This window comes from Dryas octopetala, chromosome 3, assembly GCF_963921425.1.
Source record: "Dryas octopetala chromosome 3, drDryOcto1.1, whole genome shotgun sequence".
Lineage (NCBI taxonomy): Eukaryota > Viridiplantae > Streptophyta > Magnoliopsida > Rosales > Rosaceae > Dryas > Dryas octopetala.
The window spans coordinates 7,529,823-7,590,770 of NC_141368.1; the positions used below are offsets into that span (position 1 = coordinate 7,529,823).

Consider the following 60,948-nt stretch of genomic DNA (forward strand, 5'->3'; position numbering starts at 1 on the left):
TAGCAATGAGGTTGCTTGAAGCCATATCAGAAAGCTTAGGCCTGGAGAGGGATTACATGAACAGGGCACTGGGGCAGCATGGGCAGCACATGGCTATCAATTATTACCCGCTTTGTCCTGAACCAGAGCTGACCTACGGCTTACCTGGGCATTCTGACCCCAATGTCGTCACCATCCTCCTCCAAGACGACGTGCCAGGCTTGCAGGTCCTCAAAAATGGCAAATGGGTTGCTGTCAAACCCATCCCACATACCTTCATTGTCAATATTGGAGACCAAATACAGGTCAGCATCATATATATATATATATCTATATGTATAATTAATAAATATACCCATAAATTTAAAACAGATAATAATAAAATTAATTAATTTTCCTTTCGCACATAAAAACTTTCCTGGTTCAATTAATCCGACAGTACGTGAAGGTTACACTTTATTACGTCATTTGTTAGGGTGCGCCAAGAAAGATACAATAAATGTATATACATGTACATCTTATAGGTAAATTTTTTGGCACCATTACTTTGTATGATTGATATGTAATCAGTTTTTGTAATTATACTGATGAGAGAGAGATACAATATATACACACATGTCATATTTTTTTTACCACCGGCCATTACTTTGCCTGATTGATCAGTGTCTTCATTCTTGTAATAATGGAGCACGTGATAAGAGAAACAGGAAATGAATTTTTTCAAAACGTTTACTTCGCATGTTTGACAAGTGTGGTCAGTCCTGATCATGCAGAGTCAAGAGTTAACATGCATGCATGGCTTTTTTTTATAAGTGACTAGGACACTAGCTAGGTGACAAAGATCTAAGCAGTAAAAACATACACATAGTCCGAGACCGGCAATTCCATATATGTTTTGTTACAAATTGCGTTGAAGTGCATTCGTTTACTATTGTGTCTATGAGCTCACGAATGTCATCAGCTTCTTACATATTTGATTAGGTATTCATCAATGCATGAAAATCGGGTAGAAGCTTCTTGATCAATGACCACGTGTCCCTCCCTTGTATATATATTTTGTTCAACAATTTGATTGGACCGTCATTGATCGAATGGCTGCAGCCTACAGTCAACTATGAAGAAGTAGTACTACCTTAATTCCCCGTTCTCCACATTTGAAAGTGGGCAATTCCAAAATCTTTGCCTGAAAAATCAACAAAAAACATATTTGCATGCTGTGGTGTTTTGACAAGTTTTGTTTGATCACGACTTTAATTTCATCATATGCATGTGCTGAGAGTTAGCTTTATACATTGTTAATTTGTTTGTCCAATTTTTTCTAGGGTTTCCATAGCTGTCTAACATAATATTGATTAAAATTTTAAAACTTTAGTTTCTTCAGGTTTTGAGTTCGAAACTTTTCGTTGATGTCTGTTGTGTATTCTGTTTAGGTTATGAGTAACGATCGGTACAAGAGTGTACTCCATCGAGCAGTGGTGAACAGCGACAAGGAGAGGATCTCCATCCCAACGTTCTATTGCCCATCCTATGATGCTGTGATGGAACCAGCGCCGCAGCTGATTGACGGTCACGATCATCCTGCCCTCTACAGGAGCTTTACGTATGCCGAATTCTACCAGACATTCTGGGACCGGGGCCTTACAACTCGAACATGTTTGGACATGTTCAAGATCAACTCTTAAGCTCATCAAATAATTGTGGCACCATTTCACAGCTTCTAATTAATAGCTAGTAACAATATTAATAAATCAGTGTACTGTTGAGAATGTACAGTGAACTCTTGTTCAATGAACTATATATATCTATTCTTAATTAATAATCAAGAATTCAAGACATCATGATTATCCTAATTAAATTAGTTTATAAGAAAAAAAAACCACATGAAAACGAATCTATCTAATTAAATTAATCTAATATATATATATATATATATACATGCACATACATTATGACAAGGGATTAATACCATTTTACTCCCCAGACTATTACACTTGTATCAGTTTGCTCCCCAGACTTCTAATTTGGAAAATTAAAAACTCTGACTTTTTCTATTTTGGCAATTGAGGTTTTTTTGTCAATTTACACATTTTTTATCCAAATATTTGAGCGCAAAATGGTCTCTTCCAATTAGATCTTATCATTTTTTTCTCATGCATCATTTTTCCTCTTTTATTTCTTGCTAAATTTTGCTTGATCATCTCGACATTTTAGATGAAAGATGTATAAATTGACGGAATAATCTTAATTGGCGAAATTGAAAAAGTCAGGGTCCTTAATTTTCCAAATTAGAAGTCTGAGCAAACTGATACATGTGTAATAGTCTGGGGAGCAAAATGACATTAATCCCTTATGACAAAATGTACTTGAGTATTTTTTTTCTCAATTATTAACTAATATTTAAGAAAATATGATACTAAAAATAAAAGATTAAGGGAAAATATATTGACACAAATTAATTATTTCATTTTATTAATTATGATTAAAAATAGAGATTACACAATGCAATGTATGTAAATTCTTAATTTGTAGTTGGTAAACATTGAATTACTGTCAAAATTAAAATTAATTTTGGGCTTTTTGGAGGAACTTTGGGTGGGCTTCCGGCCATAGTTGCTGTAAGAATCTTAGACTGAATGTCCATATAAAATACTTTGGGCCGCTTCAATTGGATCTAGTCCTCACTAAATCGGATTGCATTTGAAATCGGTTCTTCTTTCTTTCTTTTTTTTTTTTTTTTCTGTTTTTTCCCAAATACTGTAGCCTTCATAGTAATTTTGTGTGGTTTGTATGTGAAGGAATATCAATCAGTACAACCATAAAAATTTGAATTAAGAATGCTAGCTAAGAAGTTGTGCTAATGAATGAATGCTGATGGTGGGTTGTATTGCAAGATCCAGATTTACAAGAAATGAAAACAAAGGCCTTCATTTTTTTTTAAGCAACATGGCGGGCTTCAACCTCAAAAACAACAAAAAACTACACTAGAATGGACATGTACTTAAAAATATCCAAACGACCCTTAAGTAAGACATCACTAACTGAAGATATGAAGGGTTAGACTGAAGATATGAAGGGTTAGACTGAAGTTGAAACTGAGGCCAGCAACTACATCAGCTACCGAATTCTGCTCTATACATTTGTTTGTGGCCTAAGGAACAAGACCTGCATCTTGCAACACCTCAATGACCTATAGAGTCTTGCGATTGATGTATGTAAGAGTATAAAATATAGATTTTATTCTACAATAATATTATAGAATATAGAATATAGATTGTAACAGTGAGACCATTATAAGAATATTATAGACTTTTCTACCATTATGTGTTTGTATGACACATAGTACCGTACCTCATCCCTTCTTATATTTTATTACCCAAAAAAACACGTTTTGTATCTCATGCATGTTTTATTAGTTAATTTTATACTTTACCATTTAACTACTATGCAGCATTCAACCAAAGTGTCCCGCCAGACTTTGGCACTGGTTGTTTAATCACCGATCTCTCCATACGTTTATCATGCTATTATTTGGTACTTCTGCAGTTCTGCCAACTAGCCGGCCGCTTTGTTTAATCGCACACTATTGCACATAATTGATAGTATTCTAAAAATGGAAAAATTAATAAAGAGGGATTTTTTTTAATACAATAAAAATTCAATGATTCAAATGATTTTTGTTAGTTCCTTAATTAAAAATTATTTTCATAAAATATCAATTAAATTGGAAATTTTTTAGTCATTTAACTATGATCTAATAAATAGATAAAAATAGTATTTTCGATAAACACTAAAATAATCGTAATGATAATCAAATGGTTAAACACATTTTAATGAATTTTGTTGAATTATTACAAAAATAATTACTAAATAATAATTTAAAAGTTAATGAGTTTAATTGGATAGATAATTGATTCACATGCATTGCTGGTAGCCTCACCAATGCGCGCGATCTGTTTGGCTTCAAGTCAAAAGTATCTCGATCCCTTCATAAACGGATCTATTGTATAATATAAATATATATAGGGAGGTGATTTTCACACTACTCTTTTTTCCTTTCGCACTCCTTTTTAATTTTTTGAATGTTTGTATATGTTTTTATTATTTATTTTTCACATATACCTTTGCCTTTTAATTATAGAATGTCACATATGTAATAATAAATCCTACACATTTAATTTTTTAAAATTGTCATAATAATATATCTATTTCTATAACTTTCTTTTAAAAAAGAAGAAAAACTTATGTAATTTTTACACTTCTGTCCATCTTCATGATATATAGTACATCTTTTTTATTTTTTATTAAGCTGTCATGTGACATTTATTTTTAAAAAAATCAAATATACTACAAATAAGTAGTGGTTGTTTAGCATGAGAACATTTTTCTTGGCAGTGTCAAAAGACCCAAAAAACAAGGAAGTGAACTAATTGAAAACCCCAATTAATTTCATGTGATAATAGTGGACACGCGCGCCTAACAAAAATGATTGTAATTAAGTTGATAGTATTCTATGTGATATAGTGGACACGCCGGCTAACAACAATGATTGTAACGCATGTATTCCCTATAAATAAACCAATTCATCCACGAAGTTTAAGCATGTAAATTAACTTACACATATAGCTAGCCAGATCGACAACTCTCTCTCTCTCTCTCTCTCTCTCTCTCTCTCTCTCTCTCTCTCTCTCTCATCAATGGCGTCCTCTCCTGTTGAAACAGAAAGCCATTCAAGAAAGAAGCAATTAGAAGAAGAGAGCTTCTGTGAGGCTGTGCAGCTGGTGCTTTCTTCAACTCTGTCTATGTCCATGCAATCAGCTATTGAGCTTGGAGTTTTTGACATCATGGCCCAAGTTGGCCCAGGCACTGGTGGGCTCTCATCATCAGAGATTGCGGCCCAGATAGGGACCAAGAACCCTGAGGCACCCATGATGCTGGATCGCATCCTCAGGCTCCTCACCACCCACTCTGTGCTCAGTTGCTCAGTGGCTGCTGATGATCAGGGGTCTAATTTCCAAAGGCTCTACAGCCTTAACCCTGTGTCCAAGCACTTTGTGACTAGTCAAGATGGTGTTTCTTTAGTCCCTGTAATGACATTGTTTCAAGACAAGGTCTTCGTAAACAGCTGGTCAGTCTTCAAACCAACTACAGCTATATCGGTCTAGTGATATTTTTCTCTATTTTGTACATATTAAATAGTACAGCACATATATATATTTAATTAATCTCATGTACACATTAATATATTCATAGGTTACAACTGAAAGATGCAGTGGTTGAAGGAGGAATTCCATTTAACAGGGTCCATGGCACGAACGTCTTTGAGTATTCAGGGTTGAACCCCAAGTTCAATCAAGTTTTCAACACAGCAATGTACAACTACACCACTATGGTTATCAAGAAGATTCTTGATCTCTACAAGGGTTTTGAGCACATCACACAACTGGTGGATGTTGGTGGTGGTTTGGGAGTGACTCTTAATCTGATCACTTCTAGATATCCTCATATTAAGGGTATCAATTTCGACTTGCCTCATGTCATAAAACATGCTCCTTCTTATCCTGGTATGACTTATGTTCACGCGTGTTTTATATTGCCAATAAAACTACATACCCTTCAATTTAAATTTTTGAAATTAATGGAAGTTAATTTATTGTTAAGGTATTGAGTATGTTGGAGGAGACATGTTTGCAAATGTTCCAAGTGGAGATGCCATTTTTATGAAGGTGAGTTTTGAATTTCTCAAGTGATGCATGCCCTTTAGTTTTTTGTTTTCTTCTTGGTTTGAAACTTTGAAGTGAACATACAAAAAATGGCATGTGAAAGTTTTCCATTTAGGGCTTTGTTTGGTTAGCCGTATTGAACCATATACTAGACTTGGATATCATATAATATATATTTTATAATTATCTAAATGGTGCCATTTAATTAATTTTTTTGGATTATTTTGTAGAACATACTTCATGATTGGTTTGATGAGGACTGCATAAAGTTGTTGAAAAATTGCTACAATGCTATTCCTGACAATGGCAAAGTAATCGTTTTGGAGGCACTTGTTCCGATAATGCCGGAAACTAGCGCTGCTGCGAAGATCACCTCTCGACTTGATTTGATTATGATGACTCAAACCCCAGGAGGGAAGGAGCGGAGCCAACAAGAGTTCATGGCCTTGGCGACTGGTGCTGGATTTAGTGGGATCAGATTTGAATGTTCTGTCAGCAATTTTTGGGTTATGGAGTTCTTCAAGTAGACAATAAAATTGCGAGCCTAGTTTGGGCCATTTCGTGCTCGTTCCATATTTGGCTCATGCCTTGTTTCTACCATTTCTTATTTGATGGGTCAAGAACTCTGGTCTGGCTCAATCCGTTTATTTGTATCGTGCTCGTGGAAGATTGGGCCTAAAATAATAAGTTTATAGTTGGATGCCGAAGTAAGCTAAGTAGAGAAAAAGAACAACAGAAAATCTGCACCACCCAAATTTGAACAAATAATTATAGGCTTATAGCAACCGTACTAGTTTATCTTAAGTACAAGTTCCTTATGTTTTTGCACTTACTGATTTTAATGAAAACATTATGTTTTGATCAAGTTGTAGCATAAATACAGAAGTTTTTTCATGCGATCCTGGGTCCTTGCCAGGGATTGTTGGACCATTTTCCTTAATCACTCAACTCACTACTAACTTTTATGAAAGTCGATACTATTAAGGTTATTGGTAGGTACATTTTGTAATTAAGCCTAATTTTATTTATTGAATTTTGCGGTTGAACACCATATAATTAAATACCCTGCTGCACCTTTCAACCAAAGTGTGCCTGATAGCCTTTGCTAATACATAGGATGGTAATAAATCAATAAATTAATGAGGTCCAGATTTTAAATCATAAATCTTCAGATGCCCTGCGAGACTGGTTGTTTAATCATCGATTTCTTCGAACATTTATCGTGCTATTTAATTGGGTCCTTGACCTTGTGGCAGCTAGCCATTTGCTTAATCACACAGTATTGCACATAATTTTTTCTTGAGTTAAATATAAATTTGGTTCATGAACTATGCATTTTTGGTACGTATTGCCATGTGTTGTTTTTAATAGTGTTTGTGGGAAAATCCACATAGATCCGAACAGCCAATCACGGCTCGACATGTGGCTGGTCAACATCCATCTCGGAGTTGACTCTCAGTGGTCAAACTTTGACCTCCACATCATCACTGGTCAGCATTTCCTCTGCCAGCTCAGACCAAGTTTCCACGCCGGGCCCACCATGTTCGGTCCGAGCCGAACCGATGATCTTTCAAGGGATCGAGTGACCATCTTTCCACGGTCATCCCGGTTCGGCTCGGCTCGGCGCAGGGGATGGTCTCTTTTCGAGTTCTGGCGTCGGCCAGTTAGAGCTCGGAAAGACCCCAGTTTACTGGATCAGCTCGGTCTGGAATCCCATGTCCGATCCGACCACACATAGACTTCATGTCAACGCATAAGAACATGTGCTTGTATCGGCTCGGCTCGGCTCTCCGCCGCCATTCCCGGGAAGATCACGCTGGGACGAACCGCCACACTTAAATGCACCTGACGCCATTCTTATGACAGATAGAATATCCAGTCTGCATTCATGACTACTGGGGCAGTTTGCCTGAACCTTCCAACCTTGCATTTAATGGAGCATTCAATGCAACATTGAATGCTGAGGGAGTAAGCAGCTGAACATGCAACTAGGTCTGACCAGGTGCGTGGATCTCTGGCAACCATTCATTCACATACAGGTAACTTATTCATTAAGTCTTCCTTTGCCTATATAAGGCACCACATATGCACAAAATGAAGGATCTAGCAATCTATGCATCTACCCACAAACACTTACACAAAATTTCCATTCACCAAAGAGCTTACCCAACTTGCTGAGAATAACCCAGAACATTTGCCTTGTTCTTCCTATTCTCCCAAGTTCATCCTCTGTTCTTCCTCACCCACCATCAAACACCATCACTGATTTCATCATCGGAGTGTGTTTGGCTGGTACCACACCGGTCCATCTCATTTGGTCTTGTTTCTTTTGCAGGAAGATCTCAACCAACATCCACTTCATCATCCAGCAAAGCACCTGATAAGCCAGATCAGCTATTCTGAGTTGTTGCATCTACCTTACGAGAATTTGCATCAACAGATTGGCGCCGTCTGTGGGAAACTGACTTCAGCCGTTGTGTTCATCACCGCAAGTGCTAAGCTCTTCCTTCACGCAAGTCATCATGACTACCATCTTTCGGGACACCAGTTCTTCTTCAGGGGCGTCTCAGAATGATGAACAACATCAGCCTGAAACACCTGAAAAGACAAGGGGAGCACAACTCCCCAGGACATCAAAGTCCAAAGGTCCCTCGAAAATCCGAGCTGCTCATAAACTCCTTAAGGAGAGCCAGCGACATCTAGCCGCTGAGAATGCACTCCTGAAGCAGAATAATGAGCTGCTCGCAAAACAGGCCGAGCTGGCCGGGGAACTTGCGCGCCATCGTGCTCAGCTCGAGAACAGTGGGGGATCGGGTTTCCGATCGCGCCGGACCCGAACCAAGCAGGAGGTCCTTTCACCGTCTCCTTCTCGGCAAAGCATTCCTGCCGAGCCGAACGACCAGGCCGATCGACAGGATTCTGATTACGTCTTCCCGGGCTTCGAAGACATGCCCCCGGCCGAACAAGCCGAATGCCTAAACGCCCACCGTCTTCTTCAGCAAAAACAGGCGGCTTTCGGGAAGCGGGTCCCCAGGAATTCGAGCGGAGACCGTGCCGACCTGAATACAAACCGGCGACCCCCGGCCCAATCCAGGTTGGGGGCCAACAGTCCAGCCGATTCGGCCGAAACCAGGGTCCCGATTGGGGATAGGCTCGGCCCTATCACCGGCCAGGATCCTTCCCCGTCAGGAGCTCACTCAGGGAGACGATCGGTGAGCGACCGACTGGGATCGACTATGATCATGTCGGATCGACGACCGGTGAGCGAGAGGATCACTCGCCAGCCGGTGAGTGAGAGACTTGGTAACCAGGCCGAATGCTCAGGGGAAAATGCGGCCGAGCTGACCCCGCCCGACGTGGAAAATCTTGTCTGGACTTTGGTCCAGGACCAAATCCGGAGCGTCCACGATCGGCTCGGCCACGTCGAGGTTTCCAGGGGGTACACTGGTAGAGCCGACCACGGGGAGGAACTCCCCTCCCGTACACCAGCAGAATCATGGATGCTGAGGTCTCCCGCGACACCAAGCCCCCCAAGATGGATCAGTACGATGGGGCCAAGGATCCCTACGACCATCTTGACAGCTTCAGATACGCCATGGAGGCCCGCCAAGCATCTGAAGCCACGAAGTGCAGAATCTTCCCTTCGACCTTGAAGGGCTCGGCTCGGGGATGGTTCCGAACTCTCCAACCGAACTCCATCGACTCCTTCTCCGACCTCCGGAGGGCCTTCCTGGCGAGATATCGGGTTGTATCCGAACGACTCTACAACTTGAACGATATGTCGCTCATTAAGCAGCAGGAAGGGGAGAGCCTCAAGGCCTATCTGATCCGCTTCAACATCGAATATACGAAGTGCGACGATTGCGACGATAGGTCAGCTAAGAACGCCCTCATGCAAGGTCTGCACGCCGGGGGACTCCGCTCCCACCTAATGAGGAATCCTCCCTCCACTTACGATGAGCTCTCTGCCGAAGCCACTAAGTGGGCGCGGGCTGAGGAGTAGAATGCTCAAGTGGAGGCCCTGAATCCCAGGCCGACCTCGGCCAAGAGGAAGGAGGGAGAGGTTGCAAGTCCCAAACCCCAGGTCCAATCCAAGAAGACCAGGACCGAGGAGCCGCGCCAACTTCTGGGCAAGGGGCCCAAGTTTGTCCAGTACACGGAGTACACTCCCCTCAATGCCGGTCTGGAGGCGATATTTTCCAAGATCAAGGATCAACTCCCAGCTGCCAGGGAGATCAAGGGACCACCCCCAGACAAAATCAGGGAGGGCGTCTTCTGCAAATACCACTCCAATCACGGCCACGTCACGGGTGATTGCTACGCTCTCCGCGACGGGATTGAGACTCTTGCCCGGGCGGGTAAGATCAATCAATTCCTGGCCGGTGGGCCTAGGGTACCCAAGGCCGCGCCGAAGAAGCCCACCAACACCATTGAGGTCCAGGATGCTGCCATCGGATCAATCAGCGGGGGACCAACCTTCGTGGGAAGCTCTAACCGATCCCAGAAGGAGTATGTCAGACAGGCGGCTCAAGCTCACGAGTCCCTGTCGATCCAAGCGGGTCAGCCCAGCACTTCCAAAAGACAACGGAAAGACTGGGCACCGGTCACCTTCGAGCCTAACGAAGCAAATGAGATCATCTTCCCCCACTATGATCCGGTCGTCATAGTGGCTGAGGTGGCCGGAACTACCATTGCACGCTCCTTCGTCGATGGAGGGAGCTCAGTCAACATCCTCTACCACTCTGCGTTCGCGCAGATGGGAATCGGCGAGGATAAGCTGGAGACCGATACACCTGCTTTGGTCGGATTTGGGGGAGAAGTGGTTCAGCCCCTCGGACACATTTACCTTCCCCTTTCGCTCGGGAAGGGACCGATCAAGAAGACCTGCATGACGTACTTCATCGTCGTCAAGCGGCCGTCAGCCTACAACATCATTCTGGGCAGACCGGCTCTGGTCGACCTTGACTGCATCGTCCATTACGCCAACCTCCTCATCAAATGTCCGGTGGGCGACGACTGCATCGTCATTCAGGGAGACCAGTGCTCGGCTCGGTCTTGCTACGCCGCTTCGATCAAGCAGAAGGGTCAACTGCCGAACTCACAGGAACTTGACTCCATCGCTGATTCGGGCAGATGGCCGAGGGCGGAAACATTCGACTTCACTTCCGAGCCGAACCCAGATTCTCGGCCCCTTCCCGCCGAGGCTTGGGAGGAAGTGCCGATCTCGGTCGAGACACCGGATCGGCTCGTCCGGGTGGGGACTCAGATCAGCCCCGAGCAACGTTCTGCCATAGTCGACTTCCTCCGTGCCAATGCGGAAGTGTTCGCCTGGTCTTACGATGACATGCCAGGCATATCGTCTGACGTGATCACCCACAGGCTGAACACCGACCCGGGATGCAAACCGGTCCGTCAGAAGAGGAGGTCATACGATCCGGTCCGATACGCCGCCATGGCTGAGGAGGTAACCAAGTTGCAAAACAACGGGTTCATCCGGGAGGTCAATTATCCCGACTGGCTTGCCAACGTGGTCATGGTGAAAAAGAACAACGGGAAGTGGAGGATGTGCGTGGACTTCACCGATCTGAACAGGGCTTGTCCCAAGGATAGCTTTCCCTTGCCCAGAATAGATCAGCTCGTCGATGCGACAGCAGGGCATCAGCTCCTCAGCTTCATGGACGCTTATTCTGGGTATAACCAGATCCTCATGCACAAGTCCGACCAGGAGGGCACATCTTTCATAACGGACTGCGGCATGTACTGCTACAAGGTCATGCCCTTCGGACTCAAAAACGCCGGAGCCACCTACCAAAGGCTGGTTAACCACATGTTCAGATCTTCCATCGGCAAATCCGTAGAGGTTTACGTGGATGACATGCTGGTCAAAAGCATCAAGGCGGACGATCACGTCAGGGACCTCTCAGACATGTTCGGGGTCCTGAAGGAGTATCAGATGCGGCTGAACCCGGCCAAATGTGTCTTTGGGGTTCGGTCAGGAAAGTTCCTTGGCTACCTGGTCAGCCAACGGGGGATCGAGGCCAATCCAGAGAAGATCCAGGCTTTGATCGACATGAAGTCCCCAAGGACACGCAAGGAAATCCAGAGTCTGACTGGAAGAGTTGCCGCCCTGAACCGGTTCATCTCGAAATCCACCGACCGGTGCCTCCCTTTCTTCAAAGCCTTAAGGGGAGCAGGGAAGAACATAGAATGGACCCCCCAATACGAGCAGGCCTTTCAAGATCTGAAAAGGCACATGGGGGAACCTCCCATCTTATCCAAACCAGAGGAAGGTGAAGAACTTTCTCTCTACCTCTCTGTCTCTGACTCGGCTCTCAGCTCAGTTCTAGTGAGAGAGGTCGGTGGTGTACAACACCCCGTCTTCTATACGAGCCGAGCCCTCGCCGATGCCGAGACCAGATATCCAAGGTTCGAGAAGATGGCTCTCGCCCTGGTCAGCTCGGCTCGGAAGTTGAGGCCCTACTTCCAGGCTCATTCAATCGTTGTCTTAACGGATCAGCCGCTCAGACAAATCCTGGCAAAACCCGAGACTTCGGGTCGGCTCATCAAGTGGTCAGTCGAGCTTGGCGAGTTTGACATCATCTACCGTCCCAGGACGGCCATCAAGGGTCAGGCTATGTCGGACTTCATCTGTGAGTCGACCACCTCTACGGAGGACCCACCGCGCACCGACGCTATGCCAACGGCGTCCGATTCGAACACAATCAACGAACGCGGCCAGGTTGATCTCCTCACCTGGACCCTCTATGTGGACGGATCTTCCAACGCCATGGGAAGCGGAGCCGGGCTTATTCTGATCTCCCCAGAACAAGTTGTGATGGAGTATGCTCTTCGCTTCAAATTTCAAGCATCCAACAATGAAGCAGAGTATGAGGCACTCATCGCCGGGCTCAGATTGGCAAAGGAGCTCGGCGCGACCAAACTGAACATCTTCAGCGACTCCCAACTAATCGTCAATCAGATATTGGGAGAGTATGAGACTCGAGAACCTAGCATGACTGCTTACCTCGAGAAGACTCGTCTGCTACTTGGGAACTTCCACAAATACAGAATATCCCAAATCCCGAGGGCAGAAAACTGCAGGGCCGACGCCTTGGCACGCCTGGCTTCGGCCACGGATACTGGGTCCGCCAGGCACGTTCCAGTTGAAATCCTGGACAGACCTAGCACCGCCGAAAACGAAGTCACTGTCATGCAGACCGAGGCCGAGCCGAACTGGATGACGCCGATCATCACCTACTTGGTCTCCGGGATCCTCCCCCCGGAGAGGGACAAGGCACGTCTCATCAAAACGAGGTCGGCTCGGTTTAGCATGATCGATGGTCAGCTCTACAAGAGGAGTTTCTCCCTGCCTTACTTGCGGTGTGTCACTCCCCAAGAAGGCCAGGATGTGCTGAGAGAAATCCACGAGGGGATATGCGGCAACCACTCTGGAGGAAGAGCCCTAGCCTACAAGACGATCAGACAGGGTTACTTCTGGCCAACGCTGAACAAGGACGCAGATCATCTGTCCCGCGCTTGTATCAAATGCCAGCAGTTCGCCGCAGTCCCTCATCAACCTCCCCAGTTGCTGACCTCCATATCCAGTCCCTGGCCGTTCGCGCAGTGGGGACTCGATCTAATCGGCCCTATGCCGAAGGCGAAAGGGCAGGTCACCATGGCGGTAGTAGCAGTCGACTACTTCACCAAGTGGGCCGAGGCTGAGCCCCTAGCCACAACCACAGCCGAACGGATGGAGACCTTCATCTGGAAGAACATCATATGCCGGTTCGGCATGCCGCACACCATCATTGCGGACAATGGCAAACAGTTCGACTGCAAGAAGTTCAGGAGTTTTTGTTCACGTCTGAACATCAACTTGCGCTTCACCGCGCCTTACCATCCGCAGTCGAACGGACAGGTCGAGGCCATCAACAAGATCATCAAGAAGACCCTCAAGACTAAACTGGATAATGCTAAGGGGAATTGGCCTGAACTCTTGCCAGAGGTGCTTTGGTCTTACCGAACTTCCTATCGCAACTCGACGAAGGAAACACCCTATGCCTTGGCGTTCGGAACTGACGCTGTCGTCCCGGTCGAAATGGGGACTCCTTCATTCCGGACCGGCACGTACAATCCCGAGACCAATGACACCGGTCTTCGGCTCGGCCTGGACATAATCGAGGAGAGGCGAACCGACGCTAATCTCTGCCGAGCCGCTTACCAACAGAAGGTAGCCAAATACTACAATCAAAGGGTCAGACCCAGGAGCTTCGGATTGGGTAGCCTCGTCATGAAGAAGAATCCCCTCGCTGTCAAGGAGAGCTCATTCGATCCGAACTGGACCGGACCATACAGAATCACAGGCATAGTCAAGCCTGGCACTTACAACTTGGCCACTCTGGCTGGGAAGCCTCTCAAGCATAGCTGGAACGCTGAACACTTGAAGACTTATTACCAGTAAAATGTAGTTAGGATCGGGGACTGTCCGACCTAACACCCATTCCAATCAATGAAGAGATGAACACATTTTGACTCATTTCTTCTTATTTTTTCGAAACAAACACTGGGGACTCCACTCCTATACACTTTCAACAAAGAGGAAAGATCTAAGTGTTTCCTTCGAAAAAATAGTAAACCCATGTGCCGAGCCGAAGTGCCACTTTCGGCCCGACGCTCGGTACATTACAGACTCATCAGGTCTATAAACTCATGTGTCGAGCTGGCGCGCCATTTCCGGCCCGATGCTCGGCATATTACAGACTCATCAGGTCTATAAACTCATGTGTCGAGCTGGCGTGCCATTTCCGGCCCGATGCTCGGCATATTACAGACTCATCAGGTCTATAAACTCATGTGTCGAGCTGGCGCGCCATTTCCGGCCCGATGCTCGGCATATTACAGACTCATCAGGTCTATAAACTCATGTGTCGAGCTGGCGCGCCATTTCCGGCCCGATGCTCGGCATATTACAGACTCATCAGGTCTATAAAAATCCCTGTCCGAGCCGAAGTGACTTCCTACAGTCCTAACGTTCAACAGGATATTTCTAAAAGAAAAATATACACTCCAACCAAAACTTTCATCGTGCATGCCGAGCCGATCTGAAAGTAAGTTTGAATATTTTTCTCAAAAAATAAAATTCCTAAATATCTCAATGGGCATGCCGAGCCCATCTGGGATCACTAGGGTTTTTTAAATTTTTACTTATCTTGGTTATGCTTATCAAGCTGATCCGAAGACAAGTTCTAATTTATCATTACCACTCATTTTCATTGCGATAGGCATGCCGAGCCGATCTCAAAATGCCTGGGTTTTATTATGTTTTTCACTTTTGTCATTTTTCTTATTCATGTGTTGTTAGTTATGTCATTAGCTTAATTCCCGAGCTGAACTGATAATAACTTTGCTCATAAAGAAAATACTGATAAAAATCAAACAAGATAAATCCAAACAACATATTGTTCAAAAATCAAATTAAACCCGAGCCACACATCGGCTCGGGGAGAAAAATAAAAACATAACATGACAATTAAACAAAATAAGCCATCATGCAGATCGCTCGGCAGGGCCCTCTTGGATCGGCTCAGTTGACTCCTCGGGCGTCTCCTCGCCGAGCTGCACCACCTCAACCCCGCCGATCTGCATCTCAGCGTTGGGATCGGATTCGGGGGCCGGGGGGATCGGGGTCGGCTCGTACGCAGGCAATGGAGGATCTTCCGGAATTGGCTCGCCTTCAGCGGGGACTTGGCGGTCGGGGAGAGGAAGCTCATCCTGCTGACTTCCCTGGGTATCCTCCTCACCGTCGGACTCGCCGAGGAACGAGACATCCCAGTCCGGCCTCTTCGACTTGATCTCGTCCAGCAACTCCTTGTACCCCTCGAAGTGGGCATCAGCAAGTGCCTTGGCGCTCGGCGCTCCAGCTTGACGTCGGAGCTCGGCGGTCCTCCGTTCGGCAGCCTCGACGTCTCGCTGGAGATCGTCGACGTACAGCCCCAGGTCAACCAGTTTCTGCTCCGAGGACACAAGCTCCTTGCCGAGCCGAGCTACCTCCACCTCTTTCTCGGCCAGCTTAGACCGCAGACCCGCCGACCGGTCTCCCTCGGCCTTCACCACCCGCTCGGCCTCGGCCAGCTTCTCCTTGAGCTCCTGGGTCCGCTCCCGAAATCTCCCCAGTGTCGCCTCGGCCTCGACGGCGGCATGGGCAGCTTCGAACTGCCTCATGGCGAGCTGCAAAAGAAACACATTTATCACTAATCCGAACCGAGCGGATAGACGAAATCCGAAGCAAAAAAGACTTACCAACATAGCCTGGCGGGATGTGGTCAGAGCTTGGTGGCTGAAGCTCGGCTCGTCCTGACCGGTCCACAGCCCCTCCCGCGCCTTCGCCGTCATCACGCGCTTAAGGCCCGAGACGAATGGCTCGATGCAGGGGTCGACCTCCACCGTCTTCAGGGGCGCCGAGCCAGAGGCTTCGGCATTCCCACTACCGGGTTCGGCCCGGGCTCTCTTCTCATGTCGAACCTCGGTCGCCGGGCCCTTCCTTTTCTCTCCCTGCCGAGCCGGTCTCGTCACGGAAGGCCCGGGTCGGGCTGCGGCGGCGGCAGGCGCCGGTACCGGGGTCGGCTTGGCGGGAACCCGACCTCCAGCTCTCCTCTGGAGACTCTTCGCCGCCTTCCTCCTGAGCCGAGCCTCAAGATCTGCCGAACTCATACCTCTCTCCGCTCTCGGATTCCACCTGGGTACAAACCAGGAGATCCCACTCAACCTGATCTGAGTCGGTCCGAGCAGGAACTTGGTGGACAGGTATTCGGCCGGTGAATCTCTGATCACGGCGATCTGATCCTTCAGCTCGCCTCGGAGTTTATATTTGCCCCAGCTGACTGCAAGGATGAAACAGAAAGGAGTTAGCCACAAAATACATATATACAGTCATTACAAAATATATACTGATTGCCCTCGGATCGGCCCCAAACTTCCAATGCCCACCTGGGATCCTAAAGGCTCTGGGGACCCGAGCCGGGGTAGCATCGCTCGGATCGGCAAATTCCCAATCCCCGGAGACAAAGAAGTATCTCCTCTTCCAAGTCTTCTGAGAGGAGGGGTTGTCCGAGAACAACGGCCCCGAGTAGGCCTGCAGGTTGTAGAAGCCGAGCTCAGTGTTCTTCGACCTCAGCGCGTAGGAGCAGAACAGGACATCCTTGTGTGGCACACACTTGTGCACTTTGTGCCACAAGATATGCATGGACAGGATGATCCTGTATACATTTGGGTTCAGTTGGTGCGGCGCCGCGCCGATCGTCGCGAGCCAGTCCTGCAGGAAGGGATGCAGGGGAAGCCGGACCCCATTCTCAAACATCTCGGGGTACATTGTCACCCATCCTCGTGGAGGTCGGCTCGGTATCTCTCCCCCGCTCGGCAATCTCATCTGTACGGACTCGGGAACCGAGTACCTACCCCTCAAGTCCCTGAGATGATACTCTGTCATCTCATTGGGGATCTGATCGGCCTTCCACGCTAATTCCTCGTAGAAGTCCGGGTCGATCGGACTCCCCGTCACCCCCTGAGCCGAGGTCGACGCCTCGTGACCCCTGTCTCTTTCATCCGAGCCTGAGGTGAGTCTGCTCGGGATGGTGGCGATCGGCTCGACGTCAAGAGGCTCTTCGTCGCCTCCTTCGGCCGTCCCTTGTTCCCGATCGGAACTCAATATCTCAGGGTTTTCTTGGTCCCCTCGGGCTCGGCGCTCTCCACCTGGATTGCGATTCAGTGCCGAGCCGGCCTCGTCCAATTCTTCGGACAAACCGTCCCAACTCGCCTCACCCGCAGGTGGGCTTCGGCTCGGCTCGGCCTCACCCGCAGATGGGCTTCGGCTCATCTCAGCCTCACTATCTCCTTCAAAGGCTTCTCCCGAGCCGAGCCGGCCACTCGAGTCAGTCTCAGACATTACAAACACCTTCTCACCTTTCTCTCTCTTGCTTTTTGAATCAAAAAGTGGTTTTTCTCAAGAACACCAAGAACACACACTCAAAAACCCGAAAAGGCAAAAACTCAAAAGTGGACAGAATCACTTACTGGTTTTGTCCGGCCAAACCTCTCCGCCCCAAACACCCTCGGAACCACCTCGCCTATCGCCGTATCTGGTCGATGTTGGGATCGGACCACCACTCGAACGACGGTGAGAGAGAAAATCTTACGGTAAGAGAGAGCGAGTTTCTGGAAAAAACTGAAAGTGTGAAGGAAGAGAGAGAAACAGTCACTTTTATACCCCCATGCAAACTGATCTCAACCCTTCATTTCTGGCGCTTCACATGCCAGATCTTGACACCTGTCAAGCATTCAAAAATACCCATAATGAGGTGACCCTTACGTTCCCCCATGCAGAAATCAAACGTCCCTTCACCTGTCCCTGAGATATTTTGGCCAATCACAAGTCACCACCTGCTCGGATCTTCGGAAACGTAGATATGTCGGGTTCGGCTCGGATCAAGCAAGCATATTATCTTTGGAGAGGTCATCGCACTTCAGCTTCCAATCCACCACTGTCCGCTCGGCTCGGAAGCTGGGGGACTCCTGTTTGTGGGAAAATCCACATAGATCCGAACAGCCAATCACGGCTCGACATGTGGCTGGTCAACATCCATCTCGGAGTTGACTCTCAGTGGTCAAACTTTGACCTCCACATCATCACTGGTCAGCATTTCCTCTGCCAGCTCAGACCAAGTTTCCACGCCGGGCCCACCATGTTCGGTCCGAGCCGAACCGATGATCTTTCAAGGGATCGAGTGACCATCTTTCCACGGTCATCCCGGTTCGGCTCGGCTCGGCTCGGCGCAGGGGATGGTCTCTTTTCGAGTTCTGGCGTCGGCCAGTTAGAGCTCGGAAAGACCCCAGTTTACTGGATCAGCTCGGTCTGGAATCCCATGTCCGATCCGACCACACATAGACTTCATGTCAACGCATAAGAACATGTGCTTGTATCGGCTCGGCTCGGCTCTCCGCCGCCATTCCCGGGAAGATCACGCTGGGACGAACCGCCACACTTAAATGCACCTGACGCCATTCTTCTGACAGATAGAATATCCAGTCTGCATTCATGACTACTGGGGCAGTTTGCCTGAACCTTCCAACCTTGCATTTAATGGAGCATTCAATGCAACATTGAATGCTGAGGGAGTAAGCAGCTGAACATGCAACTAGGTCTGACCAGGTGCGTGGATCTCTGGCAACCATTCATTCACATACAGGTAACTTATTCATTAAGTCTTCCTTTGCCTATATAAGGCACCACATATGCACAAAATGAAGGATCTAGCAATCTATGCATCTACCCACAAACACTTACACAAAATTTCCACTCACCAAAGAGCTTACCCAACTTGCTGAGAATAACCCAGAACATTTGCCTTGTTCTTCCTATTCTCCCAAGTTCATCCTCTGTTCTTCCTCACCCACCATCAAACACCATCACTGATTTCATCATCGGAGTGTGTTTGGCTGGTACCACACCGGTCCATCTCCTTTGGTCTTGTTTCTTTTGCAGGAAGATCTCAACCAACATCCACTTCATCATCCAGCAAAGCACCTGATCAGCCAGATCAGCTATTCTGAGTTGTTGCATCTACCTTACGAGAATTTGCATCAACAAATAGTTCTTATTCATGAAACCAAACAGCACCCTCACCCACCCCTATCCACCCACTTAACCCAGCAACACCACTCCCTCCCATTCTCACTGCCGAAGGTCCAACGTCGGCAACTCCACCGCGGGCACTAGGCCTAATTAACTGCCTGAAACCCTCCCCTCATCTCTCTCCCTCTCTTTTCATCTCTCTCTTTCCCCCTCTCTTTTTCTCTCTCTTCCTCTCTTGTCCTCTCTCTCTCTCTTATGCAATAGTAGATCCTATTAACACACTCAGATCTACATTTAGGACCCAAATATTTATTTAAGGGATATTTTGTGGAGTTCAGTACATATTGTATTTTAATGATTGAAAAAATTAAATAAATTGAAAATTATTTGACTAATGATTAAAGAGTCATTATTTTAAGTGTTTATCAATAATATTTTGTTCGTCTATTTATTTTATCAAAATTAGATATCTTTATTTGTGTTTCTTTTTTTTGCAGTGATGATCTTTCAATATATAGAAACCTATAAAATAAATAGTTTGGATTGTTTAAATACAATATAAAATAGGCCTCATGATGAATCCATTAAATAAATAGAAAATTAGGATTAAATACTCCATTGTAAGATCCTACATTTAACACTAAATATAGATCCCTTGTGGGGCCCACTCCCATGTAGATTTTCAATAATCCGAACTATCTATTTTTTAGATCACTATTTATAGATTATTCTTGAAAAAATTAGCCAAATTAGAAATCATTTACCTATCTAACTTTGATCAAACAAATAGATGATTTTATCAAAAAAATTTGGTTCATCTATTTGTTTGATCAAAGTTAGATAAACAAATGATTTCTGATTTGGTTAATTTTTTACAATAATTTTTTGAATATAGGTCTAAAAAATAGACAGTTCAGATTATCAAAAATATAGAGAGCTGCTATTTGCACACCTTTTTTTTTTCTTTTTGCACACCCTTTTGTAAAAACAAAATAAAAAATCAAAGAAAAAGACACATCTCTCCTTCTCACACCCAAAAACTAACTCCATTTTTTCTCTTTTGCACACCCCATCAACAGACAAAAAAAAAAAAACACACACCCAGCCACACACACCCCCCCTTCATCTCCCTCACCCGACCACACCCACCCACGCAGCCCTCCCTCCACCAAGCCCCAGCCCCGTCGCACCCTTCCTCTAGCCCCGACCCACCCACCCAGCCCCCTCCCTCCCTCACCCGACCACCAAAAGCAGCATCCGACCTCACCCCCAACCTCCTCCTCTTCTCTCCTCCCTCCCTCCCTTTCTCTCTCTGCTTTCTCTTTCGTTCGACACTGGTTTGCCGAAAATTTGAGTTTCCTTCGGTAGCCACCCACCGAACACCCACAAACCATTCGACAGCCACCCGCCGAACACCCACAAACCATTCGACAGCCACCCGCCGAACACCCAAAAACCATTCGACAGCCACCTGCCAAACACCCATAAACCATTCAGCATATATCCGCCAAACCTAGAGGGAGGTGGGCCGGGTGGGTCGAGGCTAGAGAGAGGGTGCGACGAGGTTGGGTGGAGGGGAGGGAGGAGGTCGGGCTGGGTGGAGGGGAAGGAGGTGGGCTGGGTCGGGGCTGGAGGGAGGGTGTGACGGGGCCGAGGCTTGGTGGAGGGGAGGGAGGAGGTCGGGCTGGGTGGAGGGGAAGGAGGTGGGCTGGGTCGGGGCTGGAGGGAGGGTGCGACGGGGCTGGGGCTTGGTGGAGGGGAGGGAAGAGGTCGGGTGTGTTATTTTTTTTTGAGGGTGTGTTTTTTTTTTTTTTTTTTTTGTCTGAGAGTAAGGGGTGTGTTGGGTGAGGGGTGAGTGTGTATTTTCCTTTGATTTTTGAATTTTGTTTTTTACAAAAGGGTGTGCAAAAAAAAAAAAAATAGTGTGCAAATAACAGCCCTCAAAATATATAAGTGGGCCCCACAAAGTATCTTACAGATAATTTTATTAAATTATTTGTAAGACCTTACAATAGAGCCTTCCTATATATAACTAGGAGGTGAAAAAAGTGATCATGACTCAATAATACACATTATGATTAATGCATGGCATGCCATATTCCCCTTCCAAAATAAAAGAGAAAAAAGCTTTGCTCTGTGTATATAGCACGTGAAACATAACTTCAATCATTCTATGGAGTACGTCCTTGCCTATGCCACTTTGTTTCATCACTTTATTGATCAATTCACTACCTACCACTGATGATATTATAAATATTGAATTCTGAAGCACGCGAAATTAGTGGCACTTTATTAACTCCCTTTTTCTTTTTCGTAATTTTTCTCTATAAATCAACAGATTCACAGAACAAGTTTCAGAGTGTGAAACATAGACAGCTCCAATGGCCTCTTCAGTAGAAAAAGAACTAAACCATCCAAGAATTGAACAATCAGAAGAAGAAGAAGAAAACTTCTGCTATGCCACGCAGCTGTTGAGTTCTTCTGTGCTGTCCATGTCCATGCAATCAGCAATTGAGCTTGGGGTTTTTGACATCATAGCCAAAGCGGGTTCGGGTCATGGGCTCTCCCCACCCGAGATTGCAGCCCAGATAGGCACCAAGAACCCAGAGGCACCCATGATGTTGGATAGGATCCTGAGGCTCCTGAGCAGCCACTCAGTGCTCAATTGCTCTGTGGTTGCTGATGATCATGGGTCTTTTCAGAGGCTCTACAGCCTTGCCCCAGTGTCCAAGTACTTTGTCACCAATAGAGATGGTGGTTCTTTGGTCCCCTTGATGGCATTGCTTCAAGATAAGGTGTTCTTAGACAGCTGGTATGTTTTTCTCTCTTTTATTTCTAATATTTCTAAGATTTGGGCTTTTACTCAAATGTTCAAAACAAATATTTTTCTGCATTACATGTGAATACTAAAAAACAAAAGAGAAAGTTTAGGGAATTTCTTTTTTTGTTGAAGTTAGCAAATGAAGTAAGTTAGGGGTCCATTTAGACGAATAAAAACCTAATTCAAGTACTTAGCCACCACAAAAATCACAAACACACCCTATGCTAATGTTTTCCGGATTTGGATTATTTGCTTGTCTTGTTTTTACTTGTTTTAATTCTCCGTTTAATATAAATTCAATGATATATATAATTTCATTACACTCACAAAGTATTATAAATTCATTTTATCATTTGCTTCCTACTCTTGTATAATAAATACACAAATATTCTTAAAAGTCAAGTAAAAACAAACAGAGGATATGAATCCATTTTTTTCCTCCTATGCTAGCTATGGTTGAGCAATTTGAATGTTCATTGGGATAGCATGACAAGCCCATTTTAGGCCAACCACCAAGTCCCATTTTATCACACGTCTCATAACTCACAACCAAATATGTCATTTCATCATGTCATCTCACAACCAATTTTTGTTTTTTCTAAGATAAAAACCAAACATGGAATAATTTTTTGGTAACAAAACATGGATAATAATTTATTTAATCTAACTCTAATGTGGTACACATTAATTCATAGGACCCAACTGAAAGATGCAGTTCTGGAAGGAGGAATTCCATTTAATAGGGTCCATGGCACGCACGCCTTTGAGTATCCAGGCTTGGACCCCAGGTTTAATCAAGTTTTCAACACAGCAATGATCAACCACACTACCATAGTTGTCAAGAAGATTCTTGATCTCTACAAGGGTTTTGAGCACATCAGGCAACTTGTCGATGTTGGTGGTGGTCTGGGAGTGACTCTCAATCTAATCACTTCTAGATATCCTCATATTAAGGGTATCAATTTTGACTTGCCTCATGTCATAAAGCATGCCCCTTCTTCTCCTGGTATGACTTTAATTTAAATATTATGTTACCATTTTATACTGTCAAAGCATCATTGCTTCCCACCAGTTTAAATTTTTGAATTTGATCAAGTGTATTATGGTTTATAATTGATATTGTTGGATTCTTCATTTTATTTTGGTGCCTAAAAAGCTATGCAGAGTATATAAAATGGTAGTTAATGTGTTTTGCAGGTGTGGAACATGTAGGAGGAGACATGTTTGCGAGTGTGCCAAGTGGGGATGCAATTTTCATGAAGGTGATTTTTGAATTTCTCAATCATTTAATTTAATTTTTTTCCTTTTTAGTTTGAGATGTAGATAGAAAAATGGTCACTATGTGAAGCTTTTCCATTTAGAAGATTTCCCAAAGAATATGCACTCAAATGATGCTTGTTTTTGGAACCATTTGTAGTGGATACTTCATGATTGGAGCGATGAGCACTGCTTAAAGCTCTTGAAAAATTGTTACAATGCAATTCCAGACAACGGAAAAGTAATCGTTGTGGAGGCTCTTCTTCCAGTTAAGCCAGAGACTAGCGCTGCTGCGAAGAGCACCTTCCAAATTGATGTGCTTATGATGACTCAAAACCCTGGAGGGAAGGAGAGGAGCCAGCAAGAGTTCATGGCATTGGCAACTGCTGCTGGATTTAGTGGCATCAGATATGAATGTTTTGTCTGCAATTTTTGGGTTATGGAGTTCTTTAAGTAGATAGGCATGCTTTTTACACTTAAAAGTGTGTGTATCCTAGCTAGCCTGTCCTCCCATCAATAACAAAGACACTCAAGCCTAATAAAAGATTCGTATTCCCTATCAGCGCGCCTATTTGTGAATTCTTTTTTTGCAAATGTTTGCTATCATTAACCAGAAAATTATATGCAAAATGAGAGAAAAGATCAAGTAACATTGTCTCAGTACTGCACATAATATGCAGATTTTTATTCTACTTAATTTACTCTTATCTTTCCCTTCTAAAGTAACAGATTAGAAACATAATGATATGAATTACAAGGTGCTAAAAGGGAAACAAAATATAGTACTAGTTACATGTATTTCACAGACAAAGTACATGACAATGATTCACCCTGGTTAGAGAAGCTTATGCAAACAAATTGAGGGATGTTCAAATGTTCATGAACAATGCTGGATGGTTCAACTCATCTCAGCAGCTTTAATTATGGTTTGTTCTAGCTGCTCCCGATTATATCTTTATATGTGTCTTTAATCTTCTGTACCAAAGCTTCCCTGAAATTTCATAGACCATGTGCCATGACAAATATGTTACTATGGAAAATCTTTTGGAAATTAAAGACCAATTAAGTAAATTGAAACTATTTATTTATTATACTCCAATCAATGTAGCAAATTGACACTCACCTGTCTGGTTTGAAAACCAGGTTCTTGTATGCAAACCACTGCAAAGATAGATAAGAAAGATAGGTGTTTAGGTTAAGAAATGTTAACTGAATTGTTTCTAAAAGAAAACAAAAGCCAAAAAAATCCAACTTACCCCAGTGTAGCCAATGCCTACAAGCTCAAGAACGCCAGGGATCACAGGAAGCCTATCAATTGCCTGTTACAAACATACCCATCATGCAGAAATTAACCAGTCAGTAATTCAATAATCAAGTCAGAAGTTACTCACATATATGAATATAAGAACACAATTTTGAAGTTTTTATTTGGAACCATGATAAGCTAATACATAATGTGCATAAGGAGAAACTCACTGAGATCATCCCAGTGGAGCCCCAGAGTGCAACAGCACCAGCTACTGCAAGTGAAGACACTGCATACTTATCTTCAACTTTTTCCCACTAAACAGAAAACACAAATCATTCTTGTCACATAACTTGTTGATCAAGTTGTTCATACAAAAACAGAGATGTACCGAGTACTAAAAAGAATTGAAATTAAGGCTCACAGCTCCTTGAACTGTCTTGACAATCTCTGGCAGCTCAGTTGTTGCCACTTCTGCAGGTGCTTCCCCAGTGGCCATGGCTATGACATTGCGTGCAATCTTGCGGCCTGAAAGCAAAAACATCAATATAAAATTACATCATTTTTTTTTTTCTAACTATACACAAATACTAAGTAGTTTGTTAACAATAATGAGAGAGTGGAAAGTGTTTGATATATGCATGAATGGCTCACAGTAGGCAGTGGTCTTCCCTGGGCGGTTCTGGGACTGCACCGGGGGCGGAGGAAGCGTAGGGAGGGTGACACATTGTGGTGATGGCGCGGCGGAGTGGCGAGGAGCCTTGGTGTCAACAATGGTGGATGAGGAAGAGATGGTAAGTGTGGGGGAGGAGGAGGCCATGGCAACACTGAATCCTCAACAGGTTGTTTTAAGTCCTATGAGAGATTCTGAGAGGCCACTTAAAATTCTGGGTTTTGTTAATTTGGAGGGTTTGTTTGTTTGCAATGGACTGTGGGAGATGGTGTTCTCTCAAAGTTTGGAGATGGAGAACCACTCATTCCTCTTCATTTGGATAGTGTGGTGACATGGCTGCAGGATAGGCATTTTGTGGTGTTTGGTTTTGGATAGGAGGCAGGAGGCTCCAGGTTGGACCTCTGTTGTGACCAAAAACTAAAAGCCTTCATTGCATTATCTTTACTAATAAAAAGAAAAATTACTTACCTCCCCTGCCTGTAAACTCAGAGGAGAAAGACTGGTGGGGCAGAGCTGAGTGAAAATATATATCAGCGAAAATATCTCAGACATCTCCATCATGCTTTGCTTTCTGTGGGAAAAGTTATGAGTTTATAACAGAGTGGAATATCTTCCTGTGCATATGTGATAGGATGTTCAGGGCCACCCAATATTCATTTTGTATGAAGATTTTCATCTGATAATTTCACTCTCTATCCCCTTTTGATTTTTTCCTTACTATTTTGGGATGTCCAAAAATAAAGTTCAAGGGCTATAATTAGTTATTAAATTTCATTTCAGCACCTGCAATGCATGTACCTACAGGGCATAACTGCAATAAGGGTTGTTAGTAAAAAAAAGGTTGGTGATTTGTTGGATACAAAATTTGCAAGTATCCATAGTTGTAATTCTTGTTAAACTAGCGGGTAGTCAATGAACAAGTTAAAAAATATATACATTTAAACACACTTTCTTTTCAGTTCTCTCACATTGAAACACACCCATGTGTTGGGTTCATATTAGAACTTCGCTGTATATTTAGGCTGTAAACACGTCTTTTGTTGTCATATAAATGAGATGGAGAATTGGACAGGCTTCCTGGCCCAAGTTGCCTTAAGGCCCGGGGTCAGCACTCCATTATGGGCGGGCTACCTTGACAGAATAATGGGCCAGGCCCAATTCTATTAACTGCTAGTGTGTTTAGCATAGCCCAAGTTCTGTAACTAATGTAGGTACACAGGCCACAGGGGCAGGAGACGTTGGACTTTTTTTTTTTTTTTTTTTTTCGGATATGGGAATATGGGGAGAGGAGAGTAAAACTTGGGATCTGTTTTAAGATTGAGAATAAAATTACCACTATAACTAGTTCGTTGGACTCTTACGTACTATTTACTTTGTTGGCTGAACATCTTAATAATACTATATAATATGTCTATGCCTTTTTCATAATACGGTGAAAAGGTAAAAAAGTAAAATCCCAATTGAGATAGAAAGTGAAAATAATTGAGGGGGATGATTTCGAGGTGAATAATTTGGTGCTGGTTTAGAAAAAGGGGATGGACAAGCATATAGCATATAGGGAAAAAGCCTTTTTTTCTTACTCAGCTGCTCAACTAGCTCTTGGATCGAAAACCAAAACAAACCCCATGTAACAGTCCCAGACGCATGAGAGAGGTGTTAACACTTGCAAAGTGATACGTGCCCAAGTCCCCACACTATGAACTAATTTGTCTTCTTACCCAACTTCATTCTTTTTTTGGTCATGTACCCAACTTCATTCTTACCCAACTTCATTCAAACGAATCAAACCACACTACGGCTTCCATGCATTGGTTCACCCCATGTTTGGTAAAATGACTCAAAGTGGCATTTCACACTTTTTCACACTTTTACACGTACCACAGAACCCATGCATCACCCTATACAATGATTCATGAGATGAGATGAGTCCCATGATTCCCCTGACCCCACTCTCCCCTACTTCCACACATTAACATAAGCACAGCAACTACAATTATAGCTTATAAAAGGCCTTGTTTCATGGTGTGAGTGTGTGACCAAATGGGCCATGGCTAGCTAGGTACATGTACTGAGAAGCCGAAAGCTAACACCCCCAACAAACAGCAATGGTCTCGGAACAATATATAGATTAGAATTCTTTAGAGGCCTTTCTGCAGATGATCAAAGGCTTGGGGTAGGCCAGTTGGCCAAGCAGTTGTGCTGCCCCCACCTCACCGGGTTTCGATCCCCCCCTCCCCCCTCTAGGCCTCTTTCCTTGGCCTCCTCCCTTTGTAACCAAAAAAAAAAAAGGCTTTATCGTGCAGTCGTGCAATCATATAACATAAGTGTGCGCTTGTATGTGTGTGTGTCTGCAGGAGCAGGATTATGAAAGCGTGGTTGACTGAATAAACCCCTCATGAAATTCACATTGACCCCTTTTGATTATTTGTTTTGTTGACTTCAAAAAAAGCAAAGGGCAAATGTTAAAAAGCTGCATGTTTGTGCAATTTGGGTCATTGGGTGTGGAGGAGTTGAGAATCTGATTTATGAATAATGAGAGTGACCATTGGTCAAAGCGTGTGGGTGGTATAATGAAATCATGAAGAAACTGGGTTCTGATTTTTCTGTTGTATGTGATCTGATTGATAGATGTACGGTGATGGGAGCCTTTGCTTGCTTTGGTTAAAAGGCATATCTTGAAATTCTGAGGGGGTGGGTGGGTGGACCCACAAAAATGTGGGGTTTCCAAAAGCACAGAGTCTCCGAGGAGATTTGTGCTAGGCTGGGACTCTGTTAAGATTTGGATGCCCTACTATACAATGAAGAATCTCTTACCCTTTTCTGAGTTCTCTGACTGACCCCCAGACCAAACCCTCTCTCCCAACCCAACCCACCACCAGAGACCAGAGATCAGACCCACTAAGCAAAATATATCATACTATTAATAATATATATTAACAATTGATAAAGTTACATCATACTCATACATGTTAGCCTTATATGGACAAAACAACCCGGTTACCCATGTTCAGAGTTCAGACTCAACACAAACACAGAGAAAGTGAGATGGTTTGTTTGGTTTGGTGTGTTTAGGAGGAAAAGAAAAAAAGAAATAGATTGTTGGGTCTTTATAATTTGGGATTAGGGCCCTTTTTTTGCATATATTCCATGGTGGACAGTTTTAAGAGCCTAAGCATGCAGTCAGATATTAATCATTTGAGAGACAGAGAGGTTCTCTTTGGAATTTGAAGTGTGTGAGCCTGTGAGGGCTCTTTGGCTGTAGTTAGTAGAGTGTAGTAGTACTAAGTAGTAATAGTAGCAGTACCTGAATCACAAATCACAACCCCATATTTCTTCTTTGGAACATGAAGATGTTTGTAGTATTAGTAGGTAGTAGGAAGTTTGTCTTTGAATGAAGAACAAAGATCAACAAATGAAACATCTTTGGACTCTCTTTCTTTGCATGTGTATGCATGCAATAGAAAGTCGCCACCACAACACGCAATATATTAACTACCCCAAGGAAGGCCAAATTTCAAGATTCTCGATCTCTTGAGTTACTAGTACGTTGAGGTACTTGTTCATTTTTATGAAAAGATTGTAATTTGTTATCTTTGTTCTGTTGGTCCATATTGTGAAATGGAGAGAAAATTATTTTATTCATATAATTATTTGACAATTTGACAATTTAATAATATAATATGTTAAATTGTCGAGCATCAAACGAAATTTAAACACATCAACTAATTTATGGTAATAAGCACACTAAAACATCCTAACAGCAAAGTCATTTGTATATACTGAAAATTAAGGGGAATAAATATTGAAATGAAATGCATTGTCCCATCAAGCATGGTGAACGTAGTCGCATAGACATGTCATCTGCCAGGTAAAGCTGGGGTGATGTGTTGGAAAAGAACCAAAAAAAAAAAAAATGAATACAATGGAAATTATGGAACTCTTTACCAAATTGATGAAATGATCAAAACCCTTGGCAGTGCAAGCCCTGAAGCCCCTACCTAAACAGCTGACGGCGTTTACTTTGGTATACCAACCACATTGAGACTCTCAATTTGCTCTGCCATTTACAAGGAAGGAAAAGTCATTAAATAATACCAATACGCTTAAATTTAAGCTAATCTCCTCTCTCTCTCTCTCTGCTAAGAACCTGGATCCTCTACCAGTCTTTTTGGTACCAAACTGGTAACCTGACTTTTAATCCAAACCCTTAATTTTCTTTCATGGTCGAGATCTTGCCACTTAACAAATTTTCTTTTTTCCCTTAAAATAATAAAAAAATAGAAAATACAAAAAAAGGAAAACCCATTGTCCACCCCACCCACGCCTCCTCCTTCACTCGGATTAAAACAAAATTGAAAGGTCTAAATTAAAAGTCTGGTATCAAACAATCTGGCAGGGCTAAATGTAGTAATGCAGTGGCCAAAAAAAAATAAAATAAAAAATACTAATGTAGTAATGCTAATGCTAATGCTAAGTCTGGAAATGCGAGATTTGTAAGAGAGTAGTTTTGCTCACCTATTTTAACTCAGGTATATGCTCATTTTCTATCTAAAATGATGTCATGTGTTTAAAAATTAATCATAAGTTAATTTATTATATTTAATTATTTATGATATTATAATGATGAGATAGAAAAATAATTTGACAACTTTTTTTTACTTTTATCCTTATTTTTTATTACTCAACTTTTTTCTACTTTTTTATTACCTATTAATTTCTCATTTCTCATTTATTTAATTATTTCTATAATGTTTGCTTCTTTTGTTTTTTTGCTCTTCTCCAGTACGCCTCTAGTATCCAAAAAACCACATTCATTTAATAATTTTTGCTTTTTTTTTTGCTCTTCTTCAGTATGCCTCCAGTACCAAAAAAACCACATCTTTTTTTTTTTTTGGGTCTTCTCTTGTATACACCTTTTATTTACTTTTTTAATTAATTAAAAAAATATTCCAACAACACATTTTTTTTTTTTTTTTGCCTAAGAATTCTTCTCTCTTGTCTCATACATGACCTTTTCAGATTAAACAAATTTTTAGGCCAATCCAAGATGTTGCATCATTTGAAGAGAGAATAATAGTTGCAACGACATAATTTTTTTTTTTTTTTGAACTCATGTAACTTTTTTATTGGATTTTCTATGTATGCAAATAAGTTGTTTTAGATTTTTGTTTGGCCAACATTTTATATTAAACTTTGCAAATGAGTTTTTTGTTCGAATTGCACATGTGTTGTTGGAATATTTTATTTTTTAATTAATTAAAAAAAAAGATAAAGGTGTATATAGGAAAAGATCCAAAAAAACGGATGTGGTTTTTTGAGTACTAGAGGAGTACTGGAGAAGAGCAAAAATTATTAGAAATAATTAAATAAAAGAGAAAAGAGAAATTAACGGATGATAAAAAAAAGTTGAGTAATAAAAAATAAGGGTAAAAGTAAAAAAAAGTTGTCAAATTATTTTTCTCTCTCATTATGATAACATCAAAAATAATTAAATACAATAGATTAACTCATAGTTAGTTTTTTAAACATATAACAGTATTTTAGATGAGAGGTGAGCATACACCTAAATTAAAGAAGATGAGCAAAACTACTCTCGAATTGGTAATATAAATGCTGCTCTAGAGACTCGATTTCCCAAATAAAACAATCACTTACTCCAATATTTCAGACAAATGTTCCTTTTGGGTCCATTATTTTTAGGCATTTTTCAAGATAGAGAGTTGCCCGAGGCTGCATTAAGCAATAACCCACTTCGATAAATCCGGTTCAAGATTAGTGATTTTCTTAATTATGTCCAAAGCCGTCATTTGCATACACACTTAACAGCTTTAAAATAAATTAATTCCCAGTAAAAATCACAACTTCTTGGCCTAATTTTCCAACATAGAATTGATAAATGCTTTAACATGGAATTGATGGTTATATTTATATGTGCTTTATAGATTGTACACATGGGGATAAGTATAGGGAGCATATTTTAACTGGGGCGTCTATATATATTATATTCTTTTGGCCAGTGTCTATATAATATATAGTACTAATAAACCTGCAATCTTTACTAATGAAATCAATTGATTAAAGGAACTTGTTCTACTCAAAATCCCTAATATATATATATATGTATATTTTTTTTTGAAGAAGATAAACATTACAATTTGGAACATACACCAAGAGAAACATAGAGATCTATTAGAGAGACAATGAAAAAGTTACTAAAATACCACTATTACTCACTCCAAAGTTCTACTTAGAGAGATAGAGTTCTTACTTCTTATTCTTTAGCTGGTTAATCATGTTTTAGTGAATGCCAACTGAATTTTAGGAAATGATTAGACATTGACTTCAAAAGAAAAAAGAGGATGGGGGTGATGGCAGAAGAAAGACAAACATGCATGGAGCTATATAGGCTATAGCCTATAGCCCAAACCAAATGATCGATGCAGATTGGGACTGACCTTAGAGAAAGGCTGTGGAAAAAGGAAGAAATATTGCGAAGACCAAAAATGACTAGGACTACTGGAGCTTGCACATGGGGATATGTGCTACTGCTAGCCACCTTTGCACACTTGCCTGCTCTCTCTCTCTCTCTCTCCCTCTTCAGTCTTCTTCATCCATATATATGACAATTTTTCAGGCAACTTTGGTGGGACTTCAGATTTCTTTGCCTCACCACCAGCATTTGACTTTGCCTTTGCCCCCTATCCCTTCATGTCTTTACAAATTACAATATTTTAAGCCTTTCATTTGTGTGGAAGAGGGTGTACTCATGCTTATCCTTCCTGATATAGGCTGCTGCATTTGCTTTAATCAGTCCATTATTAAGCAGGCTGTGCCTCTGTCACAGTCAGGTTAATTGTAATCTAGCTTAGAGAGAGATATGATCACAAACAACATTCAAAATGCATTAGTAGTTTAGTACAAGTTTAAACTTGTAGCTATCATGCAATTTTAAGCTAATGAAAGTATTGGGTTGCAGACATATATACGTTTAATTAAGTAGGGGAATTGTTGTATTGCAGCGGGTGTAATACATGTGGTAGTGGTACCACTTCCTCTGGCAGCAATATTTTTATCTTTAGCAATAACAGTGTATGAGCTTCTTTGGCAATAACTGTAAGATGTTTCTTTCGCAAGCTTACAGAGGGCACATGGGAGTGAGCCAAATTCAGCTGCAGATACTGCCAATTTAGGTTCACATTTCAAGTTCTGTAGCCTGCCACTCTCATGTCCTATTCTCAAAGCTATTTAACCAACACAAGAACCTAGCTAGGTTTATTACTTTATTGGGTCTAAGAACAGTAAAAGAAGAAAGAAAAAGAAATTGAGTTAGCTGGGCTTGGACTAATTGGATTATTGGACTCCCCATTAAAAACACTAATGCTAATTCAATCTTGAAATTGGATGAAAATTAGATTATTATTATTATCCACAGAGGCTGATAAAAAAACTGTACTGAGTCTACACACCTCAAAGCGGCCCGAAGAGGCAGGAAAAAGTGTGTAGGCTTAAGGACATGCATAAAGCATATACAATGATGAAACACCTCATAGACTCATAGTTGTCTATAATATGGACATCCCCAAAAGTCAAATATGGAAAGAGAAGCATCTTTGCAAGCTGTAATGATGAAAATCAGATATTCAAGATGAGCACAAATTTTGACCCCAAAAAACAAAAAATGAGCCCTAACTTGCCCAAGCTTGGTGGTCCCTAACCCCAACTTCCTCAAAACAAATTTTGTGTTCGCATCTTTGCAAGCTGTAATGATGAAAATCAGATATTCAAGATGAGCCCAAACTTTTGATCCCAAAAAACAAAAAAAGAGCCCTAACTTGCCCAAGCTAGCTTGGTGGTCCATAACCCCAACTTCCTCAAAAAAAAAAAAAAAAAAAAAGCAACACAAAATAATTTACATTCCAATAAATAAACGTGGATTTTTTTTTTCTCTCTTTTTTCACAAAAAAGAAAAAGAAAAAGAAAAAGGAGCAGTAAACATCATCTGCTTTGTCACTAGACCCTCAATGGGTACATCACAGCTCACAATTCACATCCTAGGAGACGCACACAATGTAAAGCTGAGGTGCTCTCTCTCTCTCTCTCTCTGCTCCCAACCTCCCATCCCCAAAAGAGTGAAAGACCACCTTACATTTCTCTTTCCATTTGGCTTTGGTTTGGTCACTTTCTATTTTCCTACTCTCTCAAAAAGAAATGAAGTTAGCTGCTTTTCTGGAGTGCCTTTCCTTGACTCATTAACCAATCAGCTGCCGTTGATGAAGCTGAATATTTGATGCACTGCTCTAGCAATCTCATCTGCTGATCCTAACTCACATTCTTCCTCTATCTGCATTACCAAGTTTAAATGACACACCATATTACTATTATATTGCATCCACGCACACACACCCCTTCCCAAAAGCAAGAGCATTAATAAACTAATAAATGACAAATATGCTAGCCTGCAAGCTAGGCTGCTAGCTAGGGTTGCTTGAGGTCCAAGTCAGAATGGTTGACCAGGAAAAAACAAAGAGATAAGACAGAATATTACCTTGAGATTGAAAGAGTAAAGAACAGTGTCTTGTGAAGAGGTAATGTTGAGGTGCAAAACGGTTAGCCTAAGATCTTCCAATGCAACAATGGCTTTCATCAACTGGCCAGGCCTCCTTTGGCACTGGATCTTCAAGTTCACATGGGTTTGGATCACTGTGACCTCTATGTCCGCAGCCTCAGACTTGTTCTGTGCCGTGGCTTCATCCCCAAGCTGGGTGGTGTTGCCTGCTTCCTCAGACGTAGTACTAGTCCCAATTCTGCATTGGGACAGAGACATAAACATTCCATTGGATGGCATTGCCATGGCAGCTGAAGAGGAGGTTGATGAGGAGCTCAAAGAGTTGTCACCATTGATGCTCCCTTGGTCAGCTTTCCTCAGTCTCTTTTGGGCTTCAAGGGATTGAAGTAGCTGCTCCAATTCTTTCACAAAGTCTATTGCACCCCCCACTATAGACGCTTGGTCACCCTTTTAAGAAAACAAAAACAGATTAACCCATCTGAATAAGGACACTCCAACCTAACTGAATGATAAGAAGCCAAAGATTGATGGTTACCCTTTGAATGTAGGAAGTGGGCATGAGGGACCTGAGAACGCTGAGATGGTCATTCATTTGGCGTCTACGGTTTCGTTCAACAGCAATGTGGGTCATGCGCTGGCTCTCCACTTCTTCTTTGTTCTTGGTTGGCCTTGTTCTCTTGCGCTTTCTTCTTTCTCTGGTGACCGGAGGAGATTTGGTGTGCTGGGTCTGCTTAACTCGGTTTTGTGTCAAGTTGGGTTGTTCTTGGTTGCACTCTGAGCTCACACCCTCAAGGCCAGAAATTGAATGTGGGTGCTGAAAGCCCTTGGCTTCAGATTTAACAGGTGAATGCAAGTGATCAACTATGTCATGGGTGACACAGCTCTCAAGCTCTAGTGGCTGAATTTGGGTCTCCATTTCAGGCATATTGTAGGCTTTCCCTTCCCATGGTTTCTTGAGGTGTTGTAGTCTCAAAAGTGCCTGAAAGCTGGGCTCTTTCAAAGGAAAATAAGGTGGGGAGGACTCCACGCTTTGCAACATCTGAAGGAATGGCATTCTGCTGTCTTCCAAGCTTGGTGTTGTTGAGAAGTGTGCTTCTTCTTCCTCCTCAAATCTCAAGCTCTCTGTGGTGGTGGTGAATCCTTGTTGTTCCAAGCACTGGAAATCCAAATGCTCACCAAAGAACTGCAGCAAAACCATAAACACCAGAAATAAAAAAATGTGAATAAAGAAAGAAAAAGGTAAGAGCTTTACTGGGTTTCACACCTACCCTTTTCATTAAAGAAAGCAAGAAACAAAAAAATAAAAAAACTGACATGGATTGGGTGGGGTGGTTTCAGTTCCACCTTTCAACAAAGAAAGATGGAATAAAAAGTGGAAAGAGAATAGAATGTTAAAGAGGAAAACTCAGTGTATAGCAGGTGTTAGTATTTCCTGGAAAATAACACAATGCATTGAATGCAAAGCATTTAGAGAAGTAAATGCAATCCATTTCTTGGTATGAAAGGGATTTGAGAAATGAAAAAGAGAAAAAGAAAGGGTAGTACAAATTGAGCAAAAGAACAACATACACTGCAGGGATTGATGGGTCCTTGGAGTCTCTCCATTAGCGCTGAGGCCTGAGCAGTAGTTGGTGAAGCAAGCAGTGCCTTAAATTGGTTTCTCTCTTTCTCTCACTCTAGCAATATTGGCTACCAATATTCCTTTGTGATGCTAACACGAGAACAATTGCAATAAATGTAAGCCCCAAGAAGCAGAATGAGGGGAGACCCCATATGCAACTTAAAATATATTCCTTTGTTTTTCTGATGGATAGTGGAGTGAGATGCTCTTAAATAGAGAGAACAATATTTAATGCTGTGTTGCTAGCTTTGAAGAACTAACTCCTCATTGAGATCAGAAAGAGGTAGAGAGAGAGAGAGAGAGAGAGAGAGAGCATACTACTTGACAAGAGGTACGTTGAAATGGGCCTCTTCAGCCACAGAGAGAGAGAGAGAGAGAGTGAGAGAGAGAGAGAGAGAGGTGAAGATGGGTTAAAAATGGTGGTGAAGAAAATGGGGAAGTACTAATTAGGGGATGTGGTAAGAAACGAAGGGTGGAAAAACTCTCAAAATTGATTGAGAAGATATGCTAGATTATATTTGAAACTCTGAGAGAGAGTTGGTGAGACTTAGCAGAAGAGAGAGAGAGAGAAGGCTAGGGTTGTCTGGTTTACAAGGTCCCAAGCATTATTGGCGGTGGCAGTTTTGTCCAGCTGCGCGGACAGACAGTTGTGGGGACTCTCTCTCTCTCTCTCTCTCTCTCTCTCTCTCTCTCTCTCTCTCTCTCTCTCTCTTACAGTGCACAGTGCACAGCAAAGGAAGAAAGAAAAGCTTGCTTTGGAAAGTCCTTGTATGGATTGTGTCAATCGTCTGATGATGGGTCAATCCCAATTCCCCCACATGTCCACCCAAGCCCTGTAGCCCAAGCCAAGCCAACCCAACCCAATCCAAATTTTTTATCCATAATATGCGCGCAACTTTTTCTTTCTTTCTTTTCTCTTATCAATTATTAATTACTGCTGTCCCTACACTACACATGCCCTAAGAATTGTAGTGCACAATTGCACTTGCGTTGCAAGAGATTAAAACATATATTAAAAGCCTTTCCAATCCATTTTCTTAAAAAAAAAAAAAATTAAGTGTTACCCTAACACTGCCATATAGTGTTACTTTTCTCTCTCTAAACTTTAAATTATCTCTCTAGCACATCAACAAGAATGTTACGAAAGAATGATGCATGAATTCAATTGCCCCTAAAAGAAGGGTGCCTTAAAGTGGCACTCCCATAAGAGAATTCCTTACCCTCAAGCGCCCGAAATGATTCTGATGAATGGCTATGAGAGGACGCTCACCAAAATTCATGTCTCTAAATATATGTTTGAAAGAGATATGCTTAAGAATTACCCAATTGATGAATTAATGTGACGAATAATGGTGCAACTGCGCCACATAATGGTGCATAACCCCAAATACATGCATGAATTAATATACAAAATTTTAAAATTCCTTCCACTGTAACTTTCAAATATAGCCTTCACTTTAAACACAAATTTAGTCTCATATTTTAAAGAATGTCCTCTAACAAGAAACATATAAGACATGTCAAAATTCAGGCTTTAGCTAAATAATTCAACTCAACTTTATTCTTCTACCTAAATAAGTATTTATAAGAGTAACCATAAATAGAAGAACCAGACAAATTTCCATATTGAACCATCAAATCAAAATTAAGTTTGAAAAAAAAAAAAAAAGAATAATGAAGATTCCATCTAATAAAAGTGTAGTTGGAAGGATTGGCCCTCCCAAAGAGGCAATGCCAAAGTGGTTAACTAAAGTTTCCAATTTAAGATACGTACACTCGGTGTGGTAATACCTTTCTATGTCACACCAACCTAGGGGTCGGCAATGGGTCGGCCCGGCAAATTTTTCGGGTTCGGACCGGGCTCGGGCTTGAATTATAGAAGCCCAATAGGATTTTTGGGCCGGACCGGGCCGGGCTTGGGCTTTAATACACAAGCCCAAGGCCAGCCCATCGGGCTTTGGCTTGCGGGCTTGGAAGGCCGGGCCGGGCTAGGCCCGAACGGGCGGCCCAAAATGGGCCCAAAGCCTGTTTAGACACATATATATCTTCAAAAAATATATAGAATTTTGGCTATGTTGTGATTTGAACATGGGACCTCACATAACAAGGTTCAACTCTCAACTAACTGAGCTGACTAGTTTATTTGTCAAGTTTGTGAATCATAACATATTTAATAGCTCTTTCGTTTGTTTACTTCAATAAATTATTAATATGTTTATTAAGTTATTATATAATACTATTATGTTAGTAATAGTGTAATACCATAAATAATAAACTTTTAAAATTATATACAACATTACAACTATATAAAACATAAAAGTACATATGTTTTATTATATATTTTATTACATATTTTTATAAACCAACGATGCAATTGTGTTATCAACGATCTAAACCGTTCAAATTTTAGTTCCTCACTCAAAGATAATTCGTGCAAAAAATTAGCTCAATCGGAGATGTAAAAGTGACATAATGGTGATCTAATTAATGAATGATCGTGGTTTTTCTAATGATGATCAAACGGGTAGATGAATTTCGATTTAGCCGATTTTTTGTACGAATGATCTTTGACTATGAACATAGAAAATGAACGGGTCAGATTTTTGAAATCACGTTGTGGTCTTCATAATTATGGAAACAACAAGGTTTCAACGGGACGGTTATTAGAATTATATTCTTCAAGTGTATTTATATGTAGAAGCTCACATATCGATCGTGTTTTCAACAATCCGAACTGTTCAAGTTTTAGTTCCCCACTCAAATAGATTTTTTGCAAAAAATTAGCTTAATCGGAGATATAAAAGTGGCGTAACAGTGGTCGAATTAATGAACGGTCGTGGTTTTTCTAATGATAATCGAGTTGGTAGATGAATTCCAATTTAGCCGATTTTTTGTAAGGATGATCTTTGACTATGAAAATAGAAAATGAACGGTTCAGATCGTTGAATTAATGAATTGACGATCGTGGTTTAATAACTTTAATTATAGTTGTATATACACATATACATTTATGTTTTATTATAGTTGTAATGTTATATATAATTTTAAAAGTTTATTATTTTATTATTTATGGTATTACATAGTTTACACTATTACTATTTACTAACATTATAGTATTATATAATAATTTAATAAGCATATTAATAATTTATTAGAGTAAACAAACGAAAAACCTATTAAATATGTTATGATTCCCAAATTGGGCTTTGGGTCGGGCTTTGGGCGGGCCTAAACAGGCCGGGCTTCGGGCGGCCCATGGGCTTCAAGGGGATGGCCCAAGCCCAACCCAAGAGACTTTCGGGTCGGGCCGGGCCGGCCCAAATTTTGGGCCAAATCGGGCTTCGGGCCTAATGGGCCGGGCGGGCTTCGGGTGGGCTTTGGGCCTTGGGCTTTTTGGTGAGGCCTACACCAACCTCTAACGTCTTGCTGCAGCAGCTTGCAATTAACTTGGTTAACCAAAACAAGATGAGGTATTAAAGCTAGCTAAAATCCCCAAAACCCCTTCCCACATGCATCAATTATAAGTGTGAATTTGTCACAAACGAATCTAAGCAAAAACAAAAAGAACACTGTAATTAATTAATTGCTGTTTTTCCTTTTTCACATTGCCAATAATTAAAATTTTTGTTGGCATTGGGGGGCCTAGACCCACTAGCTGTGGGTATGTTTTGCTATAAATGTGTCGGGACACATAAATTTGTCTCTAATAGAAGTACATGATGGGACCGAATCCTAGATTCAAAATTAAGCTTTATTTCCTACTACTCGTATGAATCAATCAAATTTGCATCAAGTCAATTTTAATGTTGTGGTAGCTCTCAGCAGCTCTTCAATAAAGGCATTGTCACTAGACTCACTACACCACACTGTCACCACACACTTCATGATATGAAATAGGATACATTGCATATACATATCCATGATATTGGTGTTGCCAAGCAAAGCAGCTTAGGCCAACCCATTACCCATATGGCATGGCCTAGCTTAGTCATAGAAAGCTCCACATATATTAGACATATTATTGCTTCCATTTTGTGGTACATACTGATTGACCTATCTGTTATATATTGTTGATGCAAAAATCCGTAAGAGAGATATAACAACTTAGAGTAGATGATCTGGCTGATTGAAAGCTTTGTTGGATGATAAGGTGGATGTCGACTTGAGATCTTCCTGCACGAACACAAAATCAAAGGAGAAGGACTGGTGTGGTACCAGCCAAATACGCTCCGATGATGAAGTCAGTGAAGTGTATTTGAGAGTGTTTGAGTAAAAACAAGGAAAAACAAGTGATGAACTTGAGAGAATATGGAAGAACAATGCAAGATCTTCTGGATTATTCTCAGCTGGTTGTGTGTATTTTGGTAGGCTTTTTGTGAGTAAAAAGTTCTGTGTGTCTTTTTGTGCACATAAGTCAGTTTATATAGGCAAAAGAAGTTGTGAAGGTTAAGTTACCTGCATGAGGGTGAATGGTTGAGAAGAAGCCACGCGTTCGGCCATGAATAGTAGCATGCACAGCTACCCATCTCCTTTACATTCAATGTTGCATTCAATACAAGTATGGAAGATCAAGTGGGATGCCCTAATAGTCATGGTTGTGAGCTGGGATGTCTCATCTGTCAGAGAGTTCTGTCAGAGATATTCGAGTAAGGCGGTTCGTCCTCGCTCCAATCTTCTAGAATGAAGGTGACGTCCGAGCCGAGCCGATCTTAAATATTGCGTACGTAGGTATGAAATATATCCATATTCGGATTGGGCATGGATGAACTAGTTCAGATGGGTCCAACGCATAGTGTAACAATCGTCATCTGACGACGATCTGTTGGTCACTGGATCTTCTTGAGAAGATGATCACTAGGCGCTGAGTCGAACCGAACTGGGATATCCAGGAAAAGATGAACACACAGTTTCTTAGAAGATCTTAAGATCGGCTCGGGTCAAATTTAGGGGATCCGTTGAGATGAGCCGATCCAAACCGACAATGAAAGTGTTGCCAAGCTGGTAAGGTGACATTGAGGTCCAAATTTGACCCCTTTGATCGTTAAAAGTCAAAGTTTGAAGTTGGATCTGACCAGCCACGTGTCAATCCATAATTGGTTGTTAAGGCCACGTGGATTTATCCACAAACATATATATAGATCATCAAGCCTAATATTTTCTACAAACGCTAGTATATTTTTCTGTCTTTATGCATACATATCTTACAACTTCAAATCATTCATTCATTCATTCGCATGCATGATATATGTATGCATGATTGTTTTCTTTACCTGATGTTCAAGGCACACTACAGAACCCAAATGTTTTATCTTCTATATATTTGCTGAAAATCTAACTATGACAAGACATATGAAAGGGCCAGGCCAGGCCTTATCGTTTTTGATTAGGTTGCTTTCAGACCACTCGCAGTGTCACCTATTCTATGAGCATGTACTCTGTCCTATAAGGCGATTTTCAATCTGTTTTTGTTTTCTTATATTGAATTTCCTCTCCTAGCTAGTTTTTCTTTTTGGGTAACATTAATCTTAGATGTGGTAGCCGACTTCAATTCTTTCTACATGGTACCAAGTAATCCAACGGCTAGCTCACTCCATCAGAAACTCCATTTGCACAATTCATAAGTGGCAATACAAGTATACACGTATAACTACTATTTGTCTTTGTTACTCTTTTTTGTTTTTCTTGTTGAGCGTGTGTAAGATACAGTACCCAATTCCATTTGTATTTGGTTGAGTCCTACAAATAATTAATATTAGAACGCTCTTTATGAAATTAAGGATTTCAGAATATATCGAAAGAGGCTCATGACCTTATATATTAGTTTGTAAGACTACATCTTATAAGATATTCTTTTACAATAAAGTAGGTTTTATGTGTTATAAATATATTGAGAAAGGCTCATGATTTTATATATTATTTTGTAAAGCTTCAAATACACAGAATGTGTGATGCATTATGTCAAGATCGAACTCTAGACTATATAAACAATTGTGAAAAGCTCCAATTATTGCGACCTTGAAATGGATAATAGGAGTTTGAGTGTGGAACATGCATTATAGTAGTTAATTATCCTGTGATTTGTATTTAATTGTGTGAGCATTTGACGATCAGTCTCAAAATTGATTGTTGTGTATTGGACCAATTAATTTAACCTATGTATTTATATATATATATATGAAGAGTCTCGTCTAGTCTTATTTCGAAATATTATGTCTGCCCTCATATAGTGACAGTACACGTGCAAACTTCACTTACAAGAAGAGATATACTTGTATAGATGTGTATAGAGAATGACAAATTTAATTCAGCAAAGCCCATATTTGTAAACACCCAATTTATTAATTCATATGCATATATATATATATATATATATGATAAGCTTATCCGATCGACCCATTGCTTTGCCTCTATCCTCCTCACATTAATAAAATGTATGTTGCAGATCTTTAGCCACACAACCAGAAGCTAGCAAGCATGCTCGTAAATAGTCCAAAACAAAAATTAATAGCAGAACTTAAAAAATCGACTTTGTCTTGTTCAAGCTGACATTCATCATTTCATGCACAAATAAATATAAAAAAAGTCATGGAGATGTAGGTAGCATACAATTATGAATTATATATTAGCAGGAAAAATAATGAAAATTGCAGAGTATGCAGGGAGTGGATCTAGAGTCTCCTGAAAGCCCAATACTGCAATTCATATACTTGGAAGTTGGAAACCTTATCCCCCATGACTTGCAACAACTTACAACGTCAAGCTTTACATCGGCAGCTTTTGGCTCCATCCCTTCTTCTAATTAATTAATTAATTAGCTAATTAATTAATTAATTAGCTAATTAATCATTTTCAACTATTTATATATATTACTTGATCCTAACATAATATATAAGTACATAAAAAATATATGAAATTTGAAGACCTTCAACATTTTGAGGCGCGAAGCAATTAAAGCCCCATCACTTCTTTATAATATACATAAGCTAGCAGAAACAGGAAGAATTAAGAGCCTAGTAGCTAAGGCTATGTATGGCTAATTAAAAATTTAAAACTTTCAATAATGCTAGGGATTCAAATTTGAATTTCAAATGATGTGTTATTATACGTGTCAGTGATTTACTTGTTATAAAATAAATGAACTTGAGAGTGAGCCATATATGAATCAATTATATGCTACAACATTATTTGAGATCTAAATTTCGGATCCCTAACACTGCGCTTGCAAAAAATTAGATAAATCGAAAATTATATAGACATCTAATTGTGATTAAATAAATAGATAAACAAAGTAATTTGGTAAACACTTAAAATGATGACTCTCTAAACAAATAGTTAAACGATTTTTGATTTGTTGAATATTTTGCAATGATGATGTTTGTATAGAGAATTGAAAAATACACAATTTTGATCATCAAATTATCATATGAAGTGAGTCCTACAAATCATACATCATTATTTTTAAAATATGGTATACCTCAACCGTTATCAATATATATATATAATCAAGAATGTTCTAAAACTAACTTGTTAGTAAGTTAATACAAAACTAACTACCCTGTTAGGCCCACTGCACAATGTAATCTTAAAATTCGAACCGTCTATTTTTTAGGCCCTACTTCAAAGATTATCCCTGTAAAAAATCTCCAAAATCGGAAGTCATTTAGTCATTTAATTATAACAACAACTATTGCTATACTTTTATCGAAAACACTGATCGTTTATTTATTTGATATGAATTAGATGACTACATAATTTTCGATTTAGTAGATTTTTTACAATGATGATTTTTGAAGTATGACCTAAATAATTGACGGTTCGGATTATAAGATTAGTTATGTAGTGGTTCCAAAAGCATGGTTAACTTCGTATTAATTTACTAACCAGTTCATTTTAAAACACTTAGTTGCATGCAATTTAACTCATGAGAATATTTATAAATTTAACCCTTTAGCATGAAAGCTAGCAAGGTGTAGCTCAAGGACAAGTACTAAAAGTAACTTCAGACTTGTATATGAGGATGACAAAACCTTGTGAGCCTTCGCGTATGTTAATGTTTGTTACGTGTTGGTTAGGATGAAGAGTAGACCACGTAGGTACGTACCAAATTAAATGTACACCTATCCCCCAACATAGACTCTAACATTCAACGTGCGGTGGGGGCCGTACACCCTTCACATGCACAAACACCTAGTTATATATAGCTCTTCTTCTAAGACGTAGGTGGCCTAAAAAATAATTTACTACAAATTCAAACAAAGCTTCTATTCATCAAAGCATATATGCATACTGTTTATTAATTTAGTAATATTTCTCTTCAATATTAAAAGAGTTTTCAAAATTCGAATTTGTTATGGTGCTCTCTCCAATAGCATGACTTGACCTTCTAGGATACTGCCCCTTCACGATACATAGACGATCATCAGATGTTGATCGTAAAAATTTCATTTAACCATTTTTTTGTAAAGGAAATTAGTGGCTTTCAAAATTAATGTTGTAGAAAAATATCGTTTTTTTTTTTTTTTTTTTTCTATTAATCTTAACTATCGTTCTAAAAAATTGAACTTAGAGTTAGAGCCTCATTCATCAAAGGAAAATTAGGTATCATCCACTAAACTAAATAGTTAGTGGCTAGAAAAATTTGTTTTAGTTACTTTCAACAGTTTTATTTCCAGAAAACACATTATTTTCATTTTATGGGTCTTGCAAATGACCATCCGGCCCATCTAGGAGTAGTCCAACTTTCTCTCACAGTTAAAGGCCCTTCCCTACTTGTTTTTATCCGTTGACAGTAGGTCCAGCCCAGGTGCTACTTGTTTATAGGACTTCAAGCCAAACAAGATATTAAGTCAAACCTCACCATGTTATGGAAATTGTTATAAGCTATGTAACACTAACACTCGAGGTGGGAGAACTTGAATCTATATACAAAGCTCATGCAACCAAAACACACCTATCGGATCTTCATCTTAATGCAAATTGTTACAAATACAAATTTTTATGCTAAAAATCTGAACCCCTTTTAAGAAAAGTATGTGCTCAAGACCATATTCTTATTCAAGCCATATTATCACTTAAAACCTTCCCTCTACAAACATCTCGTCCTTCAAATTAAGACCCACTAACGCTCAATTTGTATAGTCACATGGCTGATGTTATACTCCCTTCTGATATAGTCTACCACTTTGTCCAGCACCATGTCTGCATTTGCTTCTGGTCTGACTTTCACATGGCAAGCCAGCAGCACTTTTCCCACTGTGATGGCCCATATATGCAGCTCATGGATAGCCACCACTTCCTCCATCTCCAACAGCCCCGTTTCAAGTTTCGTTGCATCAATCTCTCTAGGTGTGCTCTCCATTAGGACTTCAACTATGTTCCTTATCATCCTGAAGGTTGTCCCCAAAACAATAACAGAAAAAATCAGGGTGCAAATTAAATCAACTATCTTCCACTCAGGTTTGTACCATATTAATGCCCCGCCGATCATTACCCCAATACTTTGAACTGAGTCTCCAAGTACATGGAGATAAGCTCCCTGTACATTTATGTTCCTTTGCTTTTTCTGCCCATGCCCACCTTTTTGCTTATCCAACAGTGGCTCTGCATGATCTTCATCAGCATGATGGTGTTTATGATCTTCATCAGCACTGTGATGGTGCTCGTCGTGTGAGTGTTCCTCATCATGATGGTGGTTATCGTGTGAGTGTTCCTCATCATGTGAGTGTTCCTCATCATGATGGTGATGATGAGTAGAAATTGTCATTCCATGGGTGTGAGTGTGACCAAAACCATGATCATGTTCATCATGTCCATGTCCATGTCCATGATCATGACCCAAGAGTACTGCCATGGCTATATTAACCAATAGACCAAATGCAGCAACAAGAAACATTAGAAAGCCATTCACCTCAGATGTGTTATGAATGATTCTAACTATGGCTTCATACACCAATATCCCAGCAAGCAACCATATGAGTTGGATAGAAACCAGGGCACCAAGAATTTCAATCCTAAAAAACCCGTATGACTGACGCGGAGTGGCTTCCCAGCCTGCAGCCCACAAAGAGAACAAGGAGATGGCAAAGGCTGCAACGTCTGAAAGCAAATGTGCTGCATCTGTCAAGATTGCTAAACTATTGGCTTCAATGCCACCAAATACTTCAACACCCATGAAGATAATGCAAAGTACCACTGCTATTAAGAGCTTGCGCATTGAAGCTGATCGTTCTTTGGCATCTTTAGAGCTGGCTCCAGCATCCGCAAGTCCACATGGTGCTTCCCCACAAATCTTACTCCCACCAACACTCCTCTCACCACCAGAAACATCTCCATGGATCTCAATAATCTGTGTATGTTGACTATTATGCGCTTCCATCTGAAAAATCACAAAGATAACCCAATAAGTATATATGATATCAGTTAATGCTTCATGCTGTAAGTATGCAAAATAGCATGGGCAAACAAAGCCACAAAATGATTACATTATCTTCCTGTCATTAGCCAACAAAAATTGTGCATTATCTATAACATCATAAGCTTGAGCAGGAAATGTTCATTGTTAGTATGAAACAAAAGGCGATTCTAATTAACTTAGAATAACTTTATAAGCAAGATAAGACCAGAGAACTAAAGAGAGAATAGAGTAAATAAAGTGCATTACTAACAACGCCTGCGATGCCATATCCCTGTTTTTACATACTATAAGGATGCCAAACTTAATAGAAGAGATTGAATTATGAGCTTCCTGAAAGCATAAGTGCTGTTTCTAATATGCAGCCTAATCCATCGTTTTCATTTCTTCAGTAGTGTCAACACCATCCATTGTCCGTAGCAACCTTAGGAGGCAGCAAAGTTTGCCAAAATACTTTTCTGAGGATCAACTTGCTTAAATTCTAACACATAGTAGCTTCCAAAACTACCTTTCCCTCTATATTTGTACATAAAAATTGGAAATAGCAATTAACAGGAATGACATCCCTCTTCCAACTTGCAATTTCTCACAGTCTTAGCATATTTTAAAAAACTACTGAAGCCTAGTTGCACCCTAATTATCAGATATAGTTGCATTTTCATCCTCTAGTATGGAGAAAAGACGTACATATAATGACTTTACATTTCAGAAAATTACTCATATATCATGTTTTCACATACATAACAACTTATTCTCTTGGTAAAAAAGACAACTTCATATTCTCAAAGGAAGCGACATGACTTATACCATATTCTACTAACAATGGAAGATCAATACTTTCACTAGTTGGTTTGGTAAAGCAGAATCATATTAAGTTCTATTCAAAATTCCTAGCGGTATTTTCTCAATTTGATTGGAGAAAGAAATTAACCATAAAGTATTCTTCATAAAAATAGAAGATACATAGTCATGAAGACTGATATCAATATATACCTTGCAGACACCAACAGAACATGTATTTTGAAGGAAATAATGAAATCAGCTGCTCACATGGGGGACCAGGAAAACCTAAACTACAAGACCACTTCTGACTTGATGATAAGCCAATGTATAGAGAACAGAAGGTTCAATTGCAGGCAGATCATCTGTAACCGGAAACAGATCAACCCAAGGACTGGCCAACTCGGAACCCATGAAATTACAAGGAATGCAATTTAGCCAAACCAATTACGACTATAAGACCTCCAAGAAATGGGTTCAAACAGATTGACACAAAAGAAGCATCTAGCAATGTTGTAGGAAATTAATGCAAAAGTATTTGAAGTATAACATTTGTCCTCAAAGTAGAATTAATAGCATTAATTATGTTATCTATTATGCGAAAAATCAGACTGCTTTGTACTAAATTGGGACCAAAAACAAGCTATATGATCACATTTACTGATCAAAATTGAAGTTGCTACAGGTACACTGCAAGCAGCAATGACTAATATGCACTTTTTTTTTTTTTGTCAAAGGCTAATGTGCACTTAGATAGATCACATCATGTGTAAGCAGACACCAATCCGATAAATGAGCAACAGCAAAGTATATACAGAAATCACAATAAAAAATAAACAATGAATGCTAAAATTTCAAGAGATCACCAAAAGATGAGGAAACAGAAGAACGCCATAAACTATCTTTGGTGTAAAACCTAGCAGACCCTCAAACCATTTCAAACATAGCATTCTATATATATCTCCCAATTCCACAATGAATGACACAGATAAAAAAAACTAATTCTTTAGGGGCAAGAAAAACAACAAGGTGAACGAGTTCACAAAGAAAGAGAATACCTTTTAGGTACTCCTGGAGTCCAATAAAAGAAAGGGTATTTTCTCTGATTCTATCTGTGTTCTAAGTACTGGTGTACTGGTATTGGTGGTACACAAAGGACTGAATAAATGACCACCTGCATCAACCTTCTGGCCTCCACTGCAGAGTCCTCCTATATCTCAGGCACACCTGGGTCTTGCTTCAAAAACACTTTGGGTGTGACCTAGTTCAACTACCTCCATGAGATTACAGTTTTAGCCTCACACTAGATCTTCCAAGGTTCCTAGAACCGACTCAACTCAAATTTCAGTCAACGCTGGCATTGGAGTAGAGCTGCCCACGTGGGCCTCGTGGCAAAGTTTGTCAAGTCTGTTAATGTCACACTAACAGACAGATAAACATGGCCAACCTGTTCGTATATATAATATTGTATTTCCTGTTGTATTTCTTTAGTGAAATTAATTAGAGTATTATTATATAGGCGTTTAGGGTTACTGTTTCATGCTCTGCTATTAATTATGATTACCCACATCTACATCCCTACAAATTTAATCGGACAGTTCATAAACAAAACTAAAAAGAAATAAACAAAAATATATGTAGAAAGGAAAACCACTACAAATCAAAGTAGCTGAATCAGCACTAAAAAAAGGGTTAGCTGCAATGAGAATGACGTACGGATATGCGATTCCAAAAGTATCAGTCCAAAAGGATCTTGCTCCTCTGTCTTTAGAGAGTGTGCTATTGCATGCCTTTCACAAAATCATGATTATTAAAACAATCTAATGGTCTAAGATATGCCACATCATTTTTCTTTCAACACTAAAAAAAAACTAAAAAATAATAAATAAATAAAATAAAACCCAACCCCCACCCTCTCCTGTTGCAGCACCCCCATCCCTACCCTCTCCCGTTGCAGCACCCCCATCCCCACCCCTCCCATCTTTCCGGCGACCAACTCCTCCTTTCTTTCCGACCACCTTCTACTAAACGCAGTTTCTTTCTCTTTCTTTCTATCTATTTCTTTTTCTTTCTACAATTTCAGACCGCCGCAATCAAACTTCGATGAATCTGATTCTCTATTTATTTTAACAACGACGACAAACGAGAACGAGTGGTTAGGAATGGGCACATCCGAAAAAGAAGGTTCTCAAAAAGCTCATTCAGGTGAGTAGAAAAATAGGAGGTGGCCAACGCCTAAGGAAGCTGCCGGAAAGAATGGAGGGGCTGGGGCTGGGGTGCTGTAATGGGTGGGGTGGGGGCTGGGTTTTCTTTATTTTTTATTTTTTTAATTTTATTAAAATAGAGGCGACGTGGCATATCTTAGACCATTGGATTGTTTTAAGAGAAACTTAGAAATAGGTCCAATGTTAACACCTTTCTTAGAGTAACACCAGGAGAGATTTAGAATATAGATAGAAGTCCTTTTAATCCTAGTCATCAATTACTCAGCAGCCATGTCACCTTTTTTTTTTTTCCCCTTTAATTTAGAAACAACGTTATGAGTTTCTCCAGCAGCCTGGTTTCCTCCTTTCTTTTCTCAAGCCTGGTTTCTTATCATCCGAAACTCTCTCTATTCAAAATTTGATCTTATTTCTTATCTAGTATAGTTAAGTTTTGATTGTACCAGGTTGGGTAGGGGAGAATGTTGCTGGGGTTATTTGGGTTTTGTGGTTTTGGAATTATATCTTTCCTTCTTCTACCAGATGGACCATGGTTGACACTAGACATTCGAACGGATTGATTCAACCACAAATGATACGTACGTTTCCTTTTCAAGTTGGGATTTCATTTGAGTTTTTTTTTTTTTTTGGTTTTCTGTAACTGGTGTATATCATGTACCATGAGAAAGGGGTTAATGTCGGATTGGGTATCTTGTTTTTGTTTAATAACTTTGTAATTGCTGTATTTCATGTACCATGGGTTTGAGTTTCAGGGTGGTTTGGGGTTAGGGTTCTTATTTAATCTCTTGGTTATTTCTGAATTTAATGTACCATAGGTTTGAGTTTAATCGGATTGGGGTTTCTTGTTCTTATTTAATTTCCTTTTAATTTATGTATATCATGTACCATGGGAAAATGGTTAATGTTGGATTGGGTTTCTTGTTTTTGTTTAATAACTTTGTAATTGATATATTTCATGTACCATGGGTTTGGGTTTCAGGGTGGTTTGGGGTTAGGGTTCTTATTTAATCTCTTGGTTATTTATGAATTTAATGTACTATGGGTTTGGGTTTAATGTCGGATTGGGGTTTCTTGTTCTTATTTAATTTTCCTTAAATTTCTGTATTTCATGTACCATGAGATAGGGATTAAGGTTGAATTATGTTTCTTGTTCTGTTTTTTTTTTTTTTTAATTCCAGAATTACATGTATCATGGGATAGTGTATAATGTCGGATTGGGTTTCTGGTTTGTATTTCATTTCTGTGTAATTTATGGATTTCACGTACCAGGGGATACGGTTTGTGGTCAGATTGAGTTTTTTGTTCGTATCTAATTTCTTTATAATTCCTGAATTTCATGTACCATGAGATAGAGTTTAATTTCGGATTGGTTTTCTTGTTCTTATTTAATTTAATTTTAATTTATTTGTTTCATGTACCATAGGGTAGGGTTTATGATCAAATTATGTTTGTTGTACTTATTTAATTTCTTTCATTTTTTTGTTTTCCATGTACCATGAGATTGGGTTTAATGTCAGATTGAGTTTCTTGTGCTTATTTAATTTCTTCGTCCAACATGAAGGGTTTTTTGTCAATTCTTTTTTTGTGTATGTTTGATTTTGTTTTTTGTGGTTGGTTTTTATTTTTTATTTTTTTAATGTCCTAATTTGTTTTTTTTTTTTGGTATACCAAGTTTTAGGATTCTTGGCAATTCTTAGTGGGCAGGAACCATTTGTGTAGTATCAATTGATTTTTATTTATTTATTTATTTTATTTTCTGTGTTGTACCAATTGCACAATTAGCAGTTGATTAGTTTCTTAGAATCACCATTTGTGTTCAAAGTGTAATTTTATTGTTTTTCTTTCTAGTTGATGTGTTTACATAACCAATTAAGGTGTCAAAATGAACATGGGTGATTCTGTGTTGTACTAATGAAGGTCGTAATGCTAATTTCCTGCAAAATTTTATTTTTCCCTTTTTAGAATTAAATGTACCTTGATTTTTTGGATTTTGAGGAGGTAAATTTAATGTGTTTTTTTTTTTTTTTTTCACGTTTTGCAGGAGGCCACTAAACGCATGACATCGCAGCAGCCCGTATATAGGTCATCCATATACCATTTTTTTATAACTATTTGAACATATCAAAAGTTCTTTGACGTCCAAGCATGATGTGTTAATGAAGGTGAGGTGTCAATGATGTTAGATGATTTAGAAACTAATGCAGCCCAAAAATAATGTCTGGCAGCAGCAGTGACTTATGACTTTAAGATGTACAAGTCGTTGGTACTTTGTGTTTTTTTATTGCTCTGTTGATTGGTTCATTTAGGTCAGATGTTGCTCTACTTTTGGAACAACCATGGTGTGTAGGATTGGTGGATCATTCATTTTGGTACAATGATGCAAGATACAAGTTCATTTTGGTTGTGATGCTTATTTTTCCTACTTTGTGAATTTATGACAGTTAATTGATAAATGCAAATGTTTGTTTGGATTTTATTGAGTGGGTTTGGTCTGCAAATGTCTACTTATGTGAATTGGTGAAGGGATGTGTATGGTAATTTATGAATTGCTGCAGTTAAATAGTTTGTGTACATAGATGAAGGCATTGCTCTCTTTTCTTTGATTGTTTCAGTGAGCACTTGTATGGCCAGTGCATGATAAGGGATGCTTGCACTCTAAACTTTAAGGCGTGGTTCTTTAATTGCACTTTGTAAATATAAAGGCAGTTACCAGTTCATTTTGAATGTACCATTAATGTACCGATTCATTTACTAAATGTACCACTTGTGATTGTAAATGTATCAGACCATATGATGGTCTAGCTAGTGCCCATTTGTTTGCAAATGATTTTTGATAAATAGAAAATTTTATCATATATAATATTCAATCATATTCTTTTTCCATTATCGATCATTGTCTTTGAGGATTGAGTTTTATCCATCTGCTTGTTAATTAAAGGGCCCGTGGTTTTACATTTGTCTATGCATGGTTGGTACATTATATAAACTAATGATTTTTTCATTTGTCTCCACGCATCCAAAAGGGAAAGTGATTGAACATCATGCATTTAAACACTTTTTACTAGAGAATAATGTACATGAAGAACATAACAAAGGTGTATTGATAGACAATCAATAGCTCGTAGCTGGAGCAGCTAATATTCAAGATGAGGACATGTAATCTAGTTTGTATAGTAATATGGTTTGTAAATTCAAACTCCAACAGTTATTTGGTTTCTTAATTCAAAATTGAGTAAAGATAACAATCATATATCTGTTTGGTTTCTGAAAAATATCATTTAAATAAAAAATGCTGACGTGTATATATCATTTAAATCAGAAATGCTGACTTGTATTAAATTTTTTGATGTGGTAATCAGAAAAAGGACCTTAATCTATATTAAAAGGATTTCTTTATAAATTTTAAAACACTCCCGGCCTCTACGTAAAAACTATTGTCTAAAAGGGTTCTAAGCCTAATTTTCTCTTGTTTTAATGCTCATGATTTTGAGAAAAACATGCAACAACACACTCTCTAAAGGCAGAGGAGCAAGATCCTTATTTTTCTATGTGGGGATAAGAGAGTTGATTGGTTGCAATTTTGCACTCTAGTACCCTACTATTATTTTTTATTTTTTTGGCCAAATACTATTCTTCTTTATTAAATATGAACAGACCTTAAGTTAACTTATGTCTTGCATAAGTCATATGCCATGCATGCATAGCTGAATCAATATATGGATAAGTCAAAAACCAGTAATGCTACACTTACCACATTTTTATACCACAATTTCATACCATCTTACATGGCATTTATACATTTGACACTACAAATTAAAAAATAAAACCTAAAAAAGAAAAAGGAAATACCCTTTCAGTAAAGTAATGACACATCAAGTGGGATACAAATGTAGGAAAAAAAATGTGGGACAACTAGCATTATTGGTCAAAAAAATAGAGTACTGCTATTTACACACTTTTTTTTTTTGCACACCATTTTTTTATTTTTTTTCTCACTTTACACCCCCACACCCTTTTTATAATTAAACTTTTTCATAAACACCCCTTTCAATTACCAAATTATCCTTAACTCACCAAATTTCTCATTTTACATCCCACCTCTCAACCAAAAACAGCAACACACACCCCATCATGATTTGATTCCATTTCATTTTGCTTTCTTTTGACTCATATCCTTTCCAGTATAGCGAGATTAATTGGGAATCATTTGCAGGGCTCAAATATTTTATCAGGCATCAAATTCAGGCCTCTGAAAAGTCCCTAGAAGTTGTAGTCTTGCTATATAGGCCATGAGTTTCCCAATTTGCATATTTTGCATACTGTACTGGGTGGTGTTCTTCATGTCAGTGTAGCTTTTTTGGTCAACAATTTTACTATCACTACAAGAAATAAAGGTTTGGGCGACGAACCTAGTTCCTCTCCTAAAGTCGGATTTCGTCGCCCAAGAGTTTGGGCGACGAACTCAGTTCGTCGAGAGTTTAGCCGCCCAAGTCACGACGCCCAAGAGTTTGGGCGACGAACCAGTAACTTTCGTCGCCCAAAGACATCTTGGGCAACGGATTTTTTTCGTCTCCTCAATCATATTATTCGTCGCCCAAAGCCTACTTTGGGCGACGAATAATTTCGTCGCCCAAGTCCTATTTTGAGCGACGAATAAGATATTTCGTCGCCCAAAGAAGGTTTGAGCGACGAATATATCCGTCGCCTAAACATGCTTCGGGGGAGGAATAATTAATTTCCTCGCTAGATCATACTTTGGGCGACAAAATATTTCGTCGCCTAAACATGATTTGGGTGACGAACACCACTATTCCTCGCCCAAAACATGTTTAAGCGACGAAATATTTCGTCGCTTAAACACGATTTTGGGCGAGGAATAGTGGTGTTCGTCGCCCAAATCATGTTTAGGCGACGAAGATGTTTGTCGCCTAAACATATTTTTTTAAAAAAAAAATTTTTTTATTTAGATTATATATTTGAATTTAATATTTAAAAAAAAATCTTTATTCAAAAACTATATAAAACAAAATTAATAAATTTATATATCAAAATATGCATACAAAGTAGTAATAACCCTAATGATCAATCTATTCTAAATCAGTAGCATCATCATCATTTATATCTGACGGAGGTTGATGAAAAGATGGTGGCGGGACAAACCCAGGTATCGCCTTAGTCAATGCAACATACAACGCCTCCTTCTCCGCTCTCTTAACTCGTAAATCCTCCTGCAACTTCTTCACTTGAGCGAACAACCCTGCGACGACTGCATATGGCTGAGAAGAAGATGAAGACGAGGATCGAACATCACGAATCCGCCCATATCCCATGCCGCGTATTTCCTTACCGGGCCTAACACCCAATGAGTCTATCATAATACGAAGTCCGACATCGGGATCGGGTACTGGAATCGACTCCAACGGAGTACCCGGAGGGTGCTGCTCGGCCAAGCTCTCCAAATATATTCTCGAGTTGGCCACCATCTCATCCTTCAAAATGTTATATATACAAGTAACCAATTAGAAAAATAAATATAAAAAATTGTGAAAAAAATTAAAATATAAAAAACTAACATGTTTTGCCTTGGCCGCATCACAACCGGGATGAACATAGATATCTCCGAAAGTGTCTATCTCCGGGAATTGCGACCCACGCTGAAAAAGAAAATAATTTTGTCAAAGACCCAACCAATATTAAAGAATATATATATGTATTAAATTAAATAATGACGTACCCGACGTCGCGACTCCACTCGATATGAGATGAGCGTCGGACCACTATGATGGTTAAACGGCTTCTCTTTCCGGTTTCTGGCATTGGCGACCGACTTCTTCTGTTAAATATTAAGCAAATTATAAATGTGTTAGTGTATGCATACAATAATAAAATAACAAAACAATAATCGATTTTTTAAAGATCGCACAAAAAATGATAAAACATACCAAAAACGACGGACTCATGAAATGATCGCACAAAAAATGCCACTGGTCAGACCGCTCTACCAACTCCATAGGGGGGTTCGCCAATGCCTCAACTGCCGATGAAAATCCCTTGAAATACACGTGTAGTTCATGCTTCCACTGCCTGTAGGACTTGATGAGTAAATCTGTCATGTACGTGTCAGTGAGCGGATCATCCATTTGAATGTCAAAGTTAACCTGAAAAAATATTAGATTGTTATGAATGATCAAATTTATCGTTTTGAATTAATTATTGAGCTATATACTCACTGAGATTGAGCGGATCACTTTGTGTTGAATCTCTGCCGGCAATTTTTTCCAAGTGGTTGCAACCATGGCGCACTCGGCACGGATAATAGCCCCCACATCGTGCGAGAACAAACTGTCAACGTTAGGATCTAACGGTTGTCGGTCGTTTTGCACACACATGACTGGAATCCGTGCCCCAGTACTGCGCACGATCCGAGAGGACTTCAACCTACTACATGGTCCCCTCGTCGCAGTGGATGACGTCGCAGTAGATGAAGCAGAAGCAGAAGCGGAAGCGGTGACCTGACTAGAGCAGTGAGATCGACGGGCCCTCCGTGGCATAGAAGGGCTCCCAGTACTCGAGGATGGCTGAACTACATCATTGGGAGCTGACTCCATCGTCTTCCACCTTATAACTAAATTATATTTCTCAAACTAATTAATCTACATTTTGTAATTAAACTAGTTTTTATATTTAAAAACTAACAAACTAACTAATCTACATACAAACTACCTAATAAATTTTATAATTAAAAAACATATAAAACAAACTAATTTTATATGAAAACTAATTTGTTATCTAGCATAAGAAAATATCAGCAAACTAATTTCCCTAAGAACAATGATCAGGATTAAACTAATTTATTCAACACTAATAAACAAATTTAAGAACAAAAAATTAAAAACACTAGCCAAATAACATTAAAGCAGCGATTGAGTCATAAGTCTGACCTGAAAAATTTTTCTAGGTATTACGATTCCCCTGGCCACCTGCACTTGATCCCCTGAAAAAGAAAAAAAGCCAAAGCTAATGAGCAGAAAACACAGAAAACAAATAAATACCCAAAAAAACAAAAAACACCCAAAAAAAAAAAAACCCACATAACACATAAAACAAAAAAACAAAAAACACCCAAAAAAAAAAAACCCACAATCGGTGCGCCTGGGGCGGGGATCGGCGAGGACGGCGGGGCTGGGGCTGGGCGGGGATCGGCGGGGACGGAGGGAGCGGGTGGTTGAGTCTGGGTTGAAGCAGCGGATGGGTTTCGGGGAGCGGGTGGGGTTGGGTTTCGGTGGGTGGGGTGGGTTTCGGTGGGGAGGGCGGCGGTCAGGGAGGAAGATGGGTGGTCGAGGAGGGAGATGGGTGGGTAGGGCTGGGGCTGGGCGGGGATATGCAGTCAGGGAGGGAGCGGGTGGTTGGGTCTGGGTTGGGTTTCGGGGAGCGGGTGGGGTAGGTTTCGGTGGGGAGGGAGGCGGTCAGGGAGGGAGATGGGTGGTCGGGGAGGGAGATGGGTGGTCAGGGAGGGAGATGGGTTGAACCAGGGGAGAGGAAGAAGAGATGGCAGGGGAGAGAAGGAAGAATAGAAAAAAAGAAGAAGAAGAAGAAAAACAGATCTGGGGTATAATGGAAACTCTTTAGGCGACGAATATGAGTTCGTCGCCCAAATGGATTTTAGGCGACGAATATAATTTATTCGTCGCTTAAAGTCCATTTGAGCGACGAACTCATATTCGTCGCCTAAGTCTGTTAAATTTTTTGCGCAAAATGCCCTGCCAATTTTTTGAGTAAAATTCGCACGTAAAAAAGAAATTAGACTTTGGGCGAGGAATATACATATTCGTCGCCCAAAGAGACTTTAGGCGAGGAATTTATAAATTCGTCGTCTAAAGTGACTTTAGGCAAGGAATAAGTTTGTCGCCTAAAGCATTTTTGGGTGACGAATTTATAAATTCGTCACCCAAAGTCCAATTTATTTTTTATAGCCCTTATTTCATTTTTTGCAAATTTATAATTTATATTTAATATTACCAAAATATATATATATAATAAATCATTATAATAATATTGTATACTTAATAATATATGATAAGATTCTAAATTTTAACTTAATTACTAAATTATATTTATAATTTTAAATATATACAAATATAAAATAACTTAACGATGTTATATAATCACGATTTTATCAATTCTTTCATTGAAACCTTGTCATTTCAATAATTGTGAAAAACGATCAGAGCCGTTCATTTTCTATGTTCATACTCAAAAATCATTTCTGCAAAAAATCAGCTAAATCGGAATTCAGCTAGTCGTTGAATTATCATTATAAAACTCACGATCGTTCTTTTATTTGATCACCGTTACCTAATTTCTACATCTTCAATTGAGCTAAATTTTTGCATGGATGATCTTTGAGTAGGGAACTAAAAAATGAACGGTTACGATCGTTGTAAACACGATCAAGATATGCCCATCTACATATAAATGAACAGTTTCAACACTTGATGAGTATAATTCTATTAATTCTTTCGTTGAAACTTTGTCGTTTCAATAATTGTGAAGACCAAAATGTGATTTCAACGATCAGAGCCGTTCATTTTCTATCTTCATACTCAAAGATCATCCCTGCAAAAAATCAGCCAAATCGGAATTCAGCTAGTCGTTGAATTATCATTATAAACTCAGGATCGTTCTTTAATTTGACCACCGTTACTTAATTTCTACATCTTCAATTGAGTTAAATTTTTGCAGGGATGATATTTAAGTAGGGAACTAAAAAATGAACGGTTACGATCGTTATAAACACGATCAAAATATGCTCATCTACATATAAATGAACGGTTTCAACACTTGATGAGTATAATTCTATTAATTCTTTCGTTGAAACCTTGTCGTTTCAATAATTGTGAATACCACAATGTGATTTCAACGATCAGAGCCGTTCATTTTCTATGTTCATACTCAAATATCATCCCTGCAAAAAATCAGTCAAATCGAAATTTAGCTAGTTGTTGAATTATCATTATTAAACCCACGATCGTTCATTAATTTGAGCATCGTTACCTAACTTCTACAACTTCAATTGAGCTAAATTTTTATAAGGATGATCATTGTGTAGGGAACTAAAAAATGCACGGTTCAGATCGTTAAAAATATGATCTCATCGTATTCTTATACCTAAATATAAATGCACATAAAAAATGAACTAGACTTTGGGCGAGGAATATATGAATTCCTCTTCCAAAGTAACGTTAGGCGAGGAATGTATAGATTCCTCGCCCAAGGTCACTTTAGGCGAGGAATAATTTCGTCGCCCAAAGTATAGCCCTAATGAATATCATATTTTACAAATTTATAATTTATATTTAGTATTTAAATATATATAATAAATTATTATAATAAGATTGTATACTTAACAAGATACAATAGGATTCTAAATTTTAACTTAATTACTAAATTATATATATAATTTTAAATACATACAAATATAAAATAATTTCACGGTTACCTAACTTCTACATCTCCGATTAAGCTAAATTTTTGCAGGGATGATCTTTGAGTAGGGAGATAAAAAATGAACGGTTTGGATCGTTGGAAACACAATCAATATATGCCCATCTACATATAAATGAACGGTTTCAACACTTGAAGAACATAATTCTATTAATTCTTTCGTTGAAACCTTATCGTTTCAATAATTGTAAAGACCACAACGTGATTTCAACAATCGGAGCCATTCATTTTCTATGTTCATACTCAAAGATCATCTCTGCAAAAAATCAGCTAAATCGGAATTCAGCTAGCCATTGAATTATCATTAGAAAACTCACGATCGTTCATCAATTCGACCACCGTTACCTAACTTCTACATCTTCAATTGAGTTAAATTTTTGCAGGGATGATCTTTGAGTATCTTGGGGCGACGGAATTAACACGTTCGTCGCCCAAAGATACTTGGGGCGACGAACATGATTCCGTCGCCCAAAGTTACTTTGGGCGACGAATGTGTTAGTTCCTCGCCTAAAGTCACTTTGGGCGACGAACATGAATTCGTCGCCCAAAGTCGTTGACTTTAGGGCACCGTTTTATCCCGCCATAATTTCATACTTTGGGCGACGCACTGTTCGTCGCCCAAAGTTGAATTTTTTTATGAACCATGATCATTCATACGTTCGAGCTCCAATACCAAACTTCTAGATCTCCAATTGACCTAATATTTTAGAAGAATGATCTTTGAGTGACAAACTAATAAATGAACGGTTCAGATCGTTAAAAACACAATCGACATATAAGGTTCTACATATAAATCAGTGGTTTTTGCATTTGAAGAATAAAATTATATCAACTCTTTCGTTAAAACCTTGTAGCTTCAATATTTGTGAAGACCACAACGTGATTATCACAATCAGAGCCATTCTTCATATATGTTCATATTCAAAGATCAACCCTGGAAAAAATCGGCTCAATCGGAGTTCATCTACCCGTTCGATTATTATTATAAGAATCAAGATCGTTCATACATCCTAAATGCTAAACCTAACTTCTACATCTCCAATTGAGTTAATTTTTTGCATGGTTGATCTTTGAGTGAGGCACTAAGGAATGATCGGTTCGGATCGTTAAAAACACAATACAAAAGTGATCTTCTACATACAAATACACTTGAAGAGTATAATTATATTAACTTTTGGGTAGAAATTTTGGCGATTCAACAATTTGTGAAGACTACAATGTGATTTCAACGATCGGAACCGTTCATTCTATTCGTTTATACTGGAAGATCATCCCTGCAAAAAATCGGCTAAATCGGAATTCATCTCATACTTCGATTCGTATTAGAAAATTTACAATCGTTCATAAGTTCAACCACCGTTATCTAACTTCTACATCTCCGATTGAGCTAATTTTTTTGCATGGATGATCCTTAAGTGGGGAATTAAAAAATGAATGGTTATGATCTTTGGAAATACAATCGTATCGTATGCTATTACATATATAAAATTTTAAACAAAAAAATATTCTTACTTTGGGCGAGGAACTACAAATTTCGTCGCCCAAAGTTATCTTGGGCGAGGAACCTCACAATTCGTCGCCCAAAACGACTTTGGGCGACGAAATGTGAAGTTCCTCGCCCAAACCATTATTACAAAACAGGATGACCCTTTGGGCGACCAACAAGTTCCTATGTTTGGGCGACGAACATAATATCGTCACCCAAAGAGTCTTTGGGCGAGGAATATGTATATTCCTCGCCCAAAATGAGTTTGGGCGACGAAATAGTTTGTCACCCAAAGTATGTTTGGGCGACAAATTTACGTTTTCCTCGCCCAAAGACACTTTGGGCGACGAACATGTATATTCCTCGCCCAATGTATTTCTCAATTAATTGTTTGTCGCGTATGTTTAGGCGACGAGATGTGTTCGTCGCCCAAAGTGACTTTGGGTGAGGGACGTGTTATTCGTCGCCCAAAGGAGGTTTGGGCGACGGATGTGTTCGTCGCTCAAACCTTTATAACATTGAGCGACAAATGTTCTTGTTCGTCGCCCTAAATTGCTTTGGGCGACGAATATATGTTCGTCGCCCAAAGTGTGGTTTCCCAAATATGTTTTTCTTGTAGTGTATATATATAGTTTATCTTAGGCATCTTTTTGATTGGTGGTGTAGGAAATAAATACTCTTACCTAGTTTCTTCTGTACGTGGCACATCTAATACTTCATCTTTGAAACATAATGAACAACATCTATATATTAACCATGTGGTCTAGAAGTCTAGAACAACATGTCTCTTCCCAGCCATCAAAAATTTTAAAACATAAAAGGAAATAGACAAAAGAAACATAATGTTTAAAAGTTGGTTTTATGCTCAATTAACTTGTTTTGATAACTCATAACTCATAAGTCAATTGAGCAATTTTGTTTATTCAATATTACAGGCATAAATGAATATAGTGTTTCAATAAATACGAGGTAAATGTGATTAGGATATATAACACTATTGAATCATCATCTATCATTATACATCTTTAAGCTAGC

General features: G+C 40.0%; 6 protein-coding genes and 1 long non-coding RNA gene across 9 annotated transcripts in view; 3 read left to right on the top strand and 4 right to left on the bottom strand.

Annotated features, from left to right (window-relative positions):
- Positions 1–1,661, top strand: part of LOC147290344 (protein DMR6-LIKE OXYGENASE 2-like) — a 2,471-nt gene extending 810 nt beyond the window's left edge. The window contains exons 3-4 of one of the 2 annotated variants that reach the window (XM_086237977.1): positions 1–284; positions 1,410–1,661. The exon at positions 1–284 is cut by the window's left edge and continues 38 nt beyond it. In XM_086237977.1, the coding sequence (XP_086094103.1) occupies positions 1–284; positions 1,410–1,661 (536 nt within the window). The remainder of the gene's footprint in view (positions 285–1,409) is intronic. The other variant, XM_086237978.1, reaches the window with a different exon arrangement.
- A 1,364-nt stretch (positions 1,662–3,025) lies between these two features.
- On the top strand, positions 3,026–6,226 carry LOC147290345 (anthranilate N-methyltransferase-like). Of its 2 annotated transcripts, XM_086236190.1 has the most exons (5): positions 3,026–3,053; positions 4,726–5,104; positions 5,230–5,540; positions 5,638–5,702; positions 5,930–6,226. In XM_086236190.1, exons 1-5 carry the CDS (start codon positions 3,047–3,049, stop codon positions 6,224–6,226), a joined length of 1,059 nt encoding a protein of 352 aa, XP_086092316.1. In that variant the 5' UTR covers positions 3,026–3,046. The 2 variants fall into 2 exon arrangements, with proteins under 2 accessions (XP_086092316.1, XP_086092315.1); XM_086236189.1 differs by lacking the exon at positions 3,026–3,053 and having other exon boundaries at positions 4,674–5,104.
- A 15,364-nt stretch (positions 6,227–21,590) lies between these two features.
- Positions 21,591–23,963, top strand: LOC147290346 (cathecol O-methyltransferase 1-like). The gene is made up of 4 exons (XM_086238714.1): positions 21,591–22,138; positions 22,843–23,153; positions 23,345–23,409; positions 23,565–23,963. The coding sequence occupies exons 1-4, from the start codon at positions 21,708–21,710 to the stop codon at positions 23,859–23,861; spliced, it is 1,104 nt and encodes a 367-aa protein (XP_086094840.1). The 5' UTR covers positions 21,591–21,707; the 3' UTR covers positions 23,862–23,963.
- Positions 23,964–24,034: 71 nt separating this feature from the next.
- PSI-P (photosystem I P subunit) lies at positions 24,035–25,658 on the bottom strand. The gene is made up of 6 exons (XM_086238715.1): positions 25,305–25,658; positions 25,075–25,178; positions 24,881–24,967; positions 24,661–24,723; positions 24,528–24,565; positions 24,035–24,395 (listed from the first exon to the last, which is right to left on the bottom strand). The coding sequence occupies exons 1-6, from the start codon at positions 25,468–25,470 to the stop codon at positions 24,338–24,340; spliced, it is 516 nt and encodes a 171-aa protein (XP_086094841.1). The 5' UTR covers positions 25,471–25,658; the 3' UTR covers positions 24,035–24,337.
- A 3,465-nt stretch (positions 25,659–29,123) lies between these two features.
- LOC147290348 (uncharacterized) lies at positions 29,124–32,053 on the bottom strand. Its single transcript, XR_015121311.1, has 2 exons — positions 31,779–32,053; positions 29,124–29,380 (listed from the first exon to the last, which is right to left on the bottom strand). It is a non-coding gene; the product is annotated as an uncharacterized LOC147290348 (long non-coding RNA).
- Positions 32,054–33,219: 1,166 nt separating this feature from the next.
- LOC147290349 (basic helix-loop-helix (bHLH) DNA-binding superfamily protein) lies at positions 33,220–36,181 on the bottom strand. Its single transcript, XM_086237553.1, has 4 exons — positions 35,459–36,181; positions 34,425–35,072; positions 33,869–34,336; positions 33,220–33,664 (listed from the first exon to the last, which is right to left on the bottom strand). The coding sequence occupies exons 1-4, from the start codon at positions 35,492–35,494 to the stop codon at positions 33,581–33,583; spliced, it is 1,236 nt and encodes a 411-aa protein (XP_086093679.1). The 5' UTR covers positions 35,495–36,181; the 3' UTR covers positions 33,220–33,580.
- Positions 36,182–44,413: 8,232 nt separating this feature from the next.
- Positions 44,414–48,003, bottom strand: ZAT (zinc transporter). Its single transcript, XM_086238031.1, has 2 exons — positions 47,760–48,003; positions 44,414–45,885 (listed from the first exon to the last, which is right to left on the bottom strand). Exon 2 carries the CDS (start codon positions 45,883–45,885, stop codon positions 44,629–44,631), a length of 1,257 nt encoding a protein of 418 aa, XP_086094157.1. The 5' UTR covers positions 47,760–48,003; the 3' UTR covers positions 44,414–44,628.
- Between the last annotated feature and the right edge of the window lie 12,945 nt (positions 48,004–60,948).

Bases quoted from the DNA above. Each gene is read 5' to 3' on its own strand.
- ZAT (XM_086238031.1), bottom strand. From the start codon at position 45,885: ATGGAAGCGCATAATAGTCAACATACACAGATTATTGAGATCCATGGA.
- LOC147290346 (XM_086238714.1), top strand. From the start codon at position 21,708: ATGGCCTCTTCAGTAGAAAAAGAACTAAACCATCCAAGAATTGAACAA. The intron at 22,139-22,842 runs GTATGTTTTTCT...ATTAATTCATAG, and splicing joins AAGGTGTTCTTAGACAGCTG to GACCCAACTGAAAGATGCAG. The intron at 23,154-23,344 runs GTATGACTTTAA...TGTGTTTTGCAG, and splicing joins GCATGCCCCTTCTTCTCCTG to GTGTGGAACATGTAGGAGGA.
- PSI-P (XM_086238715.1), bottom strand. From the start codon at position 25,470: ATGGCCTCCTCCTCCCCCACACTTACCATCTCTTCCTCATCCACCATT. The intron at 24,724-24,880 runs GTGAGTTTCTCC...TGTTTGTAACAG, and splicing joins GCTCCACTGGGATGATCTCA to GCAATTGATAGGCTTCCTGT. The intron at 24,566-24,660 runs GTAAGTTGGATT...CTATCTTTGCAG, and splicing joins TAGGCATTGGCTACACTGGG to TGGTTTGCATACAAGAACCT.
- LOC147290349 (XM_086237553.1), bottom strand. From the start codon at position 35,494: ATGGAGAGACTCCAAGGACCCATCAATCCCTGCAGT. The intron at 34,337-34,424 runs GTAACCATCAAT...TTTTCTTAAAAG, and splicing joins CCACTTCCTACATTCAAAGG to GGTGACCAAGCGTCTATAGT. The intron at 33,665-33,868 runs GTAATATTCTGT...TTGGTAATGCAG, and splicing joins TTTACTCTTTCAATCTCAAG to ATAGAGGAAGAATGTGAGTT.
- LOC147290345 (XM_086236189.1), top strand. From the start codon at position 4,674: ATGGCGTCCTCTCCTGTTGAAACAGAAAGCCATTCAAGAAAGAAGCAA. The intron at 5,541-5,637 runs GTATGACTTATG...TTTATTGTTAAG, and splicing joins ACATGCTCCTTCTTATCCTG to GTATTGAGTATGTTGGAGGA. The intron at 5,703-5,929 runs GTGAGTTTTGAA...ATTATTTTGTAG, and splicing joins GAGATGCCATTTTTATGAAG to AACATACTTCATGATTGGTT.